Here is a 72089-nt window from a genome sequence, read left to right on the forward strand (position 1 = left end):
CTTTTTAAAATGTTATAGAATGCTTAGGGTTTAGTGTTTAGGGTTTAGGGTTTAGGGTATGGGCTTTGGGGTTTAGGTATGGGGATTAGGGTTAAGGATTAGGATTTATGGTTTATAACAATTTAGAAAATTCTTTTAATAAACACTTAAATAAAAATTACAAAACACCTTTTGAAATGTTATAAAAATGCTTAGCATTTAGGGTATGGGGTTTAGGGTTAAGGTTTAGGATTTAGTGTTTATAATAATTTAGTAAATACTTTTATTAAACACTTAAATAAAAATTAATAAGGACTTTTTAAAGTGTTATAAAATGCTTAGGTTTTAGGGTTTAGGGTTTAGGCTATGGAATTTAGGTTTTAGGGTATGGGGGTTTAGGGTTAAGGTTTAATATTTAGGGTTTATAACAATTTGCTCAATTGTTGTTTTAATAAACACTTAAATAAAATTACAGAACACTTTTTAAAATGTTATAAAATGCTTAAGGTTTAGGGTTTAGGTTTTAGTGAATGGGGTTTAGGGTTAAGGTTTATGATTTTGGGATTATAAACAGTTTAGTAAATTCTTTTAATAAAAGATTGAATAAAAATTACAAAGCACTTTTTAAAATGTTTTAAAAATGCTATGGGTTTAAGATTTAGGGTTTAGGGTAAGAGCATCTAGTGTTTAGGATATGGGGTTTAGGGTTAAGGTTTAGAATTTAGGGTTTGTATCAATTTAGTAAATTCTTTAAATAAACACTTAAATAAAAATTACAAAACATTTTAAAAATGTTATAAAATGCTTAGGATTTAGGGTTTAGGGTATGGGGTTTAGGGTTTAGGGTATGGGGTTTACGGTTAAGTTTTGGAATTTAGGGTTTATAACATTTTGTAATTCTTTTAATTAACACTTAAATAAAAATAACATAACACTTTTTAAAATGTTATAAACTGCTTAGGGTTTAGGGTTTACTGTATGGGCTTTAGGGTTAAGGTTTAGGTCTAGGGTTGATAACAATTTAGTAAATTCTTCTAATAAACACTTAAATAAAAATTACAAAACACTTTTTAGAATGTTATAAAATTCTTACGGTTTAGGGTTTAAGGTATGCCGTTTAGGGTTAAGGTTTAGGATTTAGGGTTTATAACAATTTAGTAAATTGTCTTAATAAACACCTAAATAAAAATTGCAAAACACTTTTTCAAAGTGTTATAAAATGCACAGGGTTTGGGGTTTAGAGTTTAGGTTTAGGGTTTAGGGTATGGGCTTTAGGGTATAGGGGTATGGGGTTTAGGGTAAGGGTTAGGATTTAGGGTTTATAACAATTTTAGTAAATTCTTTTAATAAACACTTAAATAAAAATTACAAAACAATTTTTAAAATGTTATAAAATTCTTAGGGTTTATGGTTTAGGGTATGGGCTTTAGGGTTTGGTTTAGGGGGTTTAGGGTTAAGGTTTAGGATTTAGGGTTGATAAAAAAAATTTAAATTCTTGTAATAAACACTTAAATAAAAATTACAAAAACCTTTTAGAATGTTATAAAATGCTTAGGGTTTAGGCTTTAGGGTTTAGGGTTTAGGGTATGGGGTTTAGGGTTAACGTTTACGATTTATGGTTTATACCAATTTAGTAAATTATTTTAATAAACACTTAAAGAAAAATTACAAAAAACTTTTTAAAATGTTATAAAATGCTTAGGGCTTAGGGTATGTTCTTTTGTTTTAGGGTATTGGGTTTAGGGTTAAGGTTCAGGATTTATTGTTTATAACAATTTAGTAAATTGTTTTAATAAACACTTAAATAAAAATTTAAAAAAACTTTTTTAAAATGTTATAAAATGGATAGGGATTAGGGTTTGAGTTTGGGTTTAGGGTTTAGGGTATGGGGTTTAGGGTTAAGGTTTAAGATTTAGGGTTTATAACAATTTAGTAAATTCTTTTAATAAACAGTTAAATAAAAAATACAAAACACTTTTTAAAATGTTATAAAATGCTTGGGGTTTAGGGTTTAGGGCTTTTGGTATGGGCTTTAGGTTTTAGGGTACGTGGTTTAGGGTTAAGGTTTAGGATTTATGGTTTATAAACAATTTAGTAAGTTCTTTTAAAACACTTAAATAAAAATTACAAAACACATTTTAAAATGTTATAAAATGCTTTGGGTTTAGGGTTTAGGGTATGGGATTTAGGGTAGAGGGTATGGGCTTTAGGTTTAAGGTTTAGGATGTATTTTTTATAATAATTTAGTAAATTCTCTTAATAAACACGTAAATAAAAATTTCTAAACACTTTTAAAAATTTATAAAATGCTTAGGGTTTAGGGTTTAGGATATGTGCTTTAATGTTTAGGATATGGGTTTTAGGTTTAATGTTCAGGATTTAGGGTTTATAACAATTTAGTAAATTGTTTTAATAATCACTTAAGTAAAAATTACAGAACACTTTTTAAAATGTTAAAAAATGCTTAGTTTTTAGGGTTTACGGTATGGGCTCTAGGGGTATGGAGTTTAGCGTTAAGGTTTAGGATTTATGGTTTATAACAATTTAGTAAATTATTTTAATAAAACACTTAAATAAAAATTACAAACGAATTTTTAAAATGTTATAAATGCTTAGGGTTTAAGGTTTAGGGTTTAATGTTTAGGGTTTAGGGTTTGGTCTTTAGGGTATAGGGTATGGGGTTTAGGGTTAAGGTTTAGGATTCAGGATTTATATAAATTTGGCAAAATTGTTTTAATAAACACTTAAATAAAAATTACAAAACACTATTTAAAAATGTTACAAAATGCCTAGGGTTTAGGGTTATGGTTTAGGATTTGGGGTTTATAACAATTTAGTAAATTCTTTTAATAAAAATTTGAATAAAATTACAAAGCACTTTTTAAAATGTTATAAAATGATTGGTTTACATTTTAGTGTTTAGGGTATGAGCTTTGGTGTTTAGGGTATGGGGTTTAGGGTTAAGGTTTTAGAATTTAGGGTTTGTATCAATTTAGTAAATTTTTTAATAAACAATTAAATAAAAATTACAAAACATTTTTAAAATGTTATAGAATGCTTAGGGTTTAGTGTTTAGGGTATGTGCTTTAGGGTTTAGCGTAAGGGTTTTAGGGTTAAGTTTTAGGATTTAGGGTTTATAACAATTTAGAAAATTCTTTTAATAAAAAGTTAAATAAAAATTACAAAACAATTTTTAATGTTGTAAATGCTTAGGGTTTAAGGTTTAGGGTATGGGCTTTAGGTTTTAGGGTATGGGGTTTAGGGTTAAGGTTTAGGATTTAGGGTTGATAACAATTTAGTAAATTGTTTCAATAAACACTTAAATAAAAATTACGAAACACTTTTTAGAATGTTATAAAATGCTTAGGGTTTAGGGTTTAGGGCATAGGGTATGGGATTTAGGGTTTAGGGTATTGGTTTTAGGGTTAAGGTTTAGGATTAGGGTTTATAACAATTTAGTAAATTGTTTTAATAAACAGCTAAATAAAAATTACAAAACACTTTTTAAAATGTTTTAAAATGGAGAAAGGTTAAGGGTTTAGATTTTAGGGTTTAGGGTTTAGGGTATGGGATTTATAGTTAGGGTATGGGTTTAGGGTTTAGGGTTAGGTTTAGGATTTAGGGTTTATTACAATTTAGTAAATTCTTTTAATAAACACTTAAATAAAAATTACAAAACATTTTTAAAATGTTATAAAATGCTTAGGGTTTAGGGTTTAGGTTATGGGTTTAGGGTTTAGGGAAGTTTTAGAATTTAGGGTTTATAACAATTTAGTAAATTCTTTTAATTAACAGTTAAAAAAATTACAGAACACTTTTTAAAATGTTATAAAATGCTTAGGTTTTAGGGTTTAGGGTATGGGCTTTAGGGTTTAGGGTATGGGGTTTAGGGTTAATGTTTAGGATTTAGGGTTGATAACAATTTAGTAAATTCTTCTAATAAACACTTAAATAAAAATTACAAAAAATATTTTAAAATGTTACAAAATGCTTAGGGTTTGGGGTTTAGGGTTTAGGGTTTAGGATATGGGCTTTAGGGTTAAGGTTTAGGATTTAGTGTTGATAACAATTTAATAAATTCTTAACAGTTTAGTAAATTGTTTTAATAAACACTTAAATAAAAATTACAAAACACTTTTTAAAATGTTACAAAATGCTTAGGTTTTAGTGTTTAGGGTATGGGCTTTAGTGTGTAGGGTTAAGGTTCAGGATTTAAGGTTTATAACAATTTAGTAAAAATTTTAATAAACAATTAATAATAATTACAAAACACTTTTTAAAATGATATAAAATGCCTAGGGTTTAGGGTTTAGGGGTTTAGGGTTTAGGGTATGGGCTTTAGGGTTTAGCATATGGGGTTTAGTGTTAAGGTTTGGGATTTAGGGTTTAGAGTTTAGGGTATGGGTGTTACGGTTTAGGGATGGGGTTTAGCGTTAAGGTTTATGATTTAGCGTTTATAACAATTTAGTAAATTATTTTAATCAACACTTAAATAAAAATTACAAAACACTTTTCAAAATGTTATAAAATGCTTAGAATTTAGGGTATGGGCTTTAGGGTATAGGGTATCGGTTTTAGGGTATGGGCTTTAGTGTTTAGGGTATGGGTTTTAGGGTTAAGGTTCAGGATTTAGTGTTTATAAGAATTTAGTAAATTCTTTTAATAAACACTTAAATAAAAATTACATAACACTTTTTAAAATTTTATAAAATGCTTAGGGGTTAGGGTTTAGGGTATGGGCTTTAGGGATTAGGGTATGGGGTTCAGAGTTTTGGATATGGGGTTTAGGGTTAAGGTTTGGGATTTATGGTTTATATCAATTTAGTAAATTGTTTTAATAACAGTTAAATAAAAATTACAAAACACTTTTTAAAATGTTATAAAATGCTTAGGGTTTAGGGTTTAGCGTTTAGGGTATGTGATTTAGGGTATAGGGTATGGGGTTTAGTGTTAAGGTTTAGGATTTAGTGTTTACAACAATTTAGTAATTTTTTTTAATAAACACTTAAATGAAAATTACAAAACACTTCTTAAAATGTTATAAAATGCTTAGGGTTAGCGTTGCGTGTATGGGCTTAAGTGTTTAGGGTATACAGTTTGGGGTTAAGGTTCAAGATTTAGGGTTTATAACAATTTAATAAATTGTTTTAATAAACACTTAAATAAAAATTACAAAGCACTTTTTAAAATGTTATAAAATGCTTAAGGTTTAGGGTTTAGGGTTTAGGGTTTAGGTTTTAGGGTTTAGTGTTTAGGGTATGGGGTTTAGGGTTTAGGGTATAGGGTTTAGGGTTAAGGTTTAGGATTTAGGGTTTATAACAATTTAGTAAATTCTTTTAATAAACACTTGAATAAAAATTACAAAACACTTTTTAAACTGTTATAAAATGCTTAGTGTTTAGGGTTTAGGGTTTAGGGTATGGGCTTTAGGGTTAAGTTTTAGGATTTGTGTTTATAACAATATAGTAAGTTCCTTCAATAAAAACTTAAAAAAAATACAAAATACTTTTTAAAATGTTATAAAATGCTTAGGGTTTAGGGTTTAGGGCATGGGCTTTAGGGTATAAGGTATGGGGTTTAGGGTTAAATATTTGGATTTAGGGTATATAAAAATTTAGTCAATTCTTTTAATAAACACTTAAATAAAAACTACAAAACACTTTTTAAAATGTTACAAAATGCTTAGACTTTAGGGTTTAGGGTATGGGCTTTAAGGTTTAGGGTATATGGTTTAGGGTTAAGGTTTAGGATTTAGGGTTTATAACAATTTAGTAAATTCTTTTAATAAACACTTAAATAAAAATTACAAAACACTTTTTAAGATGTTATAAAATGCTTAGGGTTTTGGGATTATTTTTAATGTTTAGGGTTCAGGGTTTAGGGTATCAGATTCAGGGTATAGGGTTAAGGTTTACGATTTAGGGTTTATAACAATTCAGTAAATTCTTTTAATAAACACTTAAATATGAATTACAAAAGACTTTTTAAATATCATAAAATGCTTAGGGTTTAGGGTTTAGGGCTTAGGGTTTAAGGTATGGGATTGAGGGTTTAGGGTATGGCGTTTAGTGTTAAATTTTAGGATTTATGGTTTATAGAAATTTAGTAAATTATTTTAATAAACACATAAATAAAAATTACAAAACAGTTTTTAAAATGTTATAAAGTGCTTAGGGTTTATGATTTAAGGTTTGGGTTTTAGGGTTAAGGTTTATGATTTAGGGTTTATAACAATTTAGTAAATTCTTTAATAAACACTTAAATAAAAATTACAAAACACATTTTAAAATGTTATAAAATGCTTAGGGTTTAGGGTTTTGGGTTTTGGGTTTTGGGTGTGGGCTTTAGGGTTTACCGTATGGGGCTTAGGTTTAAGGTTTAGGATTTATGGTTTATAACAATTTAGTAAATTATTTTAATAAACACTTAAATAAAAATTACAAAACACTTTTCAAAGTGTTATGAAATGCTTAGGGTTTAGGGTTTAGTGTTTAGGGTATGGGCTTTAGGGTATAGGGTATAGGGTATAGGGTTAAGGTTTATGATTTAGGGTTTATAACAATTTATTAAATTCTTTTAATAAACACTTAAATAAAAATTACAAAACACCTTTTAACATGTTATAAAATGCTTAGTGTTTAGGGTTTAGGGTTTCCGGTTTAGGGTTAGTGTTTCGGATTTAGGGTTTATAAAAAATTAGTAAATTCTTTTAATAAACACTTAAACAAAAATTAAAAACACTTTTTAAAATGTTATAAAATGCTTAGTGTTTAGGGATTCAGGTTTAGGGTTTCATGTTTAGTGTTTAGGGTTAAGATTCGAGATTTTAGGTTTATAATAATTTAGTAATTTGTTTTAATAAACACTTGAACAAAAATTACAAAGAACTGTTTAAAATGTTATAAAATGCTTAGGGTTTAGTGTTTAGGGTTTATGGTTTAGGGTATGGGCTTCAGGGTTTAGGGTATGGGGTTTACGGTTAAGTTTTAGGATTTATGGTTTATAACGATTTTGTAAATTCTTTTAATAAAAACTTAAATAAAAATTACAAAACACTTTTTAAAATGTTATAAAATGATTAGGGTTTAGGGTATCAGCTTTAGGGTATAGGGTATGGGGTTTAAGGTTAAGGTTTATGATTTAGGGTTTATAACAATTTAGTAAATTCTTTTAATAAACAATTAAATAAAAATTACAAAACACTTTTTAAAATGTTATAAAATGCTAAGGGTTTAGGGTTTAAGGTATGGGCTTTAGTGTTTAGGGTATGGGGTTTAGGGTTAAGGTTCGGGATTTAGTGTTTATAACAATTTAGAAAATTATTTTAATAAACACTTAAATAAAAATTAGAAAACACTTTTTAAAATGTTATAAAATGCTTAGGGTTTATTGTTTAGGGTTTAGGGTTTAAGGTTTAGGGTTTAGGGTTTAGGGTATCAGGTTTAGCGTCTAGGGTTGAAGGTTTAGGGTTTGGGGTTTAGGGTTTTGGGTATGGGGTTTAGGGTTAAGGTTTAGGATTTACAGGTTTATAACAATTTAGTAAATTCTTTTAATAAACACTTAAATAAAAATTACAAAACACCTTTTAAAATGTTATAAAATACTAAGGGTTTAGGGTTTATGGTTTAGGGTATAGGGTATGGGGTTTAAGGTTAGGGTTTAGGATCTAGGGTTTATAACAATTTAGTCAATTCTTTTAATAGACACTTAAATAAAAATTACAAATCACTTTTTAAAGTGTTATAAAATTCTTGGGGTTTAGGGTTTAGGGTTTAGGGTATGGGGTTTAGGTTTAAGTTTTAGGATTTATGCTTTATAACAATTTAGTAAATTCTTTTAATAAACACTTAAATAAAAATTTGAAAACACTTTTTAAAATGTTATAAAATGCTTAGGGTTTAGGGTATAGGGTATGGGATTTAGGGTTAAGTTTTAGCATTTAGGGTTATTAACAATTTAGTAAATTCTTTTAATAAACACTTAAATAAAAATTACAAAACACTTTTTAAAATGTTATAAAATGCTTAGGGTTTAGGGTTTAGGGTCTGGGCTTCAGGGTATAGGGTATGGGTTTTAGGGTTAAGGTTTAGGTTTTAGTGTTGATAACAATTTAGTACATTTTTTTAATAAACACTTAAATAAAAATTACAAAACACTTTTTAAAATGTTATAAAATGCTTAGGGTTTACAGTTTAGGGCTTAGGGTATGGGATTTATGGTTTAGGGTATGGGGTTTAGGGTTAAGGTTTAGGATTTATGGTTTATAACGATCTAGTAAATTATTTTAATAAACATTTAAATAAAAATTACAAAAAACTTTTTAAAATGTTATAAAATGCTTAGGGTTTAGGGTTTAGTGTTTAGGGTATGGGCTTTAGGGTGTGGGGTTGAGGGTCAAGGATTAGGATTTAGGTTTATAACAATTTAGTAAATTCTTTTAATAAACACTTAAAATGTTATAAAATGCCTAGGATTTAGGGTCTCACGTATGGGCTTTATTTTTTAGGGTATGAGTTTTAGGGTTAAAGTTCAGGATTTAGGGTTTATAACAATTTAGTAAAAAAATTTAATAAACTCTTAAATAAAAATTACAATTTTTTTTTAAAAATGTTACAAAATGCATAGGGTTTAGGGTTTAGGGTATGGGGTTTAGGGTATAGGGTTTAGGGTTAAGGTTTAAGATTTAGAGCTTATAGCAATTTAGCAAACTCGTTTAATAAACACTTAAATAAAAATTACAAAACACTTTTTAAAATGTTATAAAATGAATAGGGTTTAGGGTTTAGGGTTTAGGGTTAAGTTTTAGGATTTAAGGTTGATAAAAATTTAGTAAATTGTTCTAATAAACACTTAAATAAGAATTACAAAAAACATTTTAAAATGTTATAAAATGCTTGGGGTTTACGGTTAAGGGTTTAGGTATTAGGGTATGGGCTTTAGGGTTTAGGGTATGGGTTTAGGCTTAAGGTTTAGGATTTAGGGTTGATAACAATATACTAAATTCTTTTAATAAACACTTAAATAAAAATTACAAAACACTTTTTAGAATGTTATAAAATGCTTAGGGTTTAGGGTTTAGGGTTAAGGTTTATGAGTTATGGTTTATAACAATTTAGTAAATTATTTTAATGGACACAAATAAAAATTACAAAAAACTTCTTTAAATGTTATAAAATGCTGAGGGTTTAGGGTTTAGGGTATGTTCATTAGTTTTTAGGGTATGGGGTTTAGGGTTAAGGTTTAGGATTTAGGGTTTATAACAATTTAGTAAATTCTTTTAATAAACACTTAAATAAAAATAACAAAACACTTTTTAAAATGTTATAAAATGCATAGGGTTTAGGGTATGGGGTTTAGGGTTAAGCTTTAATATTTAGGGTTTATAACAATTTAGTAAATTGTTTTAATAAACACTTAAATAAAAATTACAAAACAACTTTTAAAATGTTATAAAATGCTTAGGGTTTAGGGTTTAGGTTTTAGGGTTTAGTGTTTATGGTATAGGCTTTAGGGTATAGGGTATGCGGTTTAGGGTTAAGGTTCAGGATTTAGGGTTTATAAAAATTTAGTAAATTCTTTTAATAAACAATTAAATAAGAATTACAGAACACTTTTTAAAATGTTAAAAAAATGCTTAGGGTTTACAGTTTACGGTATGGGCTTTAGGGTGTGGAGTTTAGGGTTAAGGTTTAGGATTTAAGGTTTAAAATGATTTAGTAAATTCTTTTAATAAACACTTAAACAAAAATTACAAAACACTTTTTAATATGTTATAAAATGCTTACGGTTTAGGGTTTTGGTTATGGGATTTACGGTTTAGGGTTAACTTTTAAGATTTATGGTTTATAACAATTTAGTAAATTATTTTAATAAACACTTAAATAAAATTTACAAAACACTTTTTAAAATGTTACAAAATGATTACGGCTTAGGGTTTAGGGTTTTCGGTATGGGCTTTAGGTTTAAGGGTATGTGGTTTAGGGTTAAGGTTCAGGATTTACAGTTTATAACAATTTAGTAAATTTTTTTAATAAAAACTTATATGAAAATTACAAAACACATTTTAAAATTTTATAAAATTTTTAGGGTTTAGGGTTTAAGGGTTAAGGTATGGGCTTTAGGCTATAGGGTATGGGTTTTAGGTTTAAGGTTTAGGATTTAGGGTTTATAACAATTTAGTAAATTCTTTTAATAAACACTTAAATAAAAATTACAAAAGACTTTTCAAAATGTTATAAAATGCTTAGGGTTTAGGGTTTAGGGGTTAGGGTATGGGCTTTAGTGTTTAGGGTATGGGGTTTAGGGTTAAGGTTTAGGATGTAGGGTTTATAACAATTTAGTAAATTGTTTTAATAAACACTTTTTAAAATGTTATAAAATGCTTAGGGTTTAGTGTTTAAGGTTTATGACAATTTAGTAAATTATTTTAATAAACACTTAATTAAAAATTACAAAACACTTTTTAAAATGTTATAGAATGCTTATGGTTTAGTGTTTAGGGTTTAGGGTTTAGGGTATGGGCTTTGGGGTTTAGGGTATGGGGATTAGGGTTAAGGATTAGGATTTATGGTTTATAACAATTTAGAAAATTCTTTTAATAAACACTTAAATAAAAATTACAAAACACCTTTTGAAATGTTATAAAATGCTTAGCATTTAGGGTATGGGGTTTAGGGTTAAGGTTTAGGATTTAGTGTTTATAATAATTTAGTAAATACTTTTAATAAACACTTAAATAAAAATTAATAAGCACTTTTTAAAGTGTTATAAAATGCTTAGGTTTTAGGGTTTAGGGTTTAGGCTATGGAATTTAGGTTTTAGGGTATGGGGTTTAGGGTTAAGGTTTAATATTTAGGGTTTATAACAATTTGCTCAATTGTTTTAATAAACACTTAAATAAAAATTACAGAACACTTTTTAAAATGTTATAAAATGCTTAAGGTTTAGGGTTTAGGTTTTAGTGAATGGGGTTTAGGGTTAAGGTTTATGATTTTGGGATTATAACAGTTTAGTAAATTCTTTTAATAAAAGCTTGAATAAAAATTACAAAGCACTTTTTAAAATGTTATAAAATGCTATGGGTTTAAGATTTAGGGTTTAGGGTAAGAGCTTTAGTGTTTAGGATATGGGGTTTAGGGTTAAGGTTTAGAATTTAGGGTTTGTATCAATTTAGTAAATTCTTTAAATAAACACTTAAATAAAAATTACAAAACATTTTAAAAATGTTATAAAATGCTTAGGATTTAGGGTTTAGGGTATGGGGTTTAGGGTTTAGGGTATGGGGTTTACGGTTAAGTTTTAGAATTTAGGGTTTATAACATTTTGTAAATTCTTTTAATTAACACTTAAATAAAAATAACATAACACTTTTTAAAATGTTATAAAATGCTTAGGGTTTAGGGTTTACTGTATGGGCTTTAGGGTTAAGGTTTAGGATCTAGGGTTGATAACAATTTAGTAAATTCTTCTAATAAACACTTAAATAAAAATTACAAAACACTTTTTAGAATGTTTAAAAATTCTTACGGTTTAGGGTTTAAGGTATGCCGTTTAGGGTTAAGGTTTAGGATTTAGGGTTTATAACAATTTAGTAAATTGTCTTAATAAACACCTAAATAAAAATTGCAAAACACTTTTTCAAAGTGTTATAAAATGCACAGGGTTTGGGGTTTAGAGTTTAGGTTTAGGGTTTAGGGTATGGGCTTTAGGGTATAGGGTATGGGGTTTAGGGTAAGGGTTAGGATTTAGGGTTTATAACAATTTAGTAAATTCTTTTAATAAACACTTAAATAAAAATTACAAAACATTTTTAAAATGTTATAAAATTCTTAGGGTTTATGGTTTAGGGTATGTGCTTTAGGGTTTGGTTTAGGGGGTTTAGGGTTAAGGTTTAGGATTTAGGGTTGATAAAAAAAATTTAAATTCTTGTAATAAACACTTAAATAAAAATTACAAAACACCTTTTAGAATGTTATAAAATGCTTAGGGTTTAGGCTTTAGGGTTTAGGGTTTAGGGTATGGGGTTTAGGGTTAACGTTTACGATTTATGGTTTATACCAATTTAGTAAATTATTTTAATAAACACTTAAAGAAAAATTACAAAAAACTTTTTAAAATGTTATAAAATGCTTAGGGCTTAGGGTATGTTCTTTAGTTTTTAGGGTATTGGGTTTAGGGTTAAGGTTCAGGATTTATTGTTTATAACAATTTAGTAAATTGTTTTAATAAACACTTAAATAAAAATTAAAAAAAACTTTTTAAAATGTTATAAAATGGATAGGGATTAGGGTTTAGAGTTTAAGGTTTAGGGTTTAGGGTATGGGGTTTAGGGTTAAGGTTTAAGATTTAGGGTTTATAACAATTTAGTAAATTCTTTTAATAAACAGTTAAATAAAAATTACAAAACACTTTTTAAAATGTTATAAAATGCTTGGGGTTTAGGGTTTAGGGCTTTTGGTATGGGCTTTAGGTTTTAGGGTACGTGGTTTAGGGTTAAGGTTTAGGATTTATGGTTTATAAAAATTTAGTAAGTTCTTTTAAAAAACACTTAAATAAAAATTACAAAACACATTTTAAAATGTTATAAAATGCTTTGGGTTTAGGTTTAGGGTTTAGTATTTAGGGTTTAGGGTATGGGATTTAGGGTAGAGGGTATGGGCTTTAGGTTTAAGGTTTAGGATGTATTGTTTATAATAATTTAGTAAATTCTCTTAATAAACACGTAAATAAAAATTTCTAAACACTTTTAAAAATTTATAAAATGCTTAGGGTTTAGGGTTTAGGATATGTGCTTTAATGTTTAGGATATGGGTTTTAGGTTTAATGTTCAGGATTTAGGGTTTATAACAATTTAGTAAATTGTTTTAATAATCACTTAAGTAAAAATTACAGAACACTTTTTAAAATGTTAAAAAATGCTTAGTTTTTAGGGTTTACGGTATGGGCTCTAGGGTATGGAGTTTAGCGTTAAGGTTTAGGATTTATGGTTTATAACAATTTAGTAAATTATTTTAATAAACACTTAAATAAAAATTACAAAAGAATTTTTAAAATGTTATAAAATGCTTAGGGTTTAAGGTTTAGGGTTTAATGTTTAGGGTTTAGGGTTTGGTCTTTAGGGTATAGGGTATGGGGTTTAGGGTTAAGGTTTAGGATTCAGGATTTATATAAATTTGGTAAATTGTTTTAATAAACACTTAAATAAAAATTACAAAACACTATTTAAAATGTTACAAAATGCCTAGGGTTTAGGGTTATGGTTTAGGATTTGGAGTTTATAACAATTTAGTAAATTCTTTTAATAAAAATTTGAATAAAATTACAAAGCACTTTTTAAAATGTTATAAAATGATATTGGTTTACATTTTAGTGTTTAGGGTATGAGCTTTGGTGTTTAGGGTATGGGGTTTAGGGTTAAGGTTTAGAATTTAGGGTTTGTATCAATTTAGTAAATTCTTTTAATAAACAATTAAATAAAAATTACAAAACATTTTTAAAATGTTATAGAATGCTTAGGGTTTAGTGTTTAGGGTATGTGCTTTAGGGTTTAGCGTAAGGGTTTTAGGGTTAAGTTTTAGGATTTAGGGTTTATAACAATTTAGAAAATTCTTTTAATAAAAAGTTAAATAAAAATTACAAAACAATTTTTAATGTTGTAAAATGATTAGGGTTTAAGGTTTAGGGTATGGGCTTTAGGGTTTAGGGTATGGGGTTTAGGGTTAAGGTTTAGGATTTAGGGTTGATAACAATTTAGTAAATTCTTTTAATAAACACTTAAATAAAAATTACGAAACACTTTTTAAAATGTTATAAAATGCTTAGGGTTTAGGGTTTAGGGCATAGGGTATGGGATTTAGGGTTTAGGGTATTGGTTTTAGGGTTAAGGTTTAGGATTTAGGGTTTATAACAATTTAGTAAATTGTTTTAATAAACAGCTAAATAAAAATTACAAAACACTTTTTAAAATGTTTTAAAATGGAGAAAGGTTAAGGGTTTAGATTTTAGGGTTTAGGGTTTAGGGTATGGGATTTATAGTATAGGGTATGGGGTTTAGGGTTAAGGTTTAGGATTTAGGGTTTATTACAATTTAGTAAATTCTTTTAATAAACACTTAAATAAAAATTACAAAACATTTTTAAAATGTTATAAAATGCTTAGGGTTTAGGGTTTAGGTTATGGGTTTAGGGTTTAGGTATGGGGTTTAGGGATAAGTTTTAGAATTTAGGGTTTATAACAATTTAGTAAATTCTTTTAATTAACAGTTAAAAAAATTACAGAACACTTTTTAAAATGTTATAAAATGCTTAGGTTTTGGGGTTTAGGGTTTAGGGTTTAGGATATGGGCTTTAGGGTTAAGGTTTAGGATTTAGTGTTGATAATAGTTTAGTAAATTGTTTTAATAAACACTTAAATAAAAATTACAAAACACTTTTTAAAATGTCATAAAATGCTTAGGGTTTAGGGTTAACGGTTTAGGGTATGGCCTTTAGGGTTTAGGGTATGGGGTTTAGAGTTAAGGTTTAGGATTTATGGTTTATAACAATTTAGAAAAATGTTTTAATAAAGACTCAAATAAAAAATACAAAGCACTTTATAAAATGTTATAAAATTCTTAGGGTTTAGGGTTTAGGGTTTAGGTTATGAGCTTCAGTGTATAGGGTATGGGCTTTGGTGTTAAGGTTTATGAATTAGGGTTTATAACAATTTAGTACATTCTTTTAATAAACACTTAAATAAGAATTACAAAATACTTTTTAAAATGTTATAAAATGCTTAGGGTTTAGGGTTTAGGGTATGGGGTTTAGGGTTAAGGTTTAGGATTTAGGGTTTATAACAATTTAGTAAATTCTTTTAATAAACAGTTAAATAAAAATTACAAAACAACTTTTGAAATGTTATAAAATCCTTAGGGTTTAGGGTATGGGCTTTAGTGTTTAGGGTATGGGGTTTAGTGTTAAGGTTTAGGATATAGGGTTTATAACAATTTAGTAAATTCTTTTAATAAACACTTAAATAAAAATTAAAAAACACTTTTAAAAATGTTATAAGATGCTATGGGTTTACGGTTTAGGGTTTATGGTATGAGTTTTAGTGTTTAGGGTACGGGGCTTAGGGTTAAGGTTTAGAATTTAGGGTTTAGGGTATAGGGTATGGGGTTTAGGGTTAAGTTTTAGGATTTAGGGTATATAGCAATTTAGAAAATTCTTTTAATAAACACTTAAATAAAAATTACAAAACACTTTTTAAAATGTTATAAAATGCTTAGGGTTTAGGGTTTACCTTATGGGATTTAGGGTTTAGGGTATGGGGTTTAGAGTTAAGGTTTAGGATTTATGGTTGATAACAATTTAGTAAATTCTTTTAATAAACACTTAAATAAAAATTACAAAACACTTTTTAGAATGTTATAAAATGCTTAGGGTTTAGGGTTTAGGGCTTAGGGTATGGGAATTGTTGTTTAGGGTATGGGGTTTAGGGTTAAGGTTTAGGATTTATGGTTTATAACGATTTAGTAAATTATTTTAATAAACACTTAAATAGAAATTACAAAAAACTTTTTAAAATGTTATAAAATGCTTAGGGTTTAGGGTTTAGTGTTTAGGGTATGGGCTTTAGGGTTTACGGTGTGGGGTTGAGGGTTAAGGATTAGGAATTAGGTTTATAACAATTTAGTAAATTCTTTTAATAAACTCTTAAAATGTTTTAAAATGCCTTGGTTTTAGGGTTTAGGGTATAGGCTTTAGTTTTGAGGGTATGGGTTTTAGGGTTAAGGTTCAAGATTTAGGGTTTATAAAAATTTAGTAAATTTTTTTAATAAACACTTAAATAAAAATTACAAAACACTTTTTAAACTGTTATAAAATGCATAGGGTTTAGGGTACGGGATTTAGGGTTTAGGGTGTCTGGTTTAGGGTTAAGGTTTAGGGCTTAGTGTTTAGAGTTTAGGGTTTATGGTTTAGGGTATGGGCTTTAGGGTTTAGGGTATGGGGTTTAGTGTTAAGGTTTAGGCTTTAGGGTTGATAAGAATTTAGTAAATTCTTCTAATAAACACTTAAATAAAAATTACAAAAAACTTTTTGAAATGTTATAAAATGCTTAGGATTTGGGGTTTAGGGTTTAGGGTTTAGGGTATGGGGTTTAGGGTTGAGGTTTAGGATTTAGGGTTGATAACAATTTTGTAAATTATTTTAATAAACACTTAAATAAAAATTACAAAACACTTTTTAGAATGTTATAAAATGCTTAGGGTTTAGGGTATGGGGTTTAGGGTTAAGGTTTAGGATTTATGGTTTATAACAATTTAGTAAATTATTTTAATAAACACAAATAAAAATTACAAAAAAAATTTAAAATGTTATAAAATCCTTAGGGTTTAGGGTATGTTCATTAGTTTTTAGGGTATGGGTTTTAGGGTTAAGGTTGAGGATTTAGGGTTTATAACAATTTAGTAAATTGTTTTAATAAACACTTAAATAAAAAATACAAAACACTTTTTAAAATGTTATAGAATGTATAGGGTTTAGGGTTTAGGGTATGGAGTTTAGGGTTATGGTTTAAGATTTAGGGTTTATAGCAATTTAGTAAATTCTTTTAATAAACACTTAAATAAAAATTATAAAACACATTTTAAAATGTTATAAAATTCTTAGGGTTTAGGGTTTAGGGTATGGGGTTTAGGGTTAAGGTTTTGGATTTAGGATTTATAAAAATTTAGTGAATTCTTTTAATAAACACTTAAATAAAAATTACAGAACACTTTTTAATATTTTATAAAATGCTTAGGGTTTAGGGTTTTGTGTATGGGAGTTAGGGTTTAGGGTATGGGGTTTAGGGTTATGTTTTAGGATTTATGGTTTATAACACTTTTGTAAATTATTTCCATAAACACTTAAATAAAAATTACAAAACACTTTTTAAAATGTTATAAAACACTTAGGGCTTAGGGTTTTCGGTATGGGCTTTAGGTTTTAGGGTACGTGGTTTAGGGTTAAGGTTTAGGATTTACAGTTTATAGCAATTTAGTAAATTCTTTTAATAAACACTTAAATAAAAAATACAAAAGAATTTTCAAAATGTTATAAAATGATTAGGGTTTTGGGTTTAGCGTTTAGGGTATGGGCTTTAGTGTTTAGGGTATGGTGTTTAGTGTTAAGGTTCAGGATGTAGGGTTTATAACAATTTAGTAAATTGTTGAATTGAGGCTTCTGTGATCCATAATAGGTTAATGAATAACTTCGGCGTAAATCACATGTAGACAGACATTTGTCGACGTGTTTCGAACCAACAAGTGTGGTTCATCGTCACGACAAGTTGAAGAAACAGATCCAGCTTAGCATTTTAAATAGTTTGAGCAGAGACTCCAACGGCTAAATCGACCAACGGCTAAACGCGTCGACAAATGTCCGTCTACATGTGATTTACGCCGAAGTTATTCTTTCAATTTAGTAAATTGTTTTAATAAACATTTTTTAAAATGTTATAAAATTCTTAGGGTTTAGGGTTTAAGGTTATAACAATTTAGTAAATTATTTTAATAAACACTTAAATAAAAATTACAAAACACTTTTTAAAATGTTATAGAATGCTTATGGTTTAGTGTTTAGTGTTTAGTGTTTAGGGTTTAGGTATGGGCTTTTGGGTTTAGGGTATGGGGTTTATGGTTAAGGATTAGGAATTACTGTTTTGTAATAATTTAGAAAATTCTTTTAATAAACACTGAAATAAAAATTACAAAACAGCTTTTGAAATGTTATAAAATGCTTAGGGTTTAGGGTATGGGGTTTAGGGTTAAGGTTTAGGATTTAGGGTATAGGGTATGGACTTTAGGGTATGGACTTTAGGGTTTATGGTATGGGGTTTAGGGTTAAGGTTTAGGATTTAGGGTTTATAACAATTTGGTAAATTGTTTTAATAAACACTTAAATAAAAATTACAAAACACTTTTTAAAATTTTATAAAATGCTAAGGGTTCAGGGTTTAGGGATTAGTGAATTGGGTTTAGGGTTAAGGTTTAGGATTTACAGTTTATAACAATTTAGTAAATTCTTTTAATAAAAAGTTGAATAAAAATTACAAAGCACTTTTTAAAATGTTATAAAATGCTATGGGTTTACGGTTTAGGGTTTAGGGTAAGAGCTTTAGTGTTTAGGATATGGGGTTTACAGTTAAGGTTTAGAATTTAGGGTTTGTATCAATTTAGTAAATTCTTTTAATAAACATTTAAATAAAAATAACAAAACATTTTTAAAATGTTATAAAATGCTTAGGGTTTAGGGTTTATGGTTTAGGGTATGGGGTTTACTGTTAAGTTTTGGGATTTAGGGTTTATAACAATTTAGTAAATTATTTTAATTAACACTTAAATAAAAATAATAGAACACTTTTTAAAATGTTATAAAATGCTTAGTGTTTAGGGTTTAGGGTTTAGGGTATGGGCTTTAGGGTTAACGTTTAGGATTTAGGGTTGATAACAATTTATTAAATTCTTCTAATAAACACTTAAATAAAAATTACAAAAAACTTTTTAAAATGTTATAAAATGCTTAGGGTTTAGGGTTTAGGGTATGTGCTTCAGAGTTTAGGGTATGGGGTTTAGGGTTAAGGTTTAGGATTTAGGGTTGATAACAATTTAGTAAATTCTTTTAATAAACACTTAAATAAAAATTACAAAACACTTTTTAGAATGTTATAAAATGCTTAGCGTATGTGATCTAGTTTTTAGGGAATGGGGTTTAGGGTTAAGGTTCGAGATTTAGGGTTAAGGTTTAAGATTTAGGGTTTATAACAATTCAGTAAATTCTTTTAATAAACACTTAAATAAAAATTACAAAACACTTTTTAAAATGTTATAAAATGCTAGGGTTTAGGGTTTATGGTTTTCGATATGGGTTTTAGGTTTTAGGGTATGTGGTTTAGGGTTAAGGTTTAGGATTTATGGTTTATAAAAATTTAGATTTTCTTTTTAATAAACACTTAAATAAAAATTACAAAACACATTTTAAAATGTTATAAAATGCTTAGGTTTTAGGGTTTAGGGTTTAGAATTTGGGGTTTAGGGTTAAGGTTTAGGATTTACAGTTAATAATAATTTAGTAAATTCTCTTAATAAATACTTAAATAAAAATTACAAAACACTTTTTAAAATGTTATAAAAGGCTTAGGGTTAGGTTTAAGGTTTAGGTTTTATGGTTTATAACAATTTAGTAAGTTATTTTAATAAACACTTAAATAAAAATTACAAAACACTTTTTAAAATGTTATAAAATGCTTAGGGTTTAGGGTTTATGGTTTAGTGTATGGGATTTAGGGTATAAGGTATGGGGTTTAGGGTTAAGGTTTACAATTTAAGGTTTATAACTTTAGTAAATAGTTTTAATAAACACTTAAATAAAAATTAGAAAACACTTTTTAAAATGTTATAAAATGCTTAGGGTTTAGGGTTTAGGATATGGGCCTTAATGTTTAGGGTATGGGGTTTAGGGTTAAGGTTTAGCATTTAGGGTTTATAACAATTTAGTAAATTTTTTTAATAAACACTTGAATAAAAATTACAAAACACTTTTAAAATGTTAAAAAATGCTTAGTGTTTAGGGTTTAGGGTTTACGGATTAGGGTATGGGCTTCAGGGTATGAAGTTTAGGGTTAAGGTTTAGGGTTTATGGTTTATAACAATATAGTAAATTCTTTTAATAAACACTTTAAAAAAAATTACAAAACACTTTTTAAAATGTTATAAAATGCTTAGGGTTTAGGGTATGGGCTTTAGGGTTAAAATTTAGTATTTAGGGTTGATAACAATTTATTAAATTCTTCTAATAAACACTTGAATAAAAATTACAAAAAACTTTTTAAAATGTTATAAAATGCTTAGGGTTTAGGGTTTAGGGTATGGGCTTTAGGGTTTAGGGTATGGGTTTTAGGTTTAAGGTTTAGGATTTAGGGTTGATAACAATTTAGTAAATTCTTTTAATAAGCACTTAAATTAAAATTAAAAAACACTTTTTAGAATGTTATAAAATGCTTAGGTTTTAGGGTTTATTGTTTGAGTATGTGGTTTAGGGTTAATGTTTAGGATTTATGGTTTATAACAATTTAGTAAATTATTTTAATAAACACTTAAATAAAAATTACAAAAAACTTTTTGAAATGTTATAAAATGCTTAGGGTTTAGGGTTTAGGGCGTGTGCTTTAGTTTTTAGGGTATGGGGTTTAGGGTTAAGGTTTAGGATTTAGGGTTGATAACAATTTAGTAAATTCTTTTAATAAGCACTTAAATTAAAATTAAAAAACACTTTTTAGAATGTTATAAAATGCTTAGGGTTTAGGGTTTATTGTTTGAGTATGTGGTTTAGGGTTAATGTTTAGGATTTATGGTTTATAACAATTTAGTAAATTATTTTAATAAACACTTAAATAAAAATTACAAAAAACTTTTTGAAATGTTATAAAATGCTTAGGGTTTAGGGTTGAGGGCGTATGCTTTAGTTTTTAGGGTATGGGGTTTAGGGTTAAGGTTTAGGATTTAGGGTTTATAGCAATTTATTAAATTCTTTTAATAAACACTTAAATAAAAATTACAAAACACTTTTTAAAATGTTATAAAATGCTTAGGGTTTATGGTTTAGGGTTTTCTATATGGGCTTTAGGTTTTAGGGTACGTGGTTTAGGGTTAAGGTTTAGGATTTATGGTTTATAACAATTTAGTAAATTACAAAACATATTTTAAATTGTTATAAAATGCTTAGGGTTTAGGGTTTAGTTTTTTGGATTTAGGGTTTAGGGTATGGGCTTTAGGGTAGAGGGTATGGGGTTTAGGGTTGAGGTTTAGGATTTAGGGCTTATGATAATTTAGTAAATTCTCTTAATAAAAACTTACATAAAAATTACAAAACACTTTTTAAAATGTTATAAAATTCTTGGGGTTTAGGGTTTAGGGTCTTGGGTATGGGCTTTACGGTTTAGGGTATGGGGGTTAGGGTTAAGGTTTAGTCTTTATGGTTTATAGCAATTCATTAAATTCTCTTATTAAAATCTTAAATAAAAATTACAAAACACTTTTTTAAATGTTATAAAATGCTTAGGGTTTAGGGTTTAGGAGTTTAGCATTTAGGGATTAGGGTATGGCCTTTACTGTTTATGGTATGGGGTTTAATGTTAAGGTTTAGAATTTACGGTTTATAACAATTTAGAGAATTCTTTTAATAAATAGTTAAATAAAAATTACAAAACACTTTTTAAAATGTTATAAAATGCTTAAGGTTTAGGGTTTAGGGTACGGGCTTTAGGGTTTAGGGTATGGGGTTTAGGGTTAAGGTTTATGATTTAGGGTTGATAACAATCTAGTAAATTTTTTTAATAAACACTTAAATAAAAATTACAAAACACTTTTTAGAATGTTATTAAATGCTTAGGGTTTAGGGTTTAGGGCTTAGGGTTTAGAATGTTATAAAATTCTTAGGGATTTAGGGTTTAGGGTTAAGGTTTAGGATTTATGGTTTGTAACAATTTCGTAAATTCTTTTAATAACCACTTAAATAAAAATTACAAAACACTTTTTAAAATGTTATAAAATTCTTAGGGTTTAAGGTTTAGGGTATAGGGTATGGGCTTTGCGGTATAGGGTATGGGGTTTAGGGTTAAGGTTTAGGATTTAGGGATTATAACAATTTAGTAAATTCTTTTAATAAACACTTAAATAAAAATTACAATACACCTTTTAAAATGTTATAAAATGTTTAGGATTTAGATTTTAGGGTATGGGCTTTAGTGTTTATGGTATGGGGTTAAGTGTTTATAACAATTTAGTAAATTCTTTTAATAAAAACTTAAATAAAAACTACAAAACACTTTTTAACATGTTATAAAGTGCTTAGGATTTAGGGTTTAAGGTTTAGGGTATGGGGTTTAGGGTTAAGGTATGGATTTATGGTTTATAACAATTTAGTAAATTCTTTTAATGAACACTTAAATAAAAATTACAAAACACTTTTTAAAATGTTATAAAATGCTTAAGGTTTAGGGTTAATGGATTAGGGTATGGGGTTTAGGTTTAAGGTTCAAAATTTAGGGTTTATAACAATTTAGTAAATTGTTTTAATAAACACTTAAACAAAAATTACAAGACACTTTTTGAAAAGTTATAAAATGCTTAGGGTTTAGGGTTAACTATTTAGGGTATCGCCTTTAGGGTTTGGGGTACAGGGTTTAGGGTTAAGGTTTACGATTTATGGTTTATAATGATTTAGAAAATTCTTTTAATAGAAACTTAAATAAAATGCTCTCGGTTTAGGGTATGGGCTTTAGGGTTTAGGGTAAGGGGTTTAGGGTTAAGGTTCAGGATGTAGGATTTATAACAATTTAGTAAATTGTTTTAATAAACCCTTCAATAAAAATTACAAAACAATTTGTAAAATGCTATAAAATTCTTAAGGTTTAGGATTTAGGGTTTAGGGTTTATAACAATTTAGTAAATTCTTTTAATAAACACTTAAATAAAAACTACATAACACTTTCTAAAATGTTATCAAATTCTTAGGGTTTAGGGTATGGGCTTTAGGGTTTAGGGTTAAGGTTTAGGATTTAGGGTTTATAACAATTTAGTAAATTCTTTTAATAAACACTTAAATACAAATTACAAAACACTTTTTAAAATGTTATAAAATGCTTAGGGTTTAGGGTTCAGTGTTTTGGATATGGGCTTTAGGGTTTAGGGTGTGGGGTTTAGGGTTAAGGTTTAGGATTTCGGTTTATAACGATTTAGTAAATTCTTTTAATAAAAAATTGACTAAAAATTCCAAAGCACTTTTTAAAATGTTATAAAAATATATGGGTTTATAGTTTAAGGTTTAGGGTATGAGCTTTAGTGTTTGGGGTATGGGGTTTAGGGTTAAGCTTTAGAACTTAGGGTTTGTATCAATTTAGTAAATTCTTTTAATAAGCACTTAAATAAAAATTACAAAACATTTTTAAAATGTTATAAAATTCTTAGGGTTTAGGGTTTAGGGTATGTGGTTTAGGGTTAATTTTTAGGATTTAGGGTTTATAACAATTTAGAAAATTCTTTTAATCAATAGTTAAATAAAAATTACAAAACACTTTTTAAAATGTTATAAAATGCTTAGGGTTTAAGGTTTAGGGTATGAGCTTTAGGGTTTACGGTATGGGGTTTAAGGATAAGGTTTAGGATTTAGGGTTTATAACAATTTAGTAAATTCTTTTAATAAACACTTACATAAAAATTACAAAACACTTTTTAGAATGTTATAAAATGCTTAGGGTTTAGGGTTTAGGGCTTAGGGTATGGGATTTAGCGTTTAGGGTATGGGGTTTACGGTTAAGGTTTAGGATTTATGGTTTATAACAATTTAGTAAATTCATTTATTAAACACTTAAATAAAAATTACAAAAACATTTTATAATGTTATAAAATGCTTAGGGTTTAGTGTTTAGGGTATGGGCTTTAGGGTTTAGAGTGTGGGGTTGTGTGTTAAGGTTTAGGATTTAGGTTTATAATTATTTATTAAATTCTTTTAATAAATACTTAAATAAAATTTGCAAAACACTTTTTAAAATGTTATAAAATGATGAGGGTTTAGGGTTTGGGATTTTCAGTATGGGCTTTAGGTTTTAGGGTATGACATTTAGTGTTAAGGTTTAGGATTTACGGTTTATAAAAATTTAGTAAATTATTTTAATAAAAAATTAAGTAAGAATTACAGAACACTTTTTAAAATGTTATAAAATTCTTAGGGTTTAGGGTTTAGGGTCTAGGGTATGGGCTTTAGTGTTTAGGGTATAGGGTTTAGGGTTAAGGTTGAGGATTTAGGGTTTGTAACAAAATAGTAAATTGTTTTAATAAACACTTAAATAAAAATTACAAAACACTTTTGAAAATGTTATAAAATGCTTAGGGTTTAGGGTATAGTGTTAACGGTTTAGTGTATGGCCTTTAGGGTTTAGGGTATGGGTTTTAGGGTTAAGAGTTAGGATTTATGGTTTATAACAATTTAGAAAATTCTTTTAATAAACACTTAAATAAAAAATACAAAACACTTTTTAAAATATTGTAAAATGCTTAGGGTTTAGGGATTAGGGTTTAGGGTATGGGCTTTAGGGTATAGGGTATGGGGTTTAGGGTTAAGGTTTAGGATTTAGGGTTTATAAAAAATTGTTACTTCTTTTAATAAACACTTAAATAAAAATTACAGAACACTTTTTAAAATGTTATAAAATGCTTAGGGTTTAGGGTATGGGGTTTAGGGATAAGGTTTAGGATTTAGGGTTTATAACAATGTAGTAAATTCTTTTAATAAACACTTAAATAGAAATTACAAAACACGTTTTAAAATGCTATAAAATTCTTAGGGTTTAGGGTTTAGGGTTTAGGGTATGGGGTTTAGTGTTTAGGGTATGGGGCTTAGAGTGAAGGTTCAGGATGTAGGGTTTATAACAATCTAGTAAATTGTTTTAATAAACACTTAAATAAAAATTAGAGAACACTTTTTAAAATGTTATAGAATGCTTAGTGTTTAGTGTTTAGGGTTTAGGGTATGGGGTTTAGTGTTAAGGTTTAGGATTTATGGTTTATAACAATTTAGTAAATTCTTTTAATAAACACTTAAATAAAAATTACAAAATACTTTTTAAAATATTATAAAATGCTTAGGGTTTAGGGTTTTTGGTATGGGCTTTAGGGTTTAGGGTATGGGGTTTAGGGTTAAGGTTTAGGATTTATCGTTTATAACAATTTAGTAAATTATTTTAATAAACACTTCTTAAAATGTTATAAAATGCTTAGGGTTTAGGGTTTATGGTATGGGTTTTAGGGTTTAGGGTTAAGGTTTAGGATTTAGGGTTTATAACAATTTAGTAAATTCTTTTAATAAACACTTAAATAAAAATTACAAAACACTTTTTAAAATGTTATAAAATGCTTAGGGTTTAAGGTTTAGGGTTTAGGGTATTGGCTTTAGTGTTTATGGTATGGTGTTTAGGGTTAAGGTTTAGGATGTAGGGTTTATAACAATTTAGTAAATTGTTTAAATAAATAGTTAGGTAAAAATTACAAAACACTTTTTAAAATGTTATAAAATGCTTAGGGTTTAGTGTTTAGGGTATGGGATTTAGGGTTTAGGGTGTGGGGTTGAGTGTTAAGGTTTAGGATTTAGGCTTATAACAATTTAGTAAATTCTTTTAATAAACACTTAAATAAAAATTACAAAACACTTTTTAAATTGTTATAAAATGCTTAGGGTTTAGGGTTTATGGTATGGGCTTTAGTTTTTAGGGTATGGGTTTTAGGGTTAAGGTTCAGGATTTAGGGTTTAGAGTTTAGGGTATAGTGTTTAGGGTTTAGGGTTTATGGTATGGGCTTGAGGGATTAGGGTATGGGGTTTAGGGTTAAGGTTTAAGATTTAGGGTTTATAACAATTTAGTAAATTCTTTTAATAAACACTTAAATAAAAATTACAAAACACTTTTTAAAATGTTCTACAATGCTGGTTGTTTAGGGTTTATGTTTTTCGGTATGGGATTTAGGTTTTAGGGTACGGGGTTTAGGGTTTACGGTTTATGACAATTTAGTAAATTCTTTTAATAAACACTTAACTAAAAATTACAAAACACATTTTAAAACGTTATAAAACGCTAAGGGTTTGTGGTTTAGGGCTTAGGGTATGGGCTTTGGTAGGGAAGGGAGTGGATAGGGTAAGCAAATTCCTTTTATCCTTATAAAAGACCTGGGACTAAGTTAAGTATCCCAAATATTATTATCCAGAACTAGATAGGATGAAATAAGAAAATAACAAAATTCTATAGAACATATCCTTATCTATGAGGGGAGAGCATATGAAAAATGTAATTGATCCTTTCATTTCCTTGAGTTATTGGCCTTAATGCCCTTCCTTCTCAAATTGCTGACGTTAATCTGTTTAGGATCAATTAGATTGAAGCTATACCATCATCATTGGCTGGAATTGGGATATCCACGAGATCTGGATCACAATCTGTATCAAGGTATAGGGTATGGGGTTTAGGGTTAAGGTTTAGGATTTAGTGTTTATAACAATTTAGTAAATTCTTTTAATAAACATTTAAAATAAAAATTACAAAACACTTTTTAAAATGTTATAAAATGCTTAGGGTCTATGGTTCATGGTTTAGGGTATGGGCTTTAGGGTTTAGTTTATGGGGCTATGGATTTATGGTTTATAACAATTTAGTAAACTCTTTTAATAAACACTTAAATAAAAATTACAAAAAACTTTTTAAAATGTTATAAAATGCTTAGTGTTTAGGGTTTAGGGTATGCGGTTTAGGGCTAAGGTTGAGGATTTAGGGTTTATAACAATATAGTAAATTGTTTTAATAAACATTTAAATAAAAATTACAAAAGACCTTTTAAAATGTTATAAAATTCTTAGGGTTTAGGGTTTAGGTTTTAGGGTATGGGCTTTAAGGTTTAGGGTTAAGGTTTAGGATTTAGGGTTGATAAAAAATTACTAAATTCTTCTAATGAGCACTTAAATAAAAATTACAAAAAACTTTTTAAAATGTTATAAAGTGATTAGGTTTAGGGTTTAGGGTATGGGCTTTATGGTTTAGGGTTAAGGTTTAGGATTTAGGATTGATAACAATTTAGTAAATCCTTTTAATAAACACTTAAACAAAAATTACAAAACACTTTTTAGAATGTTATAAAATGCTTAGGGTTTGGGATTTAGGGTTTACGGTATGGCGTTTAGGGTTAAGGTTTAGGATTTACAATTTATAACAATTTAGTAAATTATTTTAATAAACACTTAAATAAAAATTACAAAAAACTTTTTAAAATGTTATAAAATGCTTAGGGTTTAGGCTTTAGGGTATGGAGTTTAGGGTTAAGGTTCAAGATTTAGGGTTTATAAAAGTTTCATAAATTCTTTTAATAAACACATAAATAAAAATTACAAAACACTTTTAAATTTTTTATAAAATGCATAGGGTTTAGGGTTTAGAGTTTAGGGCTTAGGGTTTAGGGTATGGGCTTTAGGGTTTATGGTATGGCGTGTGGGGTTAAGGTTTAAGATTTAGGGTTTATAAAAATTTAGTAAATTCTTTTAATAAACAATTAAATAAAAATTACAAAACACTTTTTAAAATGTTATAAAATGCTTAGGGTTTAGGATTTAGGGTTTTCGGTATGGGCTTTAGGTTTTATGGTACGTGGTTTAGGGTTAAGGTTTAGGATTTATGGTTTATAACAATTTAGTAAATTCTTTTAATAAACACTTAAATAAAAATTACAAAACACATTTTAAAATGTTATAAAATGCTTAGGGTTTATGGTTTAGGGTTTTTGGTTTATGGTATTGTCTTTAGGGTATAGGGTATGGGGTTTAGGATTTAGGGTTTATAACAATTTAGTAAATTCTTTTAATAAACACTTAAATAAAAATTAGAAAACACTTTTTAAAATTTTATAAAATGCTTAGGGTTTAAGGTTTACGATATGGGCTTTAGTTTTTAGTGTATGGGGTTTAGGGTTAAGGTTCAGGATTTATGGTTTATAACAATTCAGTAAATTGTTTTAATAAACACTTATATAAAAATTACATAACACTTTCTAAAATGTTATAAAATGCTTAGGGTTTATGGTTTACGGTTTAGGCTATGGGCTTCAAGGTATGGGGTTTAAGGTTAAGGTTTATGATTTATGGTTAATGTCAATTTAGTATGTTGTTTTAAGAAACACTTAAATAAAAATTACAAAACACTTCTAAAATGATATAAAATGCTTAGGGTTTAAGGTTTAGGGATTAGTGTTTAGGGTTTAGGGTAGAGGGTATGGGGTTTAGGGTTAAGGTTTAGGATTTAGGGTTTATAACAATTTAGTACATGATTTTAATTGACACTTAAAAAAAAATTACAAAACCCTTTTTAAAATGTTATCAAATGCTTAGGGTTTAGAGTTTAGGGTATGGGCTTTAGTGTTTAGGGTATGGGGTTTAGGGTTTATAACAATTTAGTAAATTCTTTTAATAAACAATTAAATAAGAATTACAAAACACTTTTTAAAATGTTATAAAATTCTTAGGGTTTAGGCTTTAGAGTTTTGGGGTTCTAGTACGTGATTTATGGTTTAGGGTATGGGGTTTAGGGTTAAGTTTTAGGATTTGTGTTTTATAACTATTTAGTAAATTATTTTAATAAACACTTAAATAAAAATTACAAAAAACTTTTTAAAATGTTATAAAATGCTTAGATTTTAGGGTTTAATGTTTAGGATATGGGCTTTAGGCTTTAGGGTGTGGGGTTGAGGGTTAAGGATTAGGATTTAGGTTTATAAAAACTTAGTAAATTCTTTTAATAAACACTTCAAATCTTATAAAATTCCTAGGTTTTAGGGTTTTGGGTATGGGATTTAGTTTTTAAGGTATGGGTTTTAGGGTTAAGGTCCAGGATTTAGGGTTTATAACAATTTAGTAAATTTTTTTAACACTTAAATAAAAATAACAAAACAGTTTTTAAAATGTTATAAAATGCATGGGGTCTAGGGTTTAGGGTATGGGCCTTAGTGTTTAGAGTATGGGTTTTAGGGTTAAGCTTTAAGATTTAGGTCTCATAACACTTTAGTAAATTCTTTTAATAAACATTTAAATAAAGATTACAAAACACTTTTTAAAATGTTATAAAATGCATAGGGTTTAGGGTTTAAAGTTTAGGGTTTAGGGTTTGGGGTATGTGCTTTAGGGTTTAGGGTACCGGGTTTAGGGTTGATAACAATTTAGTAAATACTTCTAATAAACACTTAAATAAAAATTACAAAAAACTTTTTAAAATGTTATAAAATGCTTAGGGTTTAGGGTTTTGGGTTTAGGGTATGGGGTTTAGGGTTAAGGTTTAGGATTTAGGGTGGATAACAATTTACTAAATTCTTTTAATAAAAAATTAAATAAAAATTACAAAACACTTTTTAGAATGTTATAAAATTCTTAGGGTTTAGGGTTTAGACTATGGGGTTTAGGGTTAAGGTTTAGGATTTATGGTTTATAACAATTTAGTAAATTATTTAAATAAACATAAATAAAGGTTACAATTTTTTTTTTTAAATGTTATAAAATGCTTAGGGTTTAGGGTATGTTCATTAGTTTTTAGGGTCTGGGGTTTAGGGTTAAGGTTCATGATTAAGGGTTTATAACAACTTAGTAAATTGTTTTAATAAACACTTAAATAAAAATTACAAAGCACTTTTTAAAATGTTATAGAATGCATAGGGTTTAGGGTTTAGAGTTTATGGTTTAGGGTTTAGGGTATGGGGTTTAGGGTTAAGGTTTAAGATTTAGGGTTTATAACAGTTTAGTAAATGCTTTTAATAAACACTTAAATAAAAATTACAAAACACATTCTAAGATGTTATAAAATGCTTAGGGTTTAGGGTATGGGATTTAGGGTATAGGGTATGGGGTATGGGGTTTAGGGTTAAGGTTTAGGATTTAGGGTTTATAAAATGTTATAAAATGCTTAGGGTTTAGAGTTTAAGGTTTATAACAATTTAGTAAATTCTTTAATAAACACTTAAATAAAAAGTCCAAAACACTTTTTAAAATGTTATATAATGCTTAGGGTTTAGAGTTTAGAGTTTAGGGTTTAGGGTATGGGATTTGGGGTTAAGGGTATGGGGTTTAGGGTTAAGGACTAGGATTTATGGTTTATAACAATTTAGAAAATTCTTTAAATAAACAATAAAATAAAAATTACAAAACACCTTTTGAAATTTTATAAGATGCTTAGGGTTTAGGGTATGGGGTTTACGGTTAAGGTTTAGGATCTAGGGTTTATAAAAATTTAGTAAATTATTTTAATAAACACTTAAAAAAAATTAATAAACACTTTTTAAAATGTTATAAAATGCTTAGGGTTTAGGGTTTAAGGTTTAGGGTGTGGAATTTAGGGTTTAGGGTATGGGGTTTAGGATTAATGTTTAGGATTTAGGGTTTACAACAATTTGGTAAATTGTTTTAATAAACACTTGAATAAAAATTACAAAACAGTTTTTAAAATGTTATAAAATGCTTAGGGTTTAGGGTTTATGGTTTAGTGAATGGGTTTAGGGTTAAGGTTTAGGATTTAGGGTTTATAACAATTTAGTAAATTATTTTAATAAAAACTTGAATAAAAATTACAAAGCACTTTTTAAAATGTTATAAAATGCTATGGGTTTACAGTTTAGGGTTTAGGGTAAGAGCTTTAGTCTTTAGGATATGGGGTTTAGGGTTAAGGCTTAGAATTTAGGGTTTGTATATTTTTAGTAAATTCTTTTAATAAAAACTTAAATTAAAATTACAAAACATTTTTAAAATGTTATAAAATGCTTAGGGTTTAGGGTTTAGTGTTTAGGGTATGGGGTTTACAATTAAGTTTTAGGATTTAGGGTTTATAACAATTTAGTAAATTCTTCTAATTAACACTTAAATAAAAATAACATAACACTTTTTAAAATGTTATAAAATGCTTAGGGTTCAGGGTTTAGGGTTAAGGTTTAGGTTTTAGGGTTGATAACAATTTAGTAAATTCTCCTAATAAACTCTTAAATAACAATTACAAAAAACTTTTTAAAATGCTATAAAATGCTTAGGGTTTAGGGTATGGGCTTTACGGTTTAGGGTTAAGGTTTATGATTTAGGGTTTATAAGAATTTAGTAAATTCTTTTAATAAACACTTAAATAAAAATTACAAAACACTTTTTAGAATGTTATAAAATGCTTAGGGTATGTGATTTAGTTTTTAGGGAATGGGGTTTAGGGTCAAGGTTTGGGATTTAGGGTTAAGGTTTAAGATTTAGGGTTTATAACAATTCATTAAATTCTTTTAATAAACACTTAAATAAAAATTACAAAACACTTTTTAAAATGTTATAAAATGCTAGGGTTTAGGGTTTATGGTTTTCGATATGGGTTTTAGGTTTTAGGGTATGTGGTTTAGGGTTAAGGTTTAGGATTTATGGTTTATAAAAATTTAGAATTTTTTTTTTAAATAACAGTTAAATAAAAATTACAAAACACTTTTTAAAATGTTATAAAATGCTTAGGTTTTAGGGTTTAGGATTTGGGGTTTAGGGTGAAGGTTTAGGATTTACGGTTTATAATAGTTTAGTAAATTCTCTTTGTAAATACTTAAATAAAAATTACAAAACACTTTTTAAAATGTTATAAAAGGCTTAGGGTTTAGGTTTAAGGTTTAGGTTTTATGGTTTATAACAATTTAGTAAGTTATTTTAATAAACACTTAAATAAAAATTACAAAACACTTTTTAAAATGTTATAAAATGCTTAGGGTTTAGGGTTTAGGGTTTAGTGTATGGGCTTTAGGGTATAAGGTATGGGGTTTAGGGTTTAGGGTTTAGTGTATGGGCTTTAGGGTATAAGTTATGGGGTTTAGGGTTAAGGTTTAGGATTTAAGGTTTATAACAATTTAGTAAATAGTTTTAATAAACACTTAAATAAAAATTACAAAACACTTTTTAACATGTTATAAAATGCTTAGGGTTTAGGGTTTAGGATATGGGCCTTAATGCTTAGGGTATGGGGTTTAGGGTTAAGGTTGAGTATATAGGGTTTATAACAATTTAGTAAATTATTTTAATAAACACTTGAATAAAAATTACATAACACTTTTAAAATGTTAAAAAATGCTTAGTGTTTAGGGCTTATGGTTTACGGTTTAGGGTATGGGCTTCAGGGTATGGAGTTTAGGGTTAAGGTTTAGGATTTATGGTTTATAACAATTTAGTAAATTCTTTTAATAAACACTTAAATAAAAATTACAAAACAATTTTTAAAATGTTATAAAATGCTTAGGGTTTAGAGTTTAGGGATGGGCTTCAGTGTTTATGGTATGGGGTTTTGGGTTTATAACAATTTAGTAAATTTTTTAAATAAACACTTAAATAAAATTACAAAACACTTTTTAAAATTTTATAAAATGCTTAGGGTTTAGGGTATGGGGTTTAGGGTTAAGGTATGGATTGATGGTTTATAACAATTTAGTAAATTATTTTGATAAACACTTACATTAAAATTACAAAACACTTTTTAAAGTTTTATAAAATGCTTAGGGTTTAGGTTTTAGGGTTTAGGGTGTGCGGTTGAGTGTTAAGGTTTAGGATTGAGGTTTATAACAATTTAGTAAATTGTTTTAATAAACACTTACATAAAAATTACAAAACACTTTTGAAAATGTTATCAAATGCTTAGGGTTTAGGGTTAACTGTTTATGGTATGGCCTTTAGGGTTTAGGGTATGGAGTTTAGGGTTAAGGTTTATGATTTATGGTTTATAACGATTTAGAAAATTCTTTTAATAAACACTTATATAAAAAATACAAGACATTTTTTAATATGTTATAAAATGCATAGGGTTTAGGGTATGGGCTTTAGGGTATAGGGTATGGAGTTTAGGGTTAAGGTTTAGGATTTAGGGTTTAGGGTATAGGGTATGGGGTTTAGGGTTAAGGTTTAGGATTTAGGGTTTATAACAATTTAGTAAATTCTTTTAATAAACACTTAAATAAAAATTACAAAACATTTTTAAAATGTTATAACATGCTTAGGGTTTCGGGTATGGGATTTAGGGATAATTTTTAGGATTTAGTTTTTATAACAATTTAGTAAATTCTTTTAATTAACACTTAAATAAAAATGACAGAACACTTTTTAAAATGAGATAAAATGCTAAGGGTTTAAGGTTTAGGGTATGGGCTTTAGGGTTTAGGATATGGGGTTTAGGGTTAAGGTTTAGGATTTAGGGTTGATAACAATTTAGAAAATTCTTCTAATAAACACTTAAATAAAAATTACAATTGTTTTTTTTAAATGTTACAAAATGCCTAGGGTTTGGGGTTTAGGCTTTAGGGTTTAGGGTATGGGCTTTAGGGTTTAGTGTATGGGGTTTAGGGTTAAGGTTTAGGATTTATGCTTGATAACAATTTAATAAATTCTTTTAATAAACACTTAAATAAAAATTACAAAAAACTTTTGAAAATATTATAAAATGCTCAGGGTTTAGGGTTTATGGTATGTGCTTTAGTTTTTGGGGTATTGGGTTTAGGGTTAAGGTTCACGATTTAGGGTTTATAACAGTTTAGTAAATTGTTTTAATAAACACTTAAAGAAAAATTACAAAACACTTTTTAAAATGTTATAAAATGTATAGCGTTTAGGGTTTATGGTATGGGCTTTAGGGTTTAGGGTATGGGGTTTAGATTTAAGGTTTAAGATTTAGGATTTATAACAATTTTAAATTCTTTTAATAAACAGTTAAATAAAAATTACCAAACAAATTTTAAAATGTTATAAAATGCTTAGGGTTTACGGTTTAGGGAATGGGCTTTAAGGTATAGGGTATGGGCTTTAGGGTTAAGGTTTAGGATTTAGGGTTTAAAGCAATTTAGTAAATTATTTTAATAAACACTTAAATAAAAATTAGAAAACAATTTTTAAAATGTTATAAAATGCTTAGGGTTTATGGCTTAGGGTTTTTGGTATGGGCTTTAGGGTTTAGGGCTTAGGGTTTTTGGTATGGGCTTTAGGGTTTAGGGTTAAGGTTCAAGATTTATGGTTTATAAAAATTTAGTAAAATATTTTAATACTTTTCAAAATGTTATAAAATGCTTAGGGTTTACGGTTTAGGGTATGGGCTTTAGGGTATAAGGTATGGGGTTTAGGGTTAAGGTTTATGATCTAAGGTTTATAGCAATTTAGTAAATAATTTTAATAAACACGTAAATGAGAATTACAAAACACTTTTTAAAATGTTATAAAATTCTTAGGGTTTAGGGTTTAAGATATGGGATTTAGTGTTTAGGGTATCGGGTTTAGGGTTAAGGTTCAGGATTTAAGGTTAATTTAGTAAATTATTTTAATAAAGACTTAAATAAAACTTTCAGAACACTTTTAAAAATGTTATAAAATGTCGAGGAACTAGGGTTTAGGGTTTACAGTTTAGGGTATGGGCTTCAGGGTATGGGGTTTAGGGTTAAGCTTTAGGATTTATGGTTTATAACAATTTAGCAAACTCTTTTAATAAACACTTAAATAGAAATTACAAAAAAAAAAAATTAAAATGTTATAAAATGTTGAGGGTTTATGGTTTAGGGTTTAGTTTATGGGCTTTAGTTTTTAGGGTATGGGGTTTAGGGTTAAGGTTCACGATTTAGGGTTTATAAGAATTTAGTAAAATGTTTCAATAAGCACTTAAATAAAAATTACAAAACACTTTTTAAAATGTTATAAAATGCTTAGTGTTTAGGGTTTAGGGTTAACAGTTTAGGGTATGGCCTTTAGGGTTTAGGGTTAAGTTTTAAGATTTATGGTTTACAACAATTTAGAAAATTCTTTTAATAAACATTTAAATAAAAAATACAAAACACTTTTCAAAATGTTATAAAATGCTTAGGGTTTAGTGATTAGTGTTTAGGGTATGGAATTTAGCATATAGGGTATGGGGTTTAGGGTTAAGGTTTAGGATTTAGGGTTTATAACGATTTAGAAAATTCTTTTAATAAACAATTAATTAAAAATTACAAAACACTTTTTAAAATGTTATAAAATTCTTAGGGTTTAGGATTTACGGTATGGGCTTTAGGGTTTAGGGTATGGGGTTTAGGGATAAGGTTTAGGATTTAGGGCTTATAACAATTTAGTATATTCTTTTAATAAACAGTTAAATAAAAATTACAAAAAACCTTTTGAAATGTTATAAAATGCTTAGGGTTTAGGGTATGGTCTTTAGGGTTTAGTGTATGGGGCTTGGGGTTAAGGTTTAGGATTTATGGTTTATATCAATTTAGTAAATTCTTTTAATAAACACTTAAATTAAAATTACAAAACACTTTTTAAAATGTTTGAAAACGATTAGGGTTTAGGGTATGGTATTTAGGGTTTAGGGTATGGGGTTTATGGTTAAGGTTTATGATTTATGGTTTATAACAATTTAGTAAATTCTTTTAATAAACACTTAAATAAAAATTAATAAACACTTTTTGAAATGTTATAAAATGCTTAGGGTTTAGGGTTTAGGGTATGGACTTTAGGGTTTAGGGTTAATGTTTAGGATTTAGGGTTTATAACAATTTGGTAGACTGTTTTAATAAACACTTAAATAAAAATTACAAAACAGTTTTAAAAATGTTATAAAATGCCTAGGGCTTAGGGTTGAGGGTTTAGTGAATGGGGTTTAGGGTTTGTATCAATTTAGTATATTCTTTTAATAAGCATTTAAATAAAAATTACAAAAAAAATTTAAAATGTTATAAAATGCTTAGGGTTTAGGGCTTATGGTTTAGGGTATGGCCTCTAGGGTTTAGGTATGGGATTTAGGGTTAAGTTTTAGGATTTAGGGTTTATAACAATTTAGAAAATTCTTTTAATAAATACTTAAATAAAAATTACAAAACACTTTTTAAAATGTTATAAAATGTTTAGGGTTTAGGGTTTAGGGTATGGGCTTTAGGGTTTAGGGTATGGGGTTTAGGATTGAGGTTTAGGATTTAGGGTGGATAACAATTTACTAAATTCTTTTAATAAAAAATTAAATAAAAATTACAAAACACTTTTTAGAATGTTATAAAATTCTTAGGGTTTAGGGTTTAGGCTATGGGGTTTAGGGTTAAGGTTTAGGATTTATGGTTTATAACAATTTAGTAAATTATTTAAATAAACACAAATAAAGGTTACAATTTTTTTTTTTAAATGTTATAAAATGCTTAGGGTTTAGGGTATGTTCATTAGTTTTTAGGGTCTGGGGTTTAGGGTTAAGGTTCATGATTAAGGGTTTATAACAACTTAGTAAATTGTTTTAATAAACACTTAAATAAAAATTACAAAGCACTTTTTAAAATGTTATAGAATGCATAGGGTTTAGGGTTTAGAGTTTATGGTTTAGGGTTTAGGGTATGGGGTTTAGGGTTAAGGTTTAAGATTTAGGGTTTATAACAGTTTAGTAAATGCTTTTAATAAACACTTAAATAAAAATTACAAAACACATTCTAAGATGTTATAAAATGCTTAGGGTTTAGGGTATGGGATTTAGGGTATAGGGTATGGGGTATGGGGTTTAGGGTTAAGGTTTAGGATTTAGGGTTTATAAAATGTTATAAAATGCTTAGGGTTTAGAGTTTAAGGTTTATAACAATTTAGTAAATTCTTTAATAAACACTTAAATAAAAAGTCCAAAACACTTTTTAAAATGTTATATAATGCTTAGGGTTTAGAGTTTAGAGTTTAGGGTATGGGATTTGGGGTTAAGGGTATGGGGTTTAGGGTTAAGGACTAGGATTTATGGTTTATAACAATTTAGAAAATTCTTTAAATAAACAATAAAATAAAAATTACAAAACACCTTTTGAAATTTTATAAGATGCTTAGGGTTTAGGGTATGGGGTTTACGGTTAAGGTTTAGGATCTAGGGTTTATAAAAATTTAGTAAATTATTTTAATAAACACTTAAAAAAAATTAATAAACACTTTTTAAAATGTTATAAAATGCTTAGGGTTTAGGGTTTAAGGTTTAGGGTGTGGAATTTAGGGTTTAGGGTATGGGGTTTAGGATTAATGTTTAGGATTTAGGGTTTACAACAATTTGGTAAATTGTTTTAATAAACACTTGAATAAAAATTACAAAACAGTTTTTAAAATGTTATAAAATGCTTAGGGTTTAGGGTTTATGGTTTAGTGAATGGGTTTAGGGTTAAGGTTTAGGATTTAGGGTTTATAACAATTTAGTAAATTATTTTAATAAAAACTTGAATAAAAATTACAAAGCACTTTTTAAAATGTTATAAAATGCTATGGGTTTACAGTTTAGGGTTTAGGGTAAGAGCTTTAGTCTTTAGGATATGGGGTTTAGGGTTAAGGCTTAGAATTTAGGGTTTGTATATTTTTAGTAAATTCTTTTAATAAAAACTTAAATTAAAATTACAAAACATTTTTAAAATGTTATAAAATGCTTAGGGTTTAGGGTTTAGTGTTTAGGGTATGGGGTTTACAATTAAGTTTTAGGATTTAGGGTTTATAACAATTTAGTAAATTCTTCTAATTAACACTTAAATAAAAATAACATAACACTTTTTAAAATGTTATAAAATGCTTAGGGTTCAGGGTTTAGGGTTTAGGGTATGGGCTTTAGGGTTAAGGTTTAGGTTTTAGGGTTGATAACAATTTAGTAAATTCTCCTAATAAACTCTTAAATAACAATTACAAAAAACTTTTTAAAATGCTATAAAATGCTTAGGGTTTAGGGTATGGGCTTTACGGTTTAGGGTTAAGGTTTATGATTTAGGGTTTATAAGAATTTAGTAAATTCTTTTAATAAACACTTAAATAAAAATTACAAAACACTTTTTAGAATGTTATAAAATGCTTAGGGTATGTGATTTAGTTTTTAGGGAATGGGGTTTAGGGTCAAGGTTTGGGATTTAGGGTTAAGGTTTAAGATTTAGGGTTTATAACAATTCATTAAATTCTTTTAATAAACACTTAAATAAAAATTACAAAACACTTTTTAAAATGTTATAAAATGCTAGGGTTTAGGGTTTATGGTTTTCGATATGGGTTTTAGGTTTTAGGGTATGTGGTTTAGGGTTAAGGTTTAGGATTTATGGTTTATAAAAATTTAGAATTTTTTTTTAAATAACAGTTAAATAAAAATTACAAAACACTTTTTAAAATGTTATAAAATGCTTAGGTTTTAGGGTTTAGGATTTGGGGTTTAGGGTGAAGGTTTAGGATTTACGGTTTATAATAGTTTAGTAAATTCTCTTTGTAAATACTTAAATAAAAATTACAAAACACTTTTTAAAATGTTATAAAAGGCTTAGGGTTTAGGTTTAAGGTTTAGGTTTTATGGTTTATAACAATTTAGTAAGTTATTTTAATAAACACTTAAATAAAAATTACAAAACACTTTTTAAAATGTTATAAAATGCTTAGGGTTTAGGGTTTAGGGTTTAGTGTATGGGCTTTAGGGTATAAGGTATGGGGTTTAGGGTTTAGGGTTTAGTGTATGGGCTTTAGGGTATAAGTTATGGGGTTTAGGGTTAAGGTTTAGGATTTAAGGTTTATAACAATTTAGTAAATAGTTTTAATAAACACTTAAATAAAAATTACAAAACACTTTTTAACATGTTATAAAATGCTTAGGGTTTAGGGTTTAGGATATGGGCCTTAATGCTTAGGGTATGGGGTTTAGGGTTAAGGTTGAGTATATAGGGTTTATAACAATTTAGTAAATTATTTTAATAAACACTTGAATAAAAATTACATAACACTTTTAAAATGTTAAAAAATGCTTAGTGTTTAGGGCTTATGGTTTACGGTTTAGGGTATGGGCTTCAGGGTATGGAGTTTAGGGTTAAGGTTTAGGATTTATGGTTTATAACAATTTAGTAAATTCTTTTAATAAACACTTAAATAAAAATTACAAAACAATTTTTAAAATGTTATAAAATGCTTAGGGTTTAGAGTTTAGGGATGGGCTTCAGTGTTTATGGTATGGGGTTTTGGGTTTATAACAATTTAGTAAATTTTTTAAATAAACACTTAAATAAAATTACAAAACACTTTTTAAAATTTTATAAAATGGTTAGGGTTTAGGGTATGGCGTTTAGGGTTAAGGTATGGATTGATGGTTTATAACAATTTAGTAAATTATTTTGATAAACACTTACATTAAAATTACAAAACACTTTTTAAAGTTTTATAAAATGCTTAGGGTTTAGGTTTTAGGGTTTAGGGTGTGCGGTTGAGTGTTAAGGTTTAGGATTGAGGTTTATAACAATTTAGTAAATTGTTTTAATAAACACTTACATAAAAATTACAAAACACTTTTGAAAATGTTATCAAATGCTTAGGGTTTAGGGTTAACTGTTTATGGTATGGAATTTAGGGTTTAGGGTATGGAGTTTAGGGTTAAGGTTTATGATTTATGGTTTATAACGATTTAGAAAATTCTTTTAATAAACACTTATATAAAAAATACAAGACATTTTTTAATATGTTATAAAATGCATAGGGTTTAGGGTATGGGCTTTAGGGTATAGGGTATGGAGTTTAGGGTTAAGGTTTAGGATTTAGGGTTTAGGGTATAGGGTATGGGGTTTAGGGTTAAGGTTTAGGATTTAGGGTTTATAACAATTTAGTAAATTCTTTTAATAAACACTTAAATAAAAATTACAAAACATTTTTAAAATGTTATAACATGCTTAGGGTTTAGGGTTTGCTGTTTAGGTTATGGGCTTTAGGGTATGGGATTTAGGGATAATTTTTAGGATTTAGTTTTTATAACAATTTAGTAAATTCTTTTAATTAACACTTAAATAAAAATGACAGAACACTTTTTAAAATGAGGTAAAATGCTAAGGGTTTAAGGTTTAGGGTATGGGCTTTAGGGTTTAGGATATGGGGTTTAGGGTTAAGGTTTAGGATTTAGGGTTGATAACAATTTAGAAAATTCTTCTAATAAACACTTAAATAAAAATTACAATTGTTTTTTTTAAATGTTACAAAATGCCTAGGGTTTGGGGTTTAGGCTTTAGGGTTTAGGGTATGGGCTTTAGGGTTTAGTGTATGGGGTTTAGGGTTAAGGTTTAGGATTTATGCTTGATAACAATTTAATAAATTCTTTTAATAAACACTTAAATAAAAATTACAAAAAACTTTTGAAAATATTATAAAATGCTCAGGGTTTAGGGTTTATGGTATGTGCTTTAGTTTTTGGGGTATTGGGTTTAGGGTTAAGGTTCACGATTTAGGGTTTATAACAGTTTAGTAAATTGTTTTAATAAACACTTAAAGAAAAATTACAAAACACTTTTTAAAATGTTATAAAATGTATAGCGTTTAGGGTTTATGGTATGGGCTTTAGGGTTTAGGGTATGGGGTTTAGATTTAAGGTTTAAGATTTAGGATTTATAACAATTTTAAATTCTTTTAATAAACAGTTAAATAAAAATTACCAAACAAATTTTAAAATGTTATAAAATGCTTAGGGTTTACGGTTTAGGGAATGGGCTTTAAGGTATAGGGTATGGGCTTTAGGGTTAAGGTTTAGGATTTAGGGTTTAAAGCAATTTAGTAAATTATTTTAATAAACACTTAAATAAAAATTAGAAAACAATTTTTAAAATGTTATAAAATGCTTAGGTTTTATGGCTTAGGGTTTCTGGTATGGGCTTTAGGGTTTAGGGCTTAGGGTTTTTGGTATGGGCTTTAGGGTTTAGGGTTAAGGTTCAAGATTTATGGTTTATAAAAATTTAGTAAAATATTTTAATACTTTTCAAAATGTTATAAAATGCTTAGGGTTTACGGTTTAGGGTATGGGCTTTAGGGTATAAGGTATGGGGTTTAGGGTTAAGGTTTATGATCTAAGGTTTATAGCAATTTAGTAAATAATTTTAATAAACACGTAAATGAGAATTACAAAACACTTTTTAAAATGTTATAAAATTCTTAGGGTTTAGGGTTTAAGATATGGGATTTAGTGTTTAGGGTATCGGGTTTAGGGTTAAGGTTCAGGATTTAAGGTTAATTTAGTAAATTATTTTAATAAAGACTTAAATAAAACTTTCAGAACACTTTTAAAAATGTTATAAAATGCCGAGGAACTAGGGTTTAGGGTTTACAGTTTAGGGTATGGGCTTCAGGGTATGGGGTTTAGGGTTAAGCTTTAGGATTTATGGTTTATAACAATTTAGCAAACTCTTTTAATAAACACTTAAATAGAAATTACAAAAAAAAAAAATTAAAATGTTATAAAATGTTGAGGGTTTATGGTTTAGGGTTTAGTTTATGGGCTTTAGTTTTTAGGGTATGGGGTTTAGGGTTAAGGTTCACGATTTAGGGTTTATAAGAATTTAGTAAAATGTTTCAATAAGCACTTAAATAAAAATTACAAAACACTTTTTAAAATGTTATAAAATGCTTAGTGTTTAGGGTTTAGGGTTAACAGTTTAGGGTATGGCCTTTAGGGTTTAGGGTTAAGTTTTAAGATTTATGGTTTACAACAATTTAGAAAATTCTTTTAATAAACATTTAAATAAAAAATACAAAACACTTTTCAAAATGTTATAAAATGCTTAGGGTTTAGTGATTAGTGTTTAGGGTATGGAATTTAGCATATAGGGTATGGGTTTTAGGGTTAAGGTTTAGGATTTAGGGTTTATAACGATTTAGAAAATTCTTTTAATAAACAATTAATTAAAAATTACAAAACACTTTTTAAAATGTTATAAAATTCTTAGGGTTTAGGATTTACGGTATGGGCTTTAGGGTTTAGGGTATGGGGTTTAGGGATAAGGTTTAGGATTTAGGGCTTATAACAATTTAGTATATTCTTTTAATAAACAGTTAAATAAAAACTACAAAAAACCTTTTGAAATGTTATAAAATGCTTAGGGTTTAGGGTATGGTCTTTAGGGTTTAGTGTATGGGGCTTGGGGTTAAGGTTTAGGATTTATGGTTTATATCAATTTAGTAAATTCTTTTAATAAACACTTAAATTAAAATTACAAAACACTTTTTAAAATGTTTGAAAACGATTAGGGTTTAGGGTATGGTATTTAGGGTTTAGGGTATGGGGTTTATGGTTAAGGTTTATGATTTATGGTTTATAACAATTTAGTAAATTCTTTTAATAAACACTTAAATAAAAATTAATAAACACTTTTTGAAATGTTATAAAATGCTTAGGGTTTAGGGTTTAGGGTATGGACTTTAGGGTTTAGGGTTAATGTTTAGGATTTAGGGTTTATAACAATTTGGTAGACTGTTTTAATAAACACTTAAATAAAAATTACAAAACAGTTTTAAAAATGTTATAAAATGCCTAGGGCTTAGGGTTGAGGGTTTAGTGAATGGGGTTTAGGGTTTGTATCAATTTAGTATATTCTTTTAATAAGCATTTAAATAAAAATTACAAAAAAATTTTAAAATGTTATAAAATGCTTAGGGTTTAGGGCTTATGGTTTAGGGTATGGCCTCTATGGTTTAGGTATGGGATTTAGGGTTAAGTTTTAGGATTTAGGGTTTATAACAATTTAGAAAATTCTTTTAATAAATACTTAAATAAAAATTACAAAACACTTTTTAAAATGTTATAAAATGTTTAGGGTTTAGGGTTTAGGGTATGGGCTTTAGGGTTTAGGGTATGGGCTTTAGGATTGAGGTTTAGGATTTAGGGTTTATAACAATTTAGTAAATTCTTTTAATAAAAAGATACATAAAAATTACAAAACAATTTTTAGAATGTTATAAAATGCTTAGGGTTTAGGTTTAGGGTATGGGATTTAGAGTTTTGGGTATGGGGTTTAGGGTTAAGTTTTAGGATTTATGGTTTATAACAATTTAGTAAATTCTTTTAATAAACACTTAAATAAAAATTACGAAACACTTTTTAAAATGTTATAAAATTCTTAGGTTTAGTTTTTAGGGTATGGGCTTTGGGGTTTAGAGTGTGGGGTTGAGTGTTAAGGTTTAGGATTTAGGTTTATATCAATTTTGTAAATTCTTTTGATAAGCACTTAAATAAAAATTACAAAACACTTTTTAAAATGTTATAAAATGCTTAGGGTTTAGGGTTTAGGGCATGGGCTTTAGTTTTTAGAGTATGGGTTTTAGGGTTAAGGTTCAGGATTTAGGGTTTATAACGATTTAGTAAGTTGTTTTAATAAACACTTAAATAAAAATTACAAAACACTTTTTAAAATGTTATAAAATGCATAGGGTTTAGGGTTTAGAGTTTAGGGTTTAGGGTATGGGATTTATGGTTTAGGGTATGGGGTTTAGGGTTAAGGTTTAAGATGTACGGTTTATAACAATTTAATAAATTGTTTTAATAAGTACTAAAATAAAAATTGCAAAACACTTTTTAAAATGTTATAAAAGGCTGAGGGATTAGGGTTTAGGGTTTTTGGTATGGGCTTTAGGTTTTAGGGTACGGAGTTTAGGCTTAAGGTTTAGGATTTATGGTTTATAACAATTTAGTAAATTCTTTTAATAAACACTTGAATAAAAATTACAAAACACATTTTAAAATGTTATAAAATGCTTAGGGTTTAGGGTATGGGATTTAGGTTATAGGGTGTGGGGTTTAGGGTTAAGGTTTAGGATTTAGGGTTTATAACAATTTAGTAAATTCTTTTAATAAACACTTAACTAAAAATTACAAAACACTTTTTAAAATGTTATAAAATTCTCAGGGTTTAGGGTATGGGCTTTAATGTTTAGGGTATGGGGCTTAGTGTTAAGGTTCAGGATGTAGGGTTTATAACAATTTAGTAAATAGTTTTAATAAACACTTAAATAAAAATTACAGAACACTTATTAAAATTTTATAAAATGCTTAGGGTTTAGTGTTTAGGGTTAATAACAATTTAGTAAATTATTTTAATAAACACTTAAATAAAAATTACAAAACATTTTTTAAAATGTTATAAAATGCTTAGGGTTTAGTGTTTAGGGTTTAGGGTTTAGTGTTTAGGGTTTATGGTATGGCCTTTAGGGTTTAGGGTATGGGGTTTAGTGTTAAGGTTTAGGATTTATGGTTTATAACAATTTAGTAAATTCTTTTAATCAATACTTAAATAAAAATTACAAAACACTTTTTAAAATGTTATAAAATGCTTAGGGTTTAGGGTTTAGGGTTTTGGGTATGGGCTTTAGAGTTTAGGGTGTGGGGTTTAAGGTTAAGGTTTAGGATTTATGGTTTATGAAAATTTAGTAAATTATTTTAATAAACACTTTTTAAAATGTTATAAAATGCTTAGGGTTTAGGGATTAGGGTATGGGCTTTAGTGTTTAGGGTATGGGGTCTAGGGTTAAGGTTTAGGATTTAGTGTTTATAACAATTTAGTAAATTATTTTAATAAACACTTAAATAAAAATTACAAAACACTTTTTAAAATGTTATAAAATGCTTTGGGTTTAGGGTTTAGCGTATTGGGTATGGGCTTTACAGTTTAGGGTATGGGTTTTAGGGTTAAGGTTTAGGATTTATGGTTTATAACAATTTAGTAAATTCTTTAAATAAACACTTAAATAAAAATTGCAAAACACATTTTAAAATGTTATAAAATGCTTAGGGTTTAGGGTTAAGGTTTAGGATTTAGGGTTTATAACAATTTAGCAAATTCTTTTAATAAACACTTAAATAAAAATTACAAAACACTTTTTAAAATGTTATAAAATGCTTAGGGTTTAGGGTATGGGCTTTAGTGTTTAGGGTATGGTGTTTAGGGTTAAGGTTCAGGATGTAGGGTTTATAAAAATTTACTAAATTGTTTAAATAAACATTTAAATAAAAATTACAAAACACTTTTTAAAATGCTATAAAATTCATAGGGTTTAGTGTTTAGGGTATGGGCTTTAGGGTTTAGGATATGGGATTTAGTTTTTAGGGTATTGGTTTTAGGGTTAAGTTTCAAGATTTAGGGTTTAGAGTTTAGGGTTTAGGGATTAGCCTATGGGCTTTAGGGTTTAAGGTATGGGGTTTAGGGTTAAGTTTTAATATTTAGGTTTTATAACAATTTAGTAAATTCTTTTAATAAACACTTAAATAAAAATTACAAAACACTTTTTAAAATGTTATAAAATGCTGAGGGTTTAGGGTTTGCGGTATGGGTTTTAGGTTTTAGGGTACGGGGTTTAGTGTTAAGGTTTAGGATTTACGATTTATAACAATTAAGAAAATTCTTTTAATAAACACTTAAATAAAAATTACAAAACACATTTTAAAATGTTATAAAATGCTTAGGGTTTAGGGTTTAGGGTATGGGCTTTAGGTTATAGGGTATGGGGTTTAGGGTTAAGGTTTAGGATTTAGGGTTTATGACAATTTAGTAAATTCTTTTAATAAACACTTGAATAAAAATTACAAAAAACTTTTTAAAATGTTGTAAAATGCTTAGGGTTTAGGGTACAGGCTTTAATGTTTAGGATATGGGGTTTAGGTTTAAGGTTAAGGATGTAGGTTTTATAACAATTTAGTAAATTGTTTTAATAAACAGTTAAATAAAAATTACAAAACACTTTTTAAAATGTTATAAAATGCTTAGGGTTTAAGGTTTAGGGTTTATAACAATTTAGTAAATTATTTTAATAAACACTTAAATAAAAATTACAAAACACTTTTTAAAATGTTAGAGAATGCTCGGTATTTAGTATTTAGAGTTAAGGGTTTAGGGTACAGGGTTTAGGGTATGGGCTTTAGGGTTTAGGGTAAGGGGTTTAGTGTTAAGGTTTAGGATTTATGGTCTATAACAATTTAGTAAATTCTTTTAATAAACACTTAAATAACAATTACAAAACACTGTTTAGGGTACAGGGTTTAGGGTATGGGCTTTAGAGTTTAGGGTATGGGTTTTAGGGTTAAGGTTTAGGATTTATGGGTTATAACAATTTAGTAAATTCTTTTAATAAACACTTAAATAAAAATTCCAAAACACATTTTAAAATGTTATAAAGTGCTTAGAGTTTAGGGTTAAGGTTTAGGATTTAGGGTTTATAACAATTTAGTAAATTCTTTTAATAAACACTTAAATAAAAATTACAAAACACTGTTTAAAATGTTATAAAATGCATAGGGTTTAGGGTTTAGGGTATGGGCTTTAGTTTTTAGGGTATGGGGTTTGGGGTTAAGGTTCAGGATGTAGTGTTTATAAAAATTTAGAAAATTGTTTAAATAAACACTTAAATAAAAATTACAAAACACTTTTTAAAATGTTATAAAATTCTTAGGGTTTAGTGTTTAGGGTTTAAGTTTTATAACAATTTAGTAAGTTCTTTTAATAAACACTTAAATAAAAATTGGAAAACACTTTTTAAAATCCTATAAAATGCTTAAGGTATAGGGTTTATGGTTTACAGTATGGGGATTAGGTTTAAGGTTTAGGATTTAGTGTTTATAACAATTTAGTAAATTCTTTCAATAAACACTTAAATGAAAATTAGAAAACACTTTTTAGAATGTTATAAAATGCTTAGGGATTAGGGTCTGGGCTCTAGTGTTTAGGGTATGGTGTTTAGGGTTAAGGTTCATGATGTAGGGTTTATAACAATTTAGTAAATTGTTTAAAGAAAACTTAAGTAAAAATTACAAAACACTTTTTGAAATGTTATAAAATGCTTAGGGTTTAGTGTTTAGGGTATGGGCTTTAGGGTTTAGGGTGTGGGGTTGATTGTAAAAGTTTAGGATTGAGGTTTATAACAATTTAGTAAATTCTTTTAATAAACACATAAATAAAAATTACAAAACACTTTTTAAAATGTTATATAATGCTTATGGTTTAGTGTTTATGGTATGGGCTTTAGGGTTTAGAGTATGGGGTTGAGTGTTATTGTTTAGGATTTAGGTTTATAACAATTTAGTAAGTTCTCTTAATAAACACTTAAATAAATTTTACAAAACACTTTTTAAAATGTTATAAAATGCTTAGGGTTTAGGGTTTACAGTATGGGCTTTAGTTTTTAGGGTATGGGTTTTAGGGTTAAGTTTCAGGATTTAGGGTTTAGATTTTAGGGTTTATGGTTTAGGCTATGGGCTTTAGGGTTTAGGGTATTGGGTTTAGGGTTAAGGTTTAAGATTTAGGGTTTTTGGTATGGGCTTTAGGTTTTAGGGTACGGGGTTTAGGGTTAAGGTTTAGGATTTACGGTTTATAACAATTTAGTAAATTATTTTAATAAAAACTTAAACAAAAATTACAAAACACATTTTAAAATGTTATAAAATGCTTTGGGTTTAGGGTATGGGTGTTAGGTTATTGGGTATGGGGTTTAGGGTTAAGATTTAGGATTTAGGGTTTATAACAATTTACTAAATTCTTTTAATAAACACTTAAATAAAAATTACAAAACAATTTTTAAAATGTTATAAAATGCTTACAGTTTAGGGTTTAGGGTTTAGCATATGGGATTTAGTGTTTAGGGAATGGGGTTTAGGTTTAAGGTTTAGGATGTAGGGTTTATAACAATTTAGTAAACTTTTTTAATAAACACTTAAATAAAAATTACAAAACACTTTTCAAAATGTTATAAAATGCTTAGGGTTTAGGGTTTAGTGTTTATAACAATTTACTAATTTCTTTTAATAAACACTTAAATAAAAATTACAAAACACTTTTTAAAATGTTATAGAATGCTTAGGATTTAGTGTTTAGGGTTAAGGGTTTAGGGTTTAGGATACGGGGTTTAGTGTTAAGGTTTAGGATTTATGGTCTATAACAATTTAGTAAATTCTTTTAACAAACACTTAAATAAAAATTACAAAACACTTTTTAAAATGTTATAAAATACTTAGTGTTTAGGGTTTAGGGTTTTGGGTATGGGCCTTAGGATTTAGAGTAGGGGGTTTAGTGTTAAGGTTTAGGATTTATGTTTTATAAAAATTTAGTAAATTTTTTGAATAAACACTTTTTAAAATGTTATAAAATGTTTATGGTTTAGGGTTTACGGTTTAGGGTTTAGGGTATGGGCTTTTAGGGTTTAGGTTATGGGGTTTAGGGTTAAGGTTTATGTTTTAGGGTTTATAACAATTTAGTAAATTCTTTTAATAAAAATTTAAATAAAAATTACAAAACACATTTTAAAATGTTATAAAATTCTTAGGGTTTAGGGTTTAGGGTATTGGGTATGGGCTTTAGAGTTTAGGGTATGGGTTTTACGGTTAAGGTTTATGATTTATGGTTTATAACAATTTAGTTATTCTTTTAATAAACACTTAAATAAAAATTACAAAACACATTTTAAAATGTTATAAAATGCTTAGGGTTTAGGGTTAAGGTTTAGGATTTAGATTTTATAACAATTTAGTAAATTCTTTTAATAAACACTTAAAGAAAAATTACAAAACTCTTTTTAAAATGTTATAAAATGCATACGGTTTAGGGTTTACGGTATGGGCTTTAGTGTTTAGGGTATGGGGTTTAGGGTTAAGTTTTAGGATGTAGGGTTTATAACAATTTAATAAATTGTTTAGATAAACTCTTAAATAAAAATTACAAAACACTTTTTAAAATGTTATAAAATTCTTAGGGTTTAGGGTCTAGGGTTTAATGTTTATAACAATTTAGTAAGTTCTTTTAATAAACACTTAAATAAAAATTAGAAAACACTCTCTAAAATCCTATAAAATGCTTAGGGTATAGGGTTTAGGATTTAGAGAATGGGGTTTAGGGTTTACGGTATGGGGATAGGGTTAAGGTTTAGGATTTAGGGTTTATAACAATTTAGTAATTTCTTTTAATTAACACTTAAATAAAAATTACAAAACACTTTTTAAAATGTTATAAAATACTTAGGGTTTAGGGTTTAGTGTATGGCCTTTAGGGTTTAGGGTATCGGGTTTAGTGTTAAGGTTTATGATTTAGGGTTTATAAAAATTTAGTAGATTCTTTTAATAAAAACTTCAATAAAAATTACAAAACACTTTTAAAAATGTTATAAAATGCTTAGGGTTTATGGTTTAGGGTATGGGATTTAGGGTTTATGGTATGGGGTTTAGGGTTAAGGTTTAGGATTTATGGTTTATAGCAATTTAGTAAATTCTTTTAATAAACAGTTAAATGAAAATTACAATACAGCTTCTGACATGTTATAAAATGCTTACGATTTAGGGTATGTGCTTTATGGTTTAGGGTATTGGGTTTAGGGTTAAGGTTTAGGATTTAGGGTTTATAAAAATTTAGTAAATTATTTTAATAAACACTTAAATAAAAATTAATAAACACTTTTTAAAATGTTATAAAATGCTTAGGGTTTAGGGTATGGACTTTAGGGTTTAGGGTTAAGGTTTAGGATTTAGGGTTTATAACAATTTGGTAAATTGTTTTAATAAACACTTAAATAAAGATTGCAAAACACTTTTTAAAATGTTATCAATTACTTAGGGTTTAGGGTTTAGTGAATGGGGTTTAGGTTAAAGGTTTAGGATTTAGGCTTTATATCAATTTAGTAAATTCTTTTAATAAGAACTTGAATAAAAATTACAAAGCACTTTTTAAAATGTTATAAAATGCTATGGGTTTACGGTTTAGGATTTAGGGTATGAGTTATAGTGTTTAGGGTATGGGGATTAGGGTTAAGGTTTAGAATTTAGTGTTTGTATCAATTTAGTAAATTCTTTTAATAAAAACTTGAATAAAAAATATGGTTTAGGGTTTAGGGTATGGTTTTTAGGGTTAAGTTTTATGATTTATGGTTTATAACAATTTAGAAAATTCTTTTAATAAACACTTGAATAGAAATTACAAAACACTTTTTAAAATGTTATGAAATGCTAAGGGTTTAGGGTTTAGGGTATGGGGTTTAGGGTTAAGGTTTAGGATTTAGGGTTTAGGGTTTAGGGTATGGGATTTAGGGTTCAGGGTGTGGGGTTGAGGGTTAACGTTTAGGATTTAGGTTTATAAGAACTTACTAAATTCTTTTAATAAACACTTAAATAAATATTACAAAACATTTTTTAAAATGTTATAAAATTCTTAGGATTTAGGATTTAGGGTTTAGGGTTTAGGGTTTAGCATATGGGCTTTAGGGTATTGGGTTTAGGGTTAAGGTTTAGGATTTATGATTTATAACAATTTAGTAAATTCTTTTAATAAATACTTAAATGAAAACTACCAAACACTTTTTAGAACGTTATAAAATGCTTAGGTATTAGGGTTTAAGGTTTAGGGTTTATAACAAATAAGTAAATTCTTTGAATAAACACTTAAATAAAAATTACAAAACACATTTTAAAATGCTATAAAATTCTTAAGGTTTAGAGTTTAAGGTTTAGGGTTTAGGTTTTAGGTTATGGGCTTTAGGGTTTAGGGTAAGGGGTTTAGTGTTTATGGTTAAGGTTTAGGATTTCGGGTTTATAAAAAATTTGTAAATTATTTTAATAACCACTTAAATAAAAATTACAAAACACTTTTTAAAATGTTATATAATACTTAGTTTTTAGGGTTTAGGGTATGGGCTTTAGGGTTAAGGTTTATGATTTAGGATTTATAATAATATAGTAAATTATTTTAATAAACACTTAAATAAAAATTACAAAACACTTTTTAAAATGTTATAAAAATGCTTAGGGTTTAGGGTTTAGGGTTGAGGGTATGGGCTTTACTATTTTTGGTATGGGGTTTAGGGTTAACGTTTAGGATTTAGGGTTTATAACAATTTAGTAAATTCTTTTAAAAAACACTTAAATAAAAATTACATAACACTTTTTGAAATGTTACAAAATTCTTAGGGTTTAAGGTTTAGGATTTAGGGTTTAGGGTATGGGCTTTAGGGTTTAGGGTATGGGGTTTAGGTTTAAGGTTTAGGATATAGGGTTTATAACAACTTACTAAATTCTTTTAATAAATGCTTAAATAAAAATTACAAAACACTTTTTAAAATGTTATAAAATGCTTAGGGTTTAGGGTTTAGGGTTGATTGTATGAGCTTTATGGTTTAGGGTATGGGGTTAGGGTTTAGGGTTAAGGTTTAGGATTTAGGGTTTATAACAATTTATTAAATTCTTTTAATAAACACTTAAAAAAAAAATTCAAAACACTTTTTAAAATGTTACAAAATGCTTAGGGTTTAGGGTTTAGGGTATGGGGTTTAGGGTTATGTTTTACGATTTAGAGTTTATAACAAATTAGTGAATTCTCTTAATAAACACTTAAATAAAAATTACAAAACGCTTTTTAAAATGTTATAAAATTCTTAGGGTTTAGGGTTTAGGGTATGGGGTTTAGGGTTAAGCTTTAGGATTTATGGTCTATAAGAATTTAGTAAATTCGTTTAATAAACACTTCAATAAAAATTACAAAACACTTTCTAAAATGTTATAAAATGCTTAGGGTTTAGGGTTTAGGGTTTAGGGTTTAGGGTTTAGTGAATGGGGTTTAGCGTTAAGGTTTAGGATTTAGGGTTTATATAAATTTAGTAAATTCTTTTAATAAAAACTTGAAGAAAAGTTACAAAACACTTTTTAAAATTTTATTTAAATGCTATCGGTTTATGGTTTGGGGTTTGGGGTATGAGTTTTAGTGTTTAGGGTATGGGGTTTAGAGTTAAGGTTTATAATTTAGGGTTTGTATCAATTTAGTAAATTCTTTGAATAAACACTTAAATAAAAATTACAAAACATTTTAAAAATATTATAATATGCTTAGGGTTTAGGGTTTAGGGTTTAGAGTATGGGTTTTAGTTTATAGGGTATGGGGTTTAGGGTTAAGTTTTAGGATTTAGGGTTTATAACAATTTAGTAAATTCTTTTAATAATCACTAAAATAAAAATTACAAAACACTTTTTAAAATGTTTTAAAATGCTTAGGATTTATGGTTTAGGGTATGGGCTTTAGGGTTTAGGGTATGGGGTTTAGGGTTAAGGTTTAGGATTTAGGGTTGATAACAATTTAGTAAATTCTTTTAATAAACACTTAAATAAAAATTACAAATCAGATTTTAGAATGTTATAAAATGCTTAAGGTTTAGGGTTTAGTGTATGGGGTCTAGGGTTGAGGTTTAGGATTTATGATTTATAACAACTTAGTAAATTCTTATAATAAAAAATTAAATAAAATTACAAAACACTTTTAAAAATGTTATAAAATGCTTAGGGTTAGGGTTTAGGGTTTAGGGTATAGGGTATGGGCCTTAGGGTTAAGGTTTAGGATCTAGGGTTTATAACAATTTAGTAAATGCTTTTAATAAACACTTAAATACAAATTACGAAACACTTTTTAAAATGTTATAAAATCCTTAGGGTTTAGAGTTTAGGGTATTGGATTTAGTGTTTAGGGTATGGGGTTTATAACAATCTAGTAAATTATTTTAATAAACACTTAAACAGAAATTAAAAAACAATTTTTAAAATGTTGTAAAATTCTTAGGGTTTATGGTCTAGGGTTTAGGGTTTAGGGGTTAGCATATGGGCTTTAGGGTTTAGGGTATGGGCTTTAGGGTATAGGGTATGGGCCTTAGTGTTAAGGTTTAGGATCTAGGGTTTATAACAATTTAGTAAATGCTTTTAATGAACACTTAAATACAAATTACGAAACACTTTTTAAAATGTTATAAAATCCTTAGGGTTTAGAGTTTAGGGTATCGGCTTTAGTGTTTAGGGTATGGGGTTTATAACAATCTAGTAAATTATTTTAATAAACACTTAAACGGAAATTACAAAACACTTTTTAAAATGTTGTAAAATTCTTAGGGTTTATGGTCTAGGGTTTAGGGTTTAGGATATGGGCTTTATGGTTTAGGGTATCAGGTCTAGGGTTAAGGTTTAGGATTTAGGGTTTATAACAATTTTGTAAATTCTTTTAATAAACACTTAAATAAAAATTACAAAACACTATTTAAAATGTTATAAAATGCTTAGGGTTTAGGGTTTTGGGTATTGACTTTAGGGTTTAGGGTATGAGGTTTAGGGTTAATGTTTAGGATTTATGGTTTATAACAATTTAGTAAATTCTTTTAATAAACAATTAAGTAAAAATTACAAAAAACTTTTTAATATGCTATAAAATGCTTATGGTTTAGGCTTTAGCGTTTAGGGTATGAGCTTTAGGGTATAGGGTATGGCGTTTAGGGTTAAGGTTTAGGATTTAGGGTTTATAACAATCTAGTAAATTATTTTAATAAACACTTTAATAAAAATTACGAAACACTTTTTAAAATGTGATAAAATGCTTAGAGTTTAGGGTTTAGGGTATGGACTTTAGTGCTTAGGGTATGGGGTTTGGTGTTAAGGTTCAGGATTTAGGGTTTATAACAATTTATAAAATTGTTTTAATAAACACTTAAATAAAAATTACAAAAGACTTTTTAAAATGTTATAAAATGCTTAGGGTTTAGGGTTTAGTGCTTAGGTTTAGGTTTTAGGGTATGGTTTTTAGGGTTTAGGGTTACATTTTAGGATTTACAGTTTATAACAATTTAGTAAATTCTTTTAATAAACAATTAAATAAAAATTACAAAACACTTTTTAAAATGTTATAAAATGCTTAGGGTTTATGTTTTAGTGTATGGGCTTTAGGGTATAGGGTATGGGGTTTAGGGTTTAGGGTTTATGTTTTAGGGTATGGGATTTAGGGTATAAGGTATGGGGTTTAGGGTTATGGTTTAGAATTTAGGGTTTATAACAATTTAGAAATTTCTTTTAATAAACACTTAAATAAAAATTACAAAACACTTTTTAAAATGCTATAAAATGCTTTGGGTTTAGGGTTTAGGGTTTAGGGTTTAGCATATGGGCTTTAGTGTCTAGGTTATGGGGTTTAGCGTTAAGGTTTAGGATTTAGGGTTGATAACAATTTAGTAAATTCTTTTAATAAACACTTAAATAAAAATTACAAAACACATTTTAGAATGTTATAAAATGCTTAGGGTTTAGGGTTTAGGGTATGGGATTTAGGGTTTAGGGTATGGGATTTAGGGTTTAGGGTATGGGTTTTAGGGTTAAGGTTTAGGATCTATGTTATATAACATTTTAGTAAATTATTTTAATAAACACTTAAATAAAAATTACAAAAAACTTTTTAAAATGTTATAAAATGCTTAGGGTTTAGGTTTTAGGGTATGGGCTTTAGGGTTTAGGGTGTGGGGTTGAGGGTTAAGGTTTAGGAGTTAGGTTTATAAACTTTTTGGAAATTATTTTAATAAACACTTAAATAAAATTTACAAAACACTTTAAAATGTTGTAAAATGCTTAGGGTTTAGGGTTTAGGGTTTAGCGTATGGGCTTTAGGGTATGGGGTTTAGGGTTAAGGTTTAGGATTTACGGTTTATAACTATTTAGTAAATTATTTTTATAAATACTTAAATAAAATTTACAAAACACTTTTTAAAATGTTATAAAATGCTTAGGGTTTAGGGTTTAGTGTTTAGAGTTTAGGTTTTAGGGTATGTGGTTTAAGGTTAAGGTTTAGGATTTACTGTTTATAACAATTTAGTAAATTCTTTTAATAAATACTTAAATAAAAATTACAAAGCCCTTTTTAAAATTTTATAAAATTCCTGGGGTTTAGGGCTTAGGGTTTAGGGTATGGGGTTTAGCGTTAAGGTTTAGGATTTAGGGTTTATAACAATTTAGTAAATTCTTTTAATAAACACTTAAATAAAAATTACAAAACACTTTTTAAAATGTTATAAAATTCTTAGGGTTTACGGTTTAGGGTATGGGCTTTAGGGTTTAGGGTATGGGGTTTAGGGTTAAGGTTTAGGATTTAGGGTTTATAACAATCTAGTAAATTATTTTAATAAACACTTATATAAAAATTACAAAATACTTTTTAAAATGTTATAAAATGCTTAGGGTTTAGGATTTATGATTAAGTTTTAGGATTTAGGGATTATAACAATTTAGTAAATTCTTTTTTTTCTAAGTAAAAGTAGTCTATTTATATGTACAGAAAATTACAAAGAGGACAATGCCTCGAACAAGTATATTGTGTAAAAACTGGACTGCCCCAACATTGGGGAAACCATCCAGCAAGAGTATTGACTCCAAAAATGGAAGCAAATCTTGAGTCTAGACGCCACAAAAGACAGTAAGATGTTACCATGATAGGATACCAGAAACCAAGAAAAACTATCAAAAAACAAAAAGACCAATTAAAAAACACCTGGGTAGCCACAGTCGGCCACATGCTAACTCCAGGCAGCCTCTGTCGATTCTCTGTCTGCCGCATCCTACTACCTGGAAGCCACGTCATATTAGATGAAATCATCCGGGATGCGTTCTTCAATGATTGGGCATACCCACTCATCCGCCACGTCCCTGGAAACGCTGCCATGTGGCTCTTTGGCACTGCCATCTTGAGTATCACCCCCATTTGCGAGGTGCAACCTGCATGGTATACCCTTCATGAGGAGCGCGTGGTAGCTGAGCTGCCCCTTTCACCATGCTGAATGCCACCAAAGTTCAGACCATGTGAGGTGAAGAGGCTATCATCCATGCCATTCTTACCAGTATCCCTGCAACTACTACATCTAGGAGAAACCTCTTGCGGCAAGTTGGAATTGTCAACCTGAGAGACAGTTTGAGTCTTTTCTTTAGAGAAGAAGATGGAGATAGTAGCAGTAATGACAGACATTTTCAGGGAGCTACAGAACCTGAATTGGGCAGAGTGGGGATTAGGCAGAAGGGGCGGAGGAAAATAATATGAGGGGATAGCAAAGTTGCCATGAGCAACCCTGGAAGAACGAGCCCGACCTCGCCTACGTCTGGTATTAGGATATCTACCCTCCTCAGGAATTGGAGGGTGATGCAGTTCAGGGGAGACAGAGGAGGTGGCACGCTCAACCGGAGGACGAGAAATTCCTCCCCTGGTACCTCCCTTACGACTTCTCATTCGGTGCCTAACCATGTTTATGTCACTGGTTGAGCACACTACAGGAGCAGTGACAAGAGGGATAATGACAAAGGGAGCACCAACAGAGGGAATGTGAGGTGAAATAGGGTAGAGCTAGGTAGAGATTAGAATGCGGAGACCCGAATGAGAGTGATGAAACCCATTACCAAAATCCGCACAGCGAACAATCCAGCATCGATGACCAGTTGCAGTGCGAAGGTTGTGCTCATAGGCCTGAGGCAGACAGACGGTGTAGAGCAGGGGAGACGATGCAGGAATGAAATGAGGTAACTCCATAACCCAACAATTCATAACTTGTATCAATTTAGTAAATTCTTTCAATAAACACTTAAATAAAAATTACAAAACATTTTTAAAATATTATAATATGCTTAGGGTTTAGGGTTTAGGGTTTAGAGTATGGGTTTTAGTGTATAGGGTATGGGGTTTAGGGTTAAGTTTTAGGATTTAGGGTTTATTAACAATTTAATAAATTCTTTTAATAATCACTAAAATAAAAATTACAAAACACTTTTTAAAATGTTTTAAAATGCTTAGGGTTTATGGTTTAGGGTATGGGCTTTAGGGTTTAGGGTATGGGGTTTAGGGTTAAGGTTTAGGATTTAGGGTTGATAACAATTTAGTAAATTCTTTTAATAAACACTTAAATAAAAATTACAAATCAGATTTTAGAATGTTATAAAATGCTTAAGGTTTAGGGTTTAGTGTATGGGGTTTAGGGTTGAGGTTTAGGATTTATGATTTATAACAAATTAGTAAATTCTTACTATAAAAACTTAAATAAAATTACAAAACACTTTTAAAAATGTTATAAAATGCTTAGGGTTAGGGTTTAGGGTTTAGGGTATGGGCTTTAGGGTATAGGGTATGGGCCTTAGTGTTAAGGTTTAGGATCTAGGGTTTATAACAATTTAGTAAATGCTTTTAATGAACACTTAAATACAAATTACGAAACACTTTTTAAAATGTTATAAAATCCTTAGGGTTTAGAGTTTAGGGTATCGGCTTTAGTGTTTAGGGTATGGGGTTTATAACAATCTAGTAAATTATTTTAATAAACACTTAAACGGAAATTACAAAACACTTTTTGAAATGTTGTAAAATTCTTAGGGTTTATGGTCTAGGGTTTAGGGTTTAGGGTTTAGGATATGGGCTTTATGGTTTAGGGTATCAGGTCTAGGGTTAAGGTTTAGGATTTAGGGTTTATAACAATTTTGTAAATTCTTTTAATAAACACTTAAATAAAAATTACAAAACACTCTTTAAAATGTTATAAAATGCTTAGGGTTTAGGGTTTTGGGTATTGACTTTAGGGTTTAGGGTATGAGGTTTAGGGTTAATGTTTAGGATTTATGGTTTATAACAATTTAGTAAATTCTTTTGATAAACAATTAAGTAAAAATTACAAAAAACTTTTTAATATGTTATAAAATGCTTATGGTTTAGGCTTTAGCATTTAGGGTATGAGCTTTAGGGTATAGGGTATGGCGTTTAGGGTTAAGGTTTAGGATTTAGGGTTTATAACAATCTAGTAAATTATTTTAATAAACACTTTAATAAAAATTACGAAACACTTTTTAAAATGTGATAAAATGCTTAGAGTTTAGGGTTTAGGGTATGGACTTTAGTGCTTAGGGTATGGGGTTTGGTGTTAAGGTTCAGGATTTAGGGTTTATAACAATTTATAAAATTGTTTTAATAAACACTTAAATAAAAATTACAAAAGACTTTTTAAAATGTTATAAAATGCTTAGGGTTTAGGGTTTAGTGCTTAGGTTTAGGTTTTAGGGTATGGTTTTTAGGGTTTAGGGTTACATTTTAGGATTTACAGTTTATAACAATTTAGTAAATTCTTTTAATAAACAATTAAATAAAAATTACAAAACACTTTTTAAAATGTTATAAAATGCTTAGGGTTTATGTTTTAGTGTATGGGCTTTAGGGTATAGGGTATGGGGTTTAGGGTTTAGGGTTTATGTTTTAGGGTATGGGATTTAGGGTATAAGGTATGGGGTTTAGGGTTATGGTTTAGAATTTAGGGTTTATAACAATTTAGAAATTTCTTTTAATAAACACTTAAATAAAAATTACAAAACACTTTTTAAAATGCTATAAAATGCTTTGGGTTTAGGGTTTAGGGTTTAGGGTTTAGCGTATGGGCTTTAGTGTCTAGGTTATGGGGTTTAGCGTTAAGGTTTAGGATTTAGGGTTGATAACAATTTAGTAAATTCTTTTAATAAACACTTAAATAAAAATTACAAAACACTTTTTAGAATGTTATAAAATGCTTAGGGTTTAGGGTTTAGGGTATGGGATTTAGGGTTTAGGGTATGGGTTTTAGGGTTAAGGTTTAGGATCTATGTTATATAACATTTTAGTAAATTATTTTAATAAACACTTAAATAAAAATTACAAAAAACTTTTTAAAATGTTATAAAATGCTTAGGGTTTAGGGTGTGGGGTTGAGGGTTAAGGTTTAGGAGTTAGGTTTATAAACTTTTTGGAAATTCTTTTAATAAACACTTAAATAAAATTTACAAAACACTTTAAAATGTTGTAAAATGCTTAGGGTTTAGGGTTTAGGGTTTAGCGTATGGGCTTTAGGGTATGGGGTTTAGGGTTAAGGTTTAGGATTTACGGTTTATAACTATTTAGTAAATTATTTTTATAAATACTTAAATAAAATTTACAAAACACTTTTTAAAATGTTATAAAATGCTTAGGGTTTAGGGTTTAGTGTTTAGAGTTTAGGTTTTAGGGTATGGGGTTTAAGGTTAAGGTTTAGGATTTACTGTTTATAACAATTTAGTAAATTCTTTTAATAAATACTTAAATAAAAATTACAAAGCCCTTTTTAAAATTTTATAAAATTCCTAGGGTTTAGGGTATGGGGTTTAGCGTTAAGGTTTAGGATTTAGGGTTTATAACAATTTAGTAAATTCTTTTAATAAACACTTAAATAAAAATTACAAAACACTTTTTAAAATGTTATAAAATTCTTAGGGTTTACGGTTTAGGGTATGGGCTTTAGGGTTTAGGGTATGGGGTTTAGGGTTAAGGTTTAGGATTTAGGGTTTATAACAATCTAGTAAATTATTTTAATAAACACTTATATAAAAATTACAAAATACTTTTTAAAATGTTATAAAATGCTTAGGGTTTAGGATTTAGGATTAAGTTTTAGGATTTAGGGATTATAACAATTTAGTAAATTCTTTTTTTTCTAAGTAAAAGTAGTCTATTTATATGTACAGAAAATTACAAAGAGGACAATGCCTCGAACAAGTATATTGTGTAAAAACTGGACTGCCCCAACATTGGGGAAACCAGTCCAGCAAGAGTATTGACTCCAAAAATGGAAGCAAATCTTGAGTCTAGACGCCACAAAAGACAGTAAGATGTTACCATGATAGGATACCAGAAACCAAGAAAAACTATCAAAAAACAAAAAGACCAGTTAAAAAACACCTGGGTAGCCACAGTCGGCCACATGCTAACTCCAGGCAGCCTCTGTCGATTCTCTGTCTGCCGCATCCTACTACCTGGAAGCCACGTCATATTAGATGAAATCATCCGGGATGCGTTCTTCAATGATTGGGCATACCCACTCATCCGCCACGTCCCTGGAAACGCTGCCATGTGGCTCTCCGGCACTGCCATCTTGAGTATCACCCCCGTTTGCGAGGTGCAACCTGCATGGTATACCCTTCATGAGGAGCGCGTGGTAGCTGAGCTGCCCCTTTCACCATGCTGAATGCCACCAAAGTTCAGACCATGTGAGGTGAAGAGGCTATCATCCATGCCATTCTTACCAGTATCCCTGCAACTACTACATCTAGGAGAAACCTCTTGCGGCAAGTTGGAATTGTCAACCTGAGAGACAGTTTGAGTCTTTTCTTTAGAGAAGAAGATGGAGATAGTAGCAGTAATGACAGACATTTTCAGGGAGCTACAGAACCTGAATTGGGCAGAGTGGGGATTAGGCAGAAGGGGCGGAGGAAAATAATATGAGGGGATAGCAAAGTTGCCATGAGCAACCCTGGAAGAACGAGCCCGACCTCGCCTACGTCTGGTATTAGGATATCTACCCTCCTCAGGAATTGGAGGGTGATGCAGTTCAGGGGAGACAGAGGAGGTGGCACGCTCAACCGGAGGACGAGAAATTCCTCCCCTGGTACCTCCCTTACGACTTCTCATTCGGTGCCTAACCATGTTGATGTCACTGGTTGAGCACACTACAGGAGCAGTGACAAGAGGGATAATGACAAAGGGAGCACCAACAGAGGGAATGTGAGGTGAAATAGGGTAGAGCTAGGTAAAGATTAGAATGCGGAGACCCGAATGAGAGTGATGAAACCCATTACCAAAATCCGCACAGCGAACAATCCAGCATCGATGACCAGCTGCAGTGCGAAGGTTGTGCTCATAGGCCTGAGGCAGACAGACGGTGCAGAGCAGGGGAGACGATGCAGGAATGAAATGAGGTAACTCCATAACCCAACAATTCATACCTTGTATCAATTTAGTAAATTCTTTCAATAAAAATTACAAAACATTTTTAAAATATTATAATATGCTTAGGGTTTAGGGTTTAGGGTTTAGAGTATGTGTTTTAGTGTATAGGGTATGGGGTTTAGGGTTAAGTTTTAGGATTTAGGGTTTATTAACAATTTAATAAATTATTTTAATAATCACTAAAATAAAAATTACAAAACACTTTTTAAAATGTTTTAAAATGCTTAGGGTTTATGGTTTAGGGTATGGGCTTTAGGGTTTAGGGTATGGGGTTTAGGGTTAAGGTTTAGGATTTAGGGTTGATAACAATTTAGTAAATTCTTTTAATAAACACTTAAATAAAAATTACAAATCAGATTTTAGAATGTTATAAAATGCTTAAGGTTTAGGGTTTAGTGTATGGGGTTTAGGGTTGAGGTTTAGGATTTATGATTTATAACAACTTTGTAAATTCTTACAATAAAAACTTAAATAAAATTACAAAACACTTTTAAAAATGTTATAAAATGCTTAGGGTTAGGGTTTAGGGTTTAGGGTATGGGCTTTAGGGTATAGGGTATGGGCCTTAGTGTTAAGGTTTAGGATCTAGGGTTTATAACAATTTAGTAAATGCTTTTAATGAACACTTAAATACAAATTACGAAACACTTTTTAAAATGTTATAAAATCCTTAGGGTTTAGAGTTTAGGGTATCGGCTTTAGTGTTTAGGGTATGGGGTTTATAACAATCTAGTAAATTATTTTAATAAACACTTAAACGGAAATTACAAAACACTTTTTAAAATGTTGTAAAATTCTTAGGGTTTATGGTCTAGGGTTTAGGGTTTAGGGTTTAGGATATGGGCTTTATGGTTTAGGGTATCAGGTCTAGGGTTAAGGTTTAGGATTTAGGGTTTATAACAATTTTGTAAATTCTTTTAATAAACACTTAAATAAAAATTACAAAACACTATTTAAAATGTTATAAAATGCTTAGGGTTTAGGGTTTTGGGTATTGACATTAGGGTATGAGGTTTAGGGTTAATGTTTAGGATTTATGGTTTATAACAATTTAGTAAATTCTTTTAATAAACAATTAAGTAAAAATTACAAAAAACTTTTTAAAATGTTATAAAATGCTTATGGTTTAGGCTTTAGCGTTTAGGGTTTAGTGTATGAGCTTTAGGGTATAGGGTATGGGGTTTAGGGTTAAGGTTTAGGATTTAGGGTTTATAACAATCTAGTAAATTATTTTAATAAACACTTTAATAAAAATTACGAAACACTTTTTAAAATGTGATAAAATGCTTAGAGTTTAGGGTTTAGGGTATGGGCTTTAGTGCTTAGGGTATGGGGTTTGGTGTTAAGGTTCAGGATTTAGGGTTTATAACAATTTAGAAATTTTTTTAATAAACACTTAAATAAAAATTACAAAACACTTTTTAAAATGTTATAAAATGCTTAGGGTTTAGGGTTTAGGGCTTAGGTTTTAGGTCTTAGGATTTACAGTTTATAACAATTTAGTAAATTCTTTTAATAAACAATTAAATAAAAATTACAAAACACATTTTAAAATGTTATAAAATGCTTAGGGTTTATGTTTTAGTGTATGGGCTTTATGGTATAGGGTATGGGGTTTAGGGTTTATGGTTTTAGGGTATGGGATTTAGGGTATAAGGTATGGGTTTAGGGTTATGGTTTAGAATTTAGGGTTTATAACAATTTAGAAATTTCTTTTAATAAACACTTAAATAAAAATTACAAAACACTTTTTAAAATGCTATAAAATGCTTTGGGTTTAGGGTTTAGGGTATGGGCTTTAGTGTTTAGGTTATGGGGTTTAGGGTTAAGGTTTAGGATTTAGGGTTGATAACAATTTAGTAAATTCTTTTAATAAACACTTAAATAAAAATTACAAAACACTTTTTAGAATGTTATAAAATGCTTAGGGTTTAGGGTTTAGGGTATGGGATTTAGGGTTTACGGTATGGGTTTTAGGGTTAAGGTTTAGGATTTATGTTATATAAAATTTTAGTAAATTATTTTAATAAACAGTTAAATAAAAATTACAAAAAACTTTTTAAAATGTTATAAAATGCTTAGGGTTTAGGTTTTAGGGTATGGGCTTTAGGGTTTAGGGTGTGGGGTTGAGGGTTAAGGTTTAGGAGTTAGGTTTATAAACTTTTTGGAAATTCTTTTAATAAACACTTAAATAAAATTTACAAAACACTTTAAAATGTTGTAAAATACTTAGGGTTTAGGGTTTAGCGTATGGGCTTTAGGGTATGGGGTTTAGGGTTAAGGTTTAGGATTTACGGTTTATAACTATTTAGTAAATTATTTTTATAAATACTTAAATAAAATTTACAAAACACTTTTTGAAATGTTATAAAATGCTTAGGGTTTAGGGTTTAGTGTTTAGAGTTTAGGTTTTAGGGTATGGGGTTTAAGGTAAGGTTAGGATTTACTGTTTATAACAATTTAGTAAATTCTTTTAATAAATACTTAAATAATAATTACAAAGCCCTTTTTAAAATTTTATAAAATTCCTAGGGTTTAGGGCTTAGGGTTTAGGGTATGGGGTTTAGTGTTAAGGTTTAGGATTTAGGGTTTATAACAATTTAGTAAATTCTTTTAATAAACACTTAAATAAAAATTACAAAACACTTTTTAAAATGTTATAAAATTCTTAGGGTTTACGGTTTAGGGTATGGGCTTTAGGGTTTAGGGTATGGGGTTTAGGGTTAAGGTTTAGGATTTAGGTTTTATAACAATTTAGTAAATTATTTTAATAAACACTTACATAAAATTTACAAAACACTTTTTAAAATGTTATAAAATGCTTAGGGTTTTAGGATTTAGGATTAAGTTTTAGGATTTAGGGATTATAACAATTTAGTAAATTCTTTTTTTTTCTAGGTAAAAGTAGTCTATTTATATGTACAGAAAATTACAAAGAGGACAATGCCTCGAACAAGTATATTGTGTAAAAACTGGACTGCCCCAACATTGGGGAAACCAGTCCAGCAAGAGTATTGACTCCAAAAATGGCAGCAAATCTTGAGTCTAGACGCCACAAAAGACAGTAAGATGTTACCATGATAGGATACCAGAAACCAAGCAAAACTATCAAAAAACAAAAGACCAGTTTAAAAAACACCTGGGTAGCCACAGTCGGCCACATGCTAACTCCAGTAGCCTCTGTCGATTCTCTGTCTGCCGCATCCTACTACCTGGAAGCCACGTCATATTAGATGAAATCATCCGGGATGGATTCCTCAATGATTGGGCATACCCACTCATCCGCCAGGTCCCTGGAAACGCTGCCATGTGGCTCTCTGGCACCGCCATCTTGAGTATCACCCTCCTTTGCGAGGTGCAACCTGCATGGTATACCCTTCATGAGGGGCGCGTGGTAGCTGAGCTGCCCCTTTCACCATGATGAATGCCACCAAAGTTCAGACCATGTGAGGTGAAGAGGCTATCATCCATGCCATTCTTACTAGTATCCCTGCAACTACTGCATCTAGGAGCAACCTCTTGCGGCAAGTTGGAATTGTCAACCTGAGAGACAGTTTGAGTGTTTTCTTTAGAGAAGAAGATGGAGATAGTAGTAGTAATGACAGACATTTTCAGGGAGCTACAGAACCTGAATTGGGCAGAGTGGGGATTAGGCAGAAGGGGCAGAGGAAAATAATATGAGGGGATAGCAAAGTCGCCATGAGCAACCCTGGAAGAACGAGCCCGACCTCGCCTACGTCTGGTATTAGGATATCTACCCTCCTCAGGAATTGGAGGGTGATGTAGTTCAGGGGAGACAGAGGAGGTGGCACGCTCAACCGGAGGATGAGAAATTCCTCCCCTGGTACCTCCCTTACGACTTCTCATTCGGTGCCTAACCATGTTGATGTCACTGGTTGAGCACACTACAGGAGCAATGACAAGAGGGATAATGACAGAGGGAGCACCAACAGAGGGAATGTGAGGTGAAATAGGGTAGAGCTAGGTAGATATTAGAATGCAGAGACCCGAATGAGAGTGATGAAACCCATTACCAAAATCTGCACAGCGAACAATCCAGCATCGATGACCAGTTGCAGTGCGAAGGCTGTGCTCATAGGCCTGAGGTGGACAGACAGTGCAGAGCAGGGGAGATGATGCAGGAATGAAATGAGGTAACTCCATAACCCAACAATTCATACCTTGTATCAATTTAGTAAATTCTTTCAATAAACACTTAAATAAAAATTACAAAACATTTTTAAAATATTATAAAATGCTTAGGGTTTAGGGTTTAGGGTTTAGAGTATGGGTTTTAGTGTATAGGTATGGGTTTAGGGTTAAGTTTTAGGATTTAAGGTTTATAACAATTTAATAAATTCTTTTAATAATCACTAAAATAAAAATTACAAAACACTTTTTAAAATGTTTTAAAATGCTTAGGGTTTACGGTTAGGGTATGGGATTTAGGGTTTAGGGTATGGGGTTTGGGGTTAAGGTTAGGATTTATGATTTAAACAACTTAGTAAATTCTTATAATAAAAACTTAAATAAAATTACAAAACACTTTTAAAAATGTTATAAAATGCTTAGGGTAGGGTTTAGGTTTAGGGAAGGGCTTTAGGGTATAGGGTATGGCCTTAGGGTTAAGGTTTAGGATCTAGGTTTATAACAATTTAGTAAATGCTTTTAATAAACACTTAATACAAATTACGAAACACTTTTTAAATGTTATAAAATCCTTAGGTTTTAGAGTTTAGGGTATCGGCTTTAGTGTTTAGGGTATGGGTTTATAAAAATCTAGTAAATTATTTAATAAACACTTAAACAGAAATTACAAAACACTTTTTAAAATGTTGTAAAATTCTTAGGGTTTATGGTATAGGGTTTAGGTTTACGGTTTAGGATATGGGCTTAGGGTTTAGGGTATGGGTCTAGGGTTAAGGTTTAGGATTTAGGGTTTATAACAATTTTGTAAATTCTTTTAATAAACACTTAAATAAAAATTACAAAACACTATTTAAAATGTATAAAATGCTTAGGGTTTAGGGTTTTGGGTATGACATTAGGGTTTAGGTATGAGTTTAGGTTAATGTTTAGGATTTATGGTTTATAACAATTTAGTAAATTCTTTTAATAAACAATTAAGTAAAAATTACAAAAACCTTTTTAAAACGTTATAAAATGCTTATGGTTTAGGCTTTAGCATTTAGGGTTTAGGGTATGAGCTTTAGGGTATAGGGTATGGGGTTTAGGGTTAAGGTTTAGGATTTAGGGTTTATAACAATCTAGTAAATTATTTTAATAAACACTTTAATAAAAATTACGAAACACTTTTTAAAATGTGATAAAATGCTTAGAGTTTAGGGTTTAGGGTATGGGCTTTAGTGCTTAGGTATGGGGTTTATTGTTAAGGTTCAGGATTTAGGGCTTATAACAATTTAGAAAATTGTTTTAATAAACACTTAAATAAAAATTACAAAACACTTTTTAAAATGTTATAAAATGCTTAGGGTTTAGGGTTTAGGGCTTAGGTTTTAGGTTTTAGGGTATGGTTTTTAGGGTTTAGGGTTACGTTTTAGGATTTACAGTTTATAACAATTAGTAAATTCTTTTAATAAGCAATTAAATAAAAATTACAAAACACTTTTTAAAATGTTATAAAATGCTTAGGGTTTATGTTTTAGTGTATGGGCTTTAGGGTATAGGTATGGGGTTTAGGGTTTAGGGTTTATGTTTTAAGGTATGGGATTTAGGGTATAAGGTATGGGGTTTAGGGTATGGTTTAAAATTTAGGGTTTATAACAATTTAGAAATTCTTTTAATAAATACTTAAATAAAAATTACAAAACACTTTTTAAAATGATATAAAATGCTTTGGGTTTAGGGTTTAGGGTTTAGGTATGGGCTTTAGTGTTTAGGTTATGGGTTTAGGGTTAAGGTTTAGGATTTAGGTTGATAACAATTTAGTAAATTCTTTAATAAACACTTAAATAAAAATTACAAAACACTTTTTAGAAATGTTATAAAATGCTTAGGGTTTAGGGTTTAGGGTATGGGTTTAGGGTTAAGGTTTAGGATTTATGTTATATAACATTTTAGTAAATTCTTTTAATAAACACTTAAATAAAAATTACAAAAAACTTTTTAAAATGTTATAAAATGCTTAGGGTTTAGGTTTTAGGGTATGGGCTTTAGGGTATAGGGTATGGGGTTTAGGGTTAACGTTTTGGATTTAGGGTTTATAACAATTTAGTAAATGCTTTTAATAAACACTTAAATAAAATCACAAAACACTTTTTAAAATGTTATAAAATGATTAGGGTTTAGAGTTTAGGGTATGGGCTTTAGTTTTTAGGGTATGGGGTTTACGGTTTATAACAATTTAGTAAATTGTTTTAATAAACACTTAAATAGAAATTACAAAACACTTTTTTAAATGTTATAAAATTCTTAGGGTTTATGGTTTAGGATTTTATGTATGGACTTTAGAGTTTAGGGTATGGGGTTTAGGGTTAATGTTTAGGATTTATGGTTTATAACAATTTAGTAAATTCTTTTAATAAAAAATTAAGTAAAAATTACAAAACACTTTTTAAAATGTTATAAAATGCTTATGGTTTAGGGTTTAGCATTTAGGGTTTAGGGTATGCGCTTTAGGGTATAGGGTATGTGGTTTAGGGTTAAGGTTTAGGATTTATGGTTTATAACAATTTCGTAAACTCTTTTAATAAATACATAAATAAAAATTACAAAACACTTTTTAAAATGTTATAAAATGCTTAGGGTTTAGGGTTTAAGGTATGGGCTTTTGTGCTTAGTGTATGGGGTTTAGGGTTAAGGTTCATGATTTAGGGTTTATAGCAAGTTAGAAAATTGTTTTAATAAACACTTAAATAAAAACTACAAAACACTTTTTATCATGTTATAAAATGCTTAGGGTTTAGGGTTTAGGGTTTAGGTTTTAGGGTATGGGCTTTAGGGTTTAGGGTTAAGTTTTAGGATTTATGGTTTATAACAATTTAGTAAATTCTTTTAATAAACACTTAAATAAAAATTACAAAACACTTTTTAAAATGTTATAAAATGCTTAGGGTTTAGGGTTTAGGTTATGGGCTTTAGTGTTTAGGGTACAAGGTTTAGGGTTAAGGTTCAGGATTGAGGGCTTATAACAATTTAGCAAATTGTTTTAATAAACACTTAAATAAAAATTACAAAACACTTTTTAAAATTCTATAAAATGCTTAGGGTTTAGGGTTTAGGGTATGGGCTTAAGAGTTTAGGGCATGGGGTTTAGGGTTAAGGTTTAAGATTTAGGGTTTGTAACAAATTAGTAAATTCTTTTAATAAACACTTAAATAAAAATTACAAAACACTTTTTAAAATGTTATAAAATGCTTAGGGCTTAGGGTCTAGGGTATTGGGTATGGTCTTTAGGGTTTAGGGTTAAGGTCTAGGATTTATGGTTTATAACAATTTAGTAAACTCTTTTCATAAACACTTAAATAAAAATTACAAAAAACATTTTAAAATTTTATAAAATTCTTAGGGTTTAGGGATTAGGGTTAAGATTTAGGATTTAGGGTTTATAACAATTTAGTAAATTCTTTTGATAAACACTTAAATAAAAATTACATAACACTTTTTAAAATGTTATAAAATGCTTAGGGTTTAGGGTTTAGGGTTTAGGGTATGGGCTTTAGTGTTTAGGCTTTGGGGTTTAGGTTTAAGGTTCAGGATGTAGGGTTTGTAACAATTTAGTAAATTGTTTTAGTAAACACTTAAATAAAAATTACAAAACACTTTTTAAAATGTTATAAAATTCTTAGGGGTTTAGGCTTTATAACAATTTAGAAGATTCTTTTAATAAACACTTAAATAAAAATTAAAAAAAAAGTTTTTAAAACCCTATAAAATGCTTAGGGTATAGGGTTTAGGGTTTAGGGTATGGGGATTAGGGTTAAGGTTTAGGATTTAGGGTTTATAACAATTTAGTAAATTCTTTTAATAAATACGTAAATAAAAATTACAAAAAACTTTTTAATGTGTTATAAAATGCTTAGGGTTTAGGGTTTATAACGATTTAGTAAATTATTTTAATAAACACTTGAATAAAAATTACAAAGCACTTTTTAAATTGTTATAAAATGCTTAGGGTTTATGGTTTAGGGTTTATCATTTAGGGTTTAGGGTATGAGGTTTAATGTTAAGGTTTAGGATTTAGGGTTTATAACAATCCAGTAAATTATTTTAATAAACACTTAAATAAAAATTACAAAACACTTTTTAAAATGTTATAAAATGGTTAGGTTTTAGGTTTTATTGTTTAGGGTATGGGGTTTAGGGTTTATTGTTAAGGTTTCGGATATGGGATTTAGGGTTTCAAGTATGCGGTTTAGGGTTTAGGGTTAAGGATTAGGATTTAGGGTTTATAAAAATTTAGTAAATTCATTTAATAAACACAAATAAAATTTACAAAACACTTTTCAAAATGTTATAAAATGCTTGGGGTTTAGGGTTTAGGATTTAGGGTATGGGCTTTAGGGTTTAGGGTATGGGGTTTAGGGTTAAGGTTTAGGATTTAGGATTTATAACAATTTGTTAAATTCTTTTAATAAACACTTAAATAAAAATTAGAAAACACTTTTTAAAATGATATAAAGTTCTTAGGGTTTAGGGTTTAGGGTATGGACTTTAGGGTTGAGGGTATGGGGTTTAGGGTTAAGGTTTAGGATTTAGGGTTTTATAACAATTTAGTAAATTCTTTTAATAAACACTTGAGTGAAAATTACATAGCACTTTTTAAAATGTTATAAAATGCTTAGGGTTTAAGGTTTACTATTTAGGGTTTAGGGTATGGGCTTTAGGGTTTATAATAATTTAGTAAATTCTTTTAATAAACGCGTAAAAAAGAATTACAAAACACTTTTTAAAATGTTATAAAATTCTTAGGGTTTAGGGTTTAGGTTTTAGGGTATGCGCTTTAGGGTTTAGGGTATGGGGGCTATGGTTAAGGTTTAGGATTTAGGGTTTATAACAATTTTGTAAATTCTTTTAATAAACACTTGAATAAAAATTACAAAACACTTTTTAAAATGTTATAAAATGCTTAGGGTTTAGGGTACAGGGTTTAGGGTTATGTTTTACGATTTAGGGCTTATAACAATTTAGTAAATTCTTTTAATAAACACTTAATTAAAAATTACAAAACGTTTTTTCAAATGTTATAAAATGCTTAAGGTTTAGGGTTTAGAGTTAAGGGTTTAGGGTATAAGGTTTAGGGTATGGTATTTAGGGTTTACTGTATGGGGATTAGGGTTAAGGTTTAGGATTTAGGGTTTATAACAATTTAGTAAATTATTTTAATAAACACTTAAATAAAAATTACAAAACACTTTTTAAAATGTTATAAAATGCTTAGGGTTTAGGGTTTAGGTCTTAAGGTATAGCCTTTAGGGTTTAGTGAATGGGGTTTATGGTTAAGGTTTAGGATTTAGGGTTTATAACAATTTTCTAAATTCTTTTAATAAACGTTTAAATAAAAATTACAAAACACTTTTTAAAATGCTTAGTGTTTAGGGTATGGGCTTTACAATGTAGGGTATGGGGTTTAGGGTTTAGGGTTAAGGTTTAGGATTTAGGGTTTATAACAATTTAGTAAATTCTTTTCATAAACACTTAAACAAACATTACAAAACACTTTTTAAAATGTTATAAAATGCTTGGGGTTTAGGGTTTAGGGTATGGGGTTTACTGTTAAGTTTTACAAGTTAGTGTTTATAACAAATTAGTAAATTATTTTAATAAACACATAAATAAAAATTAAAAAACACTTTTTAAAATGTTATAAAATGCTTAGGGTTTAGGGATTATGGTATGGGGTTTAGGGTTAAGCTTTAGGATTTATGGTTTATAAGAATTTAGTAAGTTATTTTAATAAACACTTCAATCAAAATTACAAAATACTTTTTAAAAAGTTATAAAATGCTTAGGATTTAGGCTTGAGATCTTAGGGTTTAGTGAATGGGGTTTAGGGTTAAGGTTTAGGATTTAGGTTTTATAACAATTTAGTAAATTCTTTTAATAAAAACTTGAATAAAAGTTACAAAACACTTTTTAAAATGGTATTAAATGCTATGGGTTTATGGTTTAGGGTTTAGGTTATGAGCTTTAGTGTTTAGGGTATGGGGTTTAGTGTTAAGGTTTAGCATTTAGGGTTTGTATCAATTTAGTAAATTCTTTTAATAAACACTTAAATAAAAATTACAAAACATTTTTAAAATGTTATAAAATGCTTAGGGTTTAGGGTTTAGGGTATGGGGTTTGCAGTTAAGGTTTAGGATCTAGGGTTTATAAAAATTTAGTAAATGCTTTTAATAAACACTTAAATAAAAATTACAAAAAACTTTTTAGAATGCTATAAAATACCTAGGGTTTAGATTTTAGGGTATGGGCTTTAGTGTTTATGGTATGGGGTTTAGGGTTTATAACAATTTAGTAAATTTTTTTAATAAACACTTAAATAGAAATTACAAAACACTTTCTAAAATGTTATAAAATTCTTAGGGTTTATGATTTAGGATCTAGGGTTTAGGGTTTAGGATATGGGCTTTAGTGTTTAGGGTATGGGGTTTAGGGTTAAGGTTTATGATTTATGGTTTATAACAATTTTGTAAATTCTCTTGATAAAAACTTAAATAAAAATTACAAAACACTGTTTAAAATGTTATAAAATGCTTAGGGTTTAAGGTTTATAACAATTTAGTAAATTCTTTTAATAAACAATTAGCTAAAAATTACAAAACACTTTAAAATGTTATAAAATGCTTATGGTTTAGGGTTTAGGGTATGGGCTTTAGGTTATAGGGTTTGGGGTTTAGGGTTAAGGTTTAGGATTTAGGGTTTATAACAATTTAGTAAATTCTTTTAATATACACTTAAATAAAAATTAGAAATCACTCTTTAAAATATTATAAAATGCTTAGGTTTTAGGGTTTAGGGTATGTGCTTTAGTGTTTAGGGTATGGGGTTTAGGGTTAGGGTTGAGGATTGAGGGTTTATAACAATTTAGCAAAATGTTTTAATAAACACTTAAATAAAAATTAGAAAACACTTTTTAAAATGCTATAAAATGCTTAGGGTTTAGGGTTTAGGGTATGGACTTAAGGGTTTAGGGTATGGGGTTTAGGGTTAAGGTTTAGGATTTAGGGTTTATAACAATTTGGTAAATTGTTTTAATAAACACTTAAATAAAAATTACAAAACACTTTTTAAAATTTTATAAAATGCTAAGGGTTCATGGTTTAGGGATTAGTGAATTGGGTTTAGGGTTAAGGTTTAGGATTTACAGTTTATAACAATTTAGTAAATTCTTTTAATAAAAAGTTGAATAAAAATTACAAAGCACTTTTTAAAATGTTATAAAATGCTACGGGTTTACGGTTTAGGGTTTAGGGTAAGAGCTTTAGTGTTTAGGATATGGGGTTTACAGTTAAGGTTTAGAATTTAGGGCTTGTATCAATTTAGTAAATTCTTTGAATAAACATTTAAATAAAAATAACAAAACATTTTTAAAATGTTATAAAATGCTTAGGGTTTAGGGTTTAGGGTATGGGGTTTACTGTTACGTTTTGGGATTTAGTGTTTATAACAATTTAGTAAATTATTTTAATTAACACTTAAATAAAACTAACAGAACACTTTTTAAAATGTTATAAAATGCTTAGTGTTTAGGGTTTAGGGTTTAGGGTATGGGCTTTAGGGTTAATGTTTAGGATTTAGGGTTGATAACAATTTATTAAATTCTTCTAATAAACACTTAAATAAAAATTACAAAAAACTTTTTAAAATGTTATAAAATGCTTAGGGTTTAGGGTTTAGGGTATGTGCTTCAAATTTTAGGGTATGGGGTTTAGGGTTAAGGTTTAGGATTTAGGGTTGATAACAATTTAGTAAATTCTTTTAATAAACACTTAAATAAAAATTACAAAACACTTTTTAGAATGTTATAAAATGCTTAGGGTATGTGATCTAGTTTTTAGGGAATGGGGTTTAGGGTTAAGGTTTGGGATTTAGGGTTAAGGTTTAAGATTTAGGGCTTATAACAATTCAGTAAATTCTTTTAATAAACACTTAAATAAAAATTACAAAACACTTTTTAAAATGTTATAAAATGCTAGGGTTTAGGGTTTATGGTTTTCGGTATGGGTTTTAGGTGTTAGGGTATGTGGTTTAGGGT

This window comes from Pinus tabuliformis, chromosome 5_2, assembly GCF_031772625.1.
Source record: "Pinus tabuliformis cultivar Carrire ecotype Pingquan chromosome 5_2, CPIR1, whole genome shotgun sequence".
NCBI classification, from domain to species: domain Eukaryota; kingdom Viridiplantae; phylum Streptophyta; class Pinopsida; order Pinales; family Pinaceae; genus Pinus; species Pinus tabuliformis.